This window comes from Leptinotarsa decemlineata, unplaced genomic scaffold (genome assembly GCF_025532065.1).
Source record: "Leptinotarsa decemlineata unplaced genomic scaffold, Ldec_3_MD MMD2_tig00026282_RagTag_RagTag, whole genome shotgun sequence".
NCBI classification, from domain to species: domain Eukaryota; kingdom Metazoa; phylum Arthropoda; class Insecta; order Coleoptera; family Chrysomelidae; genus Leptinotarsa; species Leptinotarsa decemlineata.
Genome location: NW_027412668.1, coordinates 20,721,695 through 20,793,783, shown reverse-complemented (window position 1 = coordinate 20,793,783; position 72,089 = coordinate 20,721,695). Strand labels below are relative to the sequence as shown.

At 34.8% G+C, this 72,089-nt stretch overlaps 2 protein-coding genes and 1 long non-coding RNA gene across 6 annotated transcripts in view; 2 read left to right on the top strand and 1 right to left on the bottom strand.

The window, feature by feature from the left end:
* Nucleotides 1-11,849: 11,849 nt before the first annotated feature.
* On the top strand, nt 11,850-64,602 carry LOC111505493 (centrosomal protein dilatory). 4 transcript variants are annotated; one of them, XM_074180015.1, is made up of 14 exons: nt 11,856-11,980; nt 13,584-13,703; nt 16,039-16,153; nt 30,885-31,106; nt 31,181-32,245; nt 38,743-39,031; nt 39,085-39,210; nt 39,273-39,714; nt 41,848-42,065; nt 45,255-45,426; nt 46,582-46,826; nt 55,209-55,380; nt 57,309-57,451; nt 64,370-64,602. In XM_074180015.1, exons 1-14 carry the CDS (start codon nt 11,900-11,902, stop codon nt 64,500-64,502), a joined length of 3,543 nt encoding a protein of 1,180 aa, XP_074036116.1. In that variant the 5' UTR covers nt 11,856-11,899; the 3' UTR covers nt 64,503-64,602. The 4 variants fall into 4 exon arrangements, with proteins under 4 accessions (XP_074036119.1, XP_074036116.1, XP_074036117.1 ...); XM_074180017.1 differs by lacking the exon at nt 11,856-11,980 and adding an exon at nt 13,374-13,526; XM_074180018.1 differs by lacking the exon at nt 16,039-16,153 and having other exon boundaries at nt 11,850-11,980.
* On the bottom strand, nt 16,284-24,272 carry LOC141484578 (uncharacterized). Its single transcript, XM_074179543.1, has 3 exons — nt 24,255-24,272; nt 23,646-23,836; nt 16,284-18,477 (listed from the first exon to the last, which is right to left on the bottom strand). The coding sequence occupies exons 1-3, from the start codon at nt 24,270-24,272 to the stop codon at nt 16,578-16,580; spliced, it is 2,109 nt and encodes a 702-aa protein (XP_074035644.1). The 3' UTR covers nt 16,284-16,577.
* Nucleotides 64,603-71,389: 6,787 nt separating the features above from the next.
* The window catches only part of LOC141484572 (uncharacterized), a 713-nt gene continuing 13 nt past the window's right edge, over nt 71,390-72,089 (top strand). Inside the window, exons 1-3 of the long non-coding RNA XR_012466695.1 lie at nt 71,390-71,769; nt 71,825-71,912; nt 71,972-72,089. The exon at nt 71,972-72,089 is cut by the window's right edge and continues 13 nt beyond it. This is a non-coding gene — a long non-coding RNA (uncharacterized lncRNA). The remainder of the gene's footprint in view (nt 71,770-71,824; nt 71,913-71,971) is intronic.

Genomic DNA, 72,089 nt, shown 5'->3' with positions numbered 1-72,089 from the left:
GGATGGACTTCGCGACCAAGAAACGAGACAGGCCTTGACGCTAGCTCATCCCAAACATCTCGTGGATGCACTGGCAAGCGCTTTGGAGTTTGAGGCTGCAAAACAATCCTGCAAGAGCCAGAGCAAAGTTCGAGCTATCGAGGAGGATGGACAAGTGCCTGCAGATATTGAGGCCAACATCAGAAAAGTAATGAAAGAAGTTTTGCCTGAGAGGAAAAATATAAGATGCTGGAACTGTGGGAAAATTGGACATGTGCGTAGCAAATGTCCAGCTTTCAAAGAATCGACACCAAATCAGGAAAACTAGAGGGGGTCGATGAGAAGGGGCAATCGTCGACCTGTACCCAGCAAGCCCCCATAAAAAACGCATATGTTGCCGTTCTCCAACGACAAGACAAAGGTGTTTTCGTAGATGGCCTCATCAACAACGAGCCTTGCACCATGCTGCTAGATACAGGTGCGACGAGAACCATTCTTGGGCCAATCTTTGACAAAACACCGGCAAGAATTGAACCGTCAAGCTGGAAGTTACGCACTGCAACAGGGGAGCCAGCCAATGTACTTGGAGAACTACCCATTGAATTGGTGTTGGGCAGCACAAAATTGAAACATCGTGCATTGGTGGCGGACATCGAGGACGATGCGATCATTGGAATGGACATAATGAATTCCAGAGGGTTCGAGCTGAATTTTCAAGACGGCATCCTACGTGAGCTACTCCTACGGAGAAGAGCTGGTGCTTCATGGAAAAAGCGAAGAGATGATTAGAGTCCTGTTGGCCGAAGACGTCTGCGTACCGGAAAGGGCTGAAACCATCCTGGAGGCTCGCTTGGACGGAAGTGCGAGCAGCAGCATGGTGGTAATGTTCGAGCCCAAGCTACACGATGAGAAAATTGGACGAGGAATCGCACTGGGGAAGACTCTGTTGCGTGTTGATGAAGTTGTGCCAGTCAGGGTCATGAATGTTAACTACTTTCCCGTGACCTTGAAGAAAGGAACCATGCTGGGGCACTGTTCGTCCATTTCCTCTGTCATACGGAGTGTACGCAATTCAGTTAGCCAAGCCAACAACTTGCCTAAAGAGTTGGATAAGTTAATTGACATTTCCTCCAAAGACATGCCATCAACTCACCGATCTAAATTGAGGGAGTTAGTCAAGAGGTACCAAGAAATCTTCGATACTGGAGAAGGAAAAGGCGGCAGAACGAATGTGGTTCAGCATAGAATCGACACTGGGAATGCCCGACCAATCCGGCAATCGGCTAGAAGACTCCCTCTTGCCAAGAGAAGAGGCAGACAAGATAGTCAGCGATATGGGAAAAGAAGGAGTTATCGAACCTTCTGACAGCCCCTGGTCTTCCCCAGTCGTGTTAGTGAAGAAGAAGGACGGCTCGACAAGGTTCTGCGTGGATTATCGCCAACTAAATCATGTGACAAAGAAAGACAGCTACCCTCTTCCAAGAATCGACGACACCCTAGACACGCTAGCCGGCTCCACAATTTTCTCGACCTTGGATTTGAAGAGTGGATATTGGCAAGTTGAATTGGCCCCAGAAGATCGAGAAAAGACAGCTTTCACCATCGGCTCAGGATTGTGGCAGTTCACGGTTATGCCATTCGGGCTTTGTAATGCTCCAGCGACCTTCGAGAGATTGATGGAGACGGTTCTCAAAGGTCTCTCATGGAAGACGTGTCTAGTGTATCTCGACGATATAATCGTGGTCGGAAAATCGTTCAACGATCATTTGAAAAATCTGGAGGAGGTGTTCATGCGTCTGAGGAGTTCTGGATTAAAACTGAGTCCCAAGAAATGCCATCTGTTCCAGAAAGAAGTCCGTTACCTTGGCCACGTTGTCTCTGGGGAAGGAGTGGCAGTTAAGGACTGGCCCATTCCAAAAGACATACATCAGCTTCGGAGCTTCCTTGGTTTATGCACCTACTACCGCCGATATGTGCTGGGGTTTGCCAACATCGCCAAACCATTGACTCGCCTCACAGAAGGGCAGATCCAGTTCCAGTGGTCTGAGGAATGCCAAGACTCATTCAAGAAGCTGAAAAGAGCTTTGATCAACGCTCCCGTTTTGAGCTATCCCTTACCTGACGGAAAGTTCATTTTGGATACGGACGCCAGCAACGTGGGACTTTGAGCAGTCCTTTCTCAAATCCAGGATGGACAGGAGAAAGTTATTGGCTACTTCAGCAAAACGCTCAATAAACCAGAGCGTAATTACTGTGTCACCAGGCGGGAGCTGTTGGCCGTAGTCAAAGGTGTAGAGCATTTCTACAAATACGTGTATGGAAGACGATTTCTGTTGAGAACGGACCATGCAGCTCTCAAATGGCTTCTGCAGTTCAAAAATCCCGAGGGCCAAGTAGCGCGCTGGATTGAGAGATTACAAGAATTTGACTTCGAAATAGAACATCGAGCTGGGACTAGCCATAAAAACGCAGATGCCCTATCACGGAGACCTTGCCCCGATGACTGCTCACATTGTCGACGAGCAGAGGAGAAGGAGGCAGCTATTTGTAGAACCACAGCTCTAGACGACAACTGGAAGGATGATAAGATCAAGGAAGACCAAGAGGCAGACCCAGATCTTGGTTTAGTCATCGGATGGAAGAAAAGTAATCAAAGACCAACGTGGCAGGAGGTAGCAGGTTATTCGCCAGCGGTTAAGTCCTACTGGGCACAATGGAACTCCCTCACTTTGGAAAACGGAGTTCTGAAGCGGGTGTTGGAGTCTGAAGACGGTGCAGAAGAAAGGCACCAGACAGTGGTACCCAGGAGCAGACGACGGGAGGTGCTCAAAGAAATCCATGATGGAGTCACTGGAGGACATCTGGGAGTAACGAAGACCCTCCAGAAAGTAAGACAACGGTTTTACTGGGTTAATTGTCAAGCCGACGTCAAGGACTGGTGCAGAAAGTGTGCTGTATGCGCTGCCAGTAACAGACCTAGGATACGACCGAAAGCTCCAATGCGCCAATATAACGTGGGTAGTCCTTTCGAGAGAATCGCCATCGATATCGCCGGCCCGTTCCCAGAGTCCCACCATGGGAACAAATATATCCTGGTAGCCATGGACTACTTCAGAAAGTGGGCAGAAGCCTATGCCCTGCCCAACCAGGAAGCCTTTACCGTCGCTGACGTCCTGGTAAAGGAATGGATATGTCGATTCGGTGTCCCATTGGAGCTGCATTCGGACCAGGGCAGAAATTTTGAGTCCAACCTGTTCCAAGAAATATGTAAACTGTTGGACATTCGAAAGACCAGAACCACAGCCTTACATCCACAGTCCGATGGAATGGTGGAACGAATGAATAGGACTATAAACCGCCACTTGTCCAAAGTAGTCTCTGACCATCAAAGAGACTGGGACCAATACCTCCACCTGTTCCTGCTGGCTTATCGTTCGACAGTGCACGAGTCAACCGGCCAAACCCCTGCCAGTATTATAATGGGACGAGAGCTGCGGCTTCCTTGCGACCTAAAATTTGGGATGCCTCCAGAACAAGACACTGCGGGGGAAGACTATGTCAGCAAGCTTCGGCAGAGAATGGACGACATTCATGAACGAGTCCGTCTGAACATCCGGAGTGCCAGCGATAGGATGAAGGAGGCCTATGACATCAAGGCGAATGCTGGAGGATTCGAAATCGGCGACCTAGTTTGGCTGTACAATCCTAAGCGCCGCCGTGGTTTATCACCGAAGTTGCGGAACTCGTGGGAAGGTCCGTACAAAATCATGAAAAAGATTAATGACCTCGTCTACCGAATCCATAAGCCACCTCGAGGAAAGCCTAGGGTCGTCCATTTTAATAGACTGGCTCCTTATGCTGGAAATCACGACCAAGTTCGTGCCCTCAGACCACCAGAGGATGAAATGACGTTCCAGCAATTCATGTCCTTATACTCGAACGGACAGAAGGTCGTACATGGGGTAACTCGAGAAGAGCCATGAGACCTTTTCAAGGTTCCAGTTGATTACGCCCTAGCGCACTGCGTGGCAAAAGATCTCCAAATGTCCAAGGGCATCGCTGTGGTATTCGGTCAGCTTCAAACATTACGAGAACAGAATCCAGAAGTCGGAGGAGTGCTACAGTTGAAGAAGGGTCAGAGAAACATCTTCTACTTGGTGACCAAAAAGCATTCTCGAGACAAACCATCCTATGAAGATGTCTGGAGGAGTCTTATTAGACTGAAGGAGACGATGCTCGACCAAAATCTCGTGGATTTGGCGATCCCGAAATTAGCCTCTGGGCTCGACAGGCTGGACTGGAGAATTGTGAGAAGCATGTTGGAAACGATCTTCAGATCCAGCGACATCCAGATTTTGGTGTGTGTTAACCATCTTCCACGACCGAGCATAAAGACTGTGGAGTGTTACTTCCATCGAACTTCACAGTGCAAATATGGAGAATTCTGCAGGTATCGACACACGCCAAGGATGACATTTCGGGGCGAAACGTCTTTAAGGAGGGGGCAATGTAATGAATCTGAAGCCGGCTCTGACCGGTTCCCAGTATGACGCATACCGCGAAAATTCCGGATGGGTCCCGAAATCCGCAGAGGGATCCGGAACGTTCGTTGACGATATTAAAACGTCGCTAATCGTCCCGAAGAGTAGTCTGTACCAAGAAAGCGAATCGAGCGGTTAACAAACGGTGAAGATAAATTAAGCGTTAGTTACTGAGTGGTGTAAATAAATTAGTTGTGATAGTGAAGTATTGTTAAAATAAATTTGTTTAAGACAGTTAATTCTTTAATTCGTTACAATATTATACAGTTTGTTGAAATAATATTCCAATTATTAGATTTACCTTACTATTGCATAAGGGCACATTGTAAAATCAATTTGAGACTAGTAGATAAGGCAATATTGTGAAATTAATTTAAGACGCAGATACCTAGAAGAGGTATCTATAGTATGAATAAGGATAACATTGTTAGTATATTTAGTTTAATCTTCCTCTTGAAAATGATTACTTGTTGATCGAAACACGTGTCGAGGTGTTAAAATAACGGTTTGGTGTTGGGAAAAAACTCCAGTAATATTCATTACTACAGCAAAGGTTCAAAACAGTACATCACAAGTACCTATAGTATGAAATGTTCGGTTCCCATTGTCACCAGAAGAATGTGCTTTAAAAAATTTGATGACTAGAAGTGACGCCTTCTAGACATTTCTGAACAGTTCAGAACATTCGGAAATATTTGATAGCATTCCCGGAATTCCCCATTTAAGAACTGTCTTGAATATTGTGGACAGTTGTAACCTTTTTTGTATTGGTGGTGCATCCTATTGGTGGAGGTATATAAAGCAAAATTCGTTGGCCTCTTATAACCTTATAATATGTATTCTCCTTTGTTTGAAGGTGGTTGACAATGTTTCGTGGTTTATTTCATCAGTTTGGACTTCCATAGACTAATATAATATAAATTGATTTGAAATCCCTGAAAAAATAAAAGATAAACCAAAAATAATAATTTTATCAAAACAAAAAAGTGAAATTACAAGGAAATAACATACAAGATACAACCAGAAAATAAAAATGAAATATTAATAAAAGCTGAAAATTAAAAACTATTTTTAACAAAAATTTAGAAAAAAATAAAAAATTAAAAGATTCCAAACCAAGTTACGTCACGACGTTTCGATTGTTAATTTTCACAATCGTCTTCGGGTGATAACTGGACTTATTTTTCCGAAATTTGACTATTTATAGGGTCATATATCCCCTCTTTCCTCTTTCCGCTTCATTGTTTTTAGCGGGAGATGACCGTTTGGCGGGAATTGGTCGTTTTCCGCGTTATTAGAGGTTTCCATATGTTACGTATCTCTACGCTAGCTTGACTAAATGCGTTGTTGGACAAAATATACGCGGCTTCCTTGAATTTTCTCCTAAACCAGTGTTCCTCTTTGTGGATGATTTCAGCTTGACCCCACTTGATTTTATGTTGATGAGTCCAAACATGCTCTGCTATTCCGGATTTTCTGGTTTCTCCCCGGTGTGTGTGTTTCTTGTGTTCAGCAATGCGAACTTTCAATGGCCTCTTAGTTTCACCGATGTATGATTCTCCGCACTCGCAGGGTATCCGGTCACTTACATATAAATGTATAGAATGATAAATGTCCAGACGGAAATAAATACAAAAATCATTTGTAAACAGCGATGACAATATTTGTTTTGAAGCAATAATGAGTTCCTGTCTTATTGAGAAAATAACGTATTATTTCAACTTCGAGAGACTTCCGACTTTTACTTGAAATGCAAGTTTTACCAGAAATCAAGGGCGAACAAGGTGAATTAACAATTCATATATCTACATAAAAAACAAATCGTTCCACAAAAACTAGAGCTGCATATCAGACTTGACCTCGGTGGCCTACATCACATAATGATTTTATGTAAACGCTAACTCGAAATAAATACAAAAATTGGCAAGGTAATTTCATTATACAGGCCATCTCACAAAAAACTCTCACACGAAATATCTCTGAAACTAAATAATTTATTTCAATTCTGCAAACGCTAGTGAGTTAACACGAATGATGATTGTAAGTTGAAGTCTGAGTCGATTCAATTTTTTTGATATTAAAAATAGCGCGGCGATTCGTCAATTTTTTTGGTGTTATATTTGAGGTGATACTGAATTTGAAATATTTTTGATGATTTGACTGCTCGTGAATTCAAATGTAACAAATAATCAACAAAAAATATTATTAATACTGCGAAATGAAGATTTTGGCTTTCTACTTCTCCATATTCATATAAAATATGTGGGGAATATTCCAGAGAAAGAAATAAAGCAAATACTTCCGAAATAAACTCTTCACAAATATGTGTATCACTCACAGGATCGCTACACACTACAAGAGGTAAAATTTCACTTACCTACATGGGACACTGTTCTTCCTCAATGGCGAACATCGATGTTTTAGAATAAGACACTTGTCTTATTCTCTTTTCAGTACCAATCTGAATAACAGTACAAGATACTGTATGCAAATTGTATTGTATTGGATTTTCTGATGAATGAAACAATTTTGCATTTGGAGATATTTAAATTGAGACGGTTTGTGCGGCACCAGTCATTCAAAGCGTTCAACTACTGTTTCAATCTAGTACTGTCATCTATATTGGTAACAGAGGGGTGTATAACTTTGAATCATCTACAAACATTTATCTTTTGCAGTATAATGTAGTGAATACATCATTTATGAATAGTAAGAAAAGTAATGGCCCAAGATTAGATCCTTGGGGCAAAATAAGTATTTGAAGAGAAACCAGTATATTAGACATACTGCTTCCTTTGATGAAGCTATGATTTCAAAAGATGAATATAGATTCTATTAAAACCCACATCAGAAAGTTTATGGATAAGAATCGCATGACTAATTTTATCCAATTAAAGAAGTCTGTGAACACCACATCAATCTACCCCTACGGTCCAGTGTTTTACATAAAACTCCATCAAAAACAGTAAAGTTACTGATTGTGGATCAATATGACTATTTATGGCATCTTTATTAATTATATATTCATGCAACCCTTGACATTGTTTGAGATTTGTCTACAAACTCGTTAGAGAATAAGTGGCTGCATTTGAGATATGTTTTCAGTCGATTTTTCTTAAATGAAAAATCAAATTGTCCCTTTCAGGAGAAACGTATTCGTACAATGCGAAATTGAAGCAGGAAAATCATGGAGCTAACTTCTTAAACTTTCAACATGAGTAATACACTGAAGATAACTCATACATGCTATACAAAGTGGGGTAGTTCATGCTTCAGCTAAAACATCATATCATCATTTATGATAAAAAAGAACATTTTTCGAAACCGAAGTACTTCGCCATCTGTTGTTGGGTAGTTCAACCTATCACAGATGTCCTAAGAAAGATCACTTTAATAATTTTTAATATATCTCATTTTCTCATCGAATCAAAGATGGGGAGAGGGATATACGAATAACCTATTCTGTACAACTATTTTCCAAAATGTTCAGTATCAATACCCAGATTTTCAATAAAAACTTTCAGTGATATGCTACTTCAAGAGCATAAATGCAAAGTTTTTCAAAAATTTGTTTGGCTCCATAATTTATAGGTATTGAAATGCACTGGAATAGGTTTTATGATGTTATTATATAGTGTCTGTCACACAGTGTCGCGAAAGTTTATTTTTATAAATGGATATAATGAAAATTTGACTTCGCAGTTAGTTTCCTTTTGTTTCCCTGTCAAATTTGACATTTTTTCGAAAATCCTCATTATAAGTTTTCTTTGTAAATTTACAAAAATGACAATTAATAAAGTTGCACAGTTTCCAATTTTATACGCTTGCTCCAAATTTGTCACTTCGACTTTTTTCCAATTTTTTAGATCTTTCTCTAGATTTGAACAAAACATAATTAAAATTTCATAAGTCTGATAAATACGATACTTCAACATCATATTCTGCATAGAAAATGCTCGCATTGGCCTGTTAACAAAAAAATAAATAAATACACTTCCGGAAATTCGTTTTTGTTGATGCAAAGTTGATATATTTTTTTTTTCATTTTCAATGTAGGTCAGTAATCGAATAAACATATTTCTCTTCATTTTCATTACACTCGCATACCTTTTTACAATATTTTTCTATCCATAAAAGTTAATAATTTACGCATGCATATATTTATATGGAGGAGAAAGGTTTTAGGCTGTCTTTTCCATCTTCATAAAAACAAAATGTTGATATCTTCCGATGGAAAGAACGAAGCAATCAATTTCAAAAAAACAATTATATATCCGTCTTTCTTTCTCTCTTTCAAGAACCATTTGAAACTGAAATTACATGATTCTATGATGAGGTCGTAATCTCCCTGACCCCCAGGTCTTGTCACTGTCTTTGTTGTTGCCTTGTTCAGCTCCAAGTGAACACTGATGAATATCAGTGCAGAAAGAATATGTAAGTATTGAATAGTAATATTTCAATCGTCATGTATAGTCGAAGTAAGCTATATTGTGAATAGTTAAAGCTTTCAGCATCTCAAAGGCCAAAAAACCAATAGAGAGAAATAATAACGCTGCCAACTAGTCCACGTGGATTGAATTTTTGGCGTTTCGTATTGAATAATTTTTACTAACCGAGTTTTATGATTGGCTTAAGAGTCATAAAATTAAATTTAAAGTCATATTACGATGACAATTAGAATGTGGGGAAGAATATCGCCGTTGTGTTGTCAATGTTCAGTTCAGGAACTGATCACGATTTGAGTGTTGAAATTCGATATTGATGCAGTTATAATTATTTGAAAATTTTGTTATCTATTTAAAATGTGGCGTCCTTGGATAAGTACTAATAGAAATAACAAGTGTGATAACAACGTAGACTTTTTATTTCTGTGTAGTGATTCCAATAGCGATGGTGAACAATGCAAAAAAGAGATACCAGTGAATAAGATTCGGATGCATTCGAATATTGAAACACACACAGTATATTGTGTGTGTTTCACATTCTTATACATTGTATATAAGAATCTATATCTCAAGTTTGGTTTCGAAGGAAACAAACTATTGCAAGCAACACCAGATTCGACAAAAACAAACCTTCTGAACGCAAACGCGATTTGATGCGGCATTACCAAAACCTTCAGATGTTCGTCTAATGAAATAATTTAAAAAAAACAATATACGACTGTTACAAAAGCAATGAGATTTCTACAATTGAAATCATAAGGAAGAAATTGAATACTTCCAGCTATAACGTGAACTGCTGTGACAAAACTCTTCAGAATTGGATAAAGAAACAAAGGATCGCGACTAATCATTGTGCATTGCGGAGGAAGTGAAGGATGGGTTTCAAATTCTTTGAAATTATGTGGAAAAAAACTTGAGGACTGCAATGTTGACTATCATAAGAACATGAAGGCTAATATTTTTGAGGAATGGTTTGAAAAGACATTGATGCCAAAATTGGATGCAAATAGTGTAATAGTTCTTGACAACGCTTCCTGTCATTCACGACAGCTCATCAAAGTACCGAATAAAAATTCGAGGAAAGATGGAATACAAAGTTTTTTAATGGATAACAATTTGTATTTTGTAGATAACTTTACCAAAAACCAACTCCTTAGAGTTTTACAGACAAAAACATTTGAAAAAATGTATGCCTTTGAGAGTATTGCTGAAAAGTATGGACAAACCATATTGAGACTTTCCTCCTATTTTTGTGTTTTCCATCCCATCAAGTTGATTTGGAGAAAATTGAAACGAAGGTGATAGAGCTAGTTGAAGAAGTATCTAATATTACAGAAGAAGATTGACAGTGTTAGTTGAGAAAGATTATATGGATATTGGACACTTCCATATTAATGGTGGAAATAAATTCATTATTGATTCAAATGACGACAGTGATAGTGGAACGGAGAATATGGAAGAGGAATTATCAGAAGCTTTCGAAGAATTAAACGTCTGTTTGCTGATTTCGAATGCCGTGGACTTCCAAATGAGGCAGTACCACCCGAAAAAATGCATAAAATGCATAAACTCGTTTTAAATGATCGAAGAGTGGAGATCTGTTCAAAGTGGGTGGAGCGCGAGCTCACTGTTGACCAAAAACAGGAACGTCTTGATAATTCTGAGCAGTGTTTGGCCGTGTTTGAACATAACAAACTGGAATTTTTGCGTCGATATGTGACAATAGATGGAACATGACTCAATCACTTAACTCCAGAATCAAAACAACTGGTGAAACTCATCCAAAGCGCCCAGAAGCACAACAATCGGCGATATTTTGGGATGTGCGTGATGTAATATTTATCGACTATCTTGAGAAAGGAAATCCTATCAATAGTAAATATTGTATAGCGTTATTGGAACGTTTGAAGGCCAAAATTGCGGAAAAATGACTCAATTTGAATAAAAAAGTGCTGCTTTACATGCTCCTATTTTTAAAGTGTTCAAATATAAATATCCCAAATGGTATGCATCTGAGATCATTCGCAATATCACGCGAGAAGTACAAGAAAACTGGTAATATGCAATACAATTATGAATTCAAGTGCCTTAGATTTGTCTTCAAAAAACAAATCAAAGCTGCATATGATATTTATTTAAATTCTATACAAGAATCTGTAGTATTTAATCCTCAATCATTGGGATCATACGTACGCTTCAAGAATAGAACCTCCTGTTTTCCAGGTAGGATGAAATATGATGGCTTCACTATTGATTCTCCAGATTTTTTTCACAGTACAAATTCACTCTCTGCAGTTGAGGAAAATATTTTGCATCCATGCTTATCAAATTCAAATTGTTTTTATGATAATATAAACTTTGAAAACATCAACGAACAGGAAATCTCAATTGCAGCATGTAAACTAAGAAATAAATTCACGTCTGGTCCTGATAAGAAACCATCCTTTTTGGTGAAAGATTGCATCGGTGTATTGGTCTATCCCTCACTGACATTTTTCAATCTTGCAGTTAAAAATAATAATTTTGAAGAATTATGGAAGACATCACGAGTATGTCCCATTTTTAAATCTGGAGATCCATCAGATATTCGGAATTATCGTCCTATCTCAATCCTATCGAACTTTGCAAAACTTCTCGTAATCGTCATCTACAATCGCGTACATTCCTCAGTTCGTAATATAATATCTCTGCAACAACATGGATTTATGGAAGGTATCACGTAGGTATTCCATTGAATCCGTCCGCTGTAGGTACAATATGCCATGCACATTCAAATTTTTTGTTTGTTTTTACCAACCGTTTTTTGTCAGCCGTGACAGTTAAGTAAAAAATTGTATGTTTTCTGTGAACTTGCTGAAGAGAAACAGTTTTGCAGTTGTTGTTTGTGATTCTTGTTCAGTATTACTTCTAGACAATGGGCTAAAAGTTCAGGCAATGTCTCATTTGACTGAACATCAAAGAGTAGAAGTGTTAATACTACTAGGCTGTGGGAACAAAACTAGAACCCGAAAAAATGTAAGTGAAGTGTTCAATAATGAAGATCCTGATCATCACATTTCTCAATCTAACGTTATTAGAATAGAAACGAAATTTCGTGAATTTGGGACTGTTAAAGATATTTCAAAACCAGGCAGGAGTGTATTGATTGACGATGGGAAGAAATTGGATATTTTGATTGACATTAAGGAAAATCCACATAAACCTACCCGACAACTTGCCGCCGGTTATGACATAAGTCAAAGTTCGATATTGCGTGTTTTTAAAAGTGAAAGTATTACCCTTTTGAAGTACAATTGGTACACGAACTCAACGAAGACGATCCAGATCGGAGAACTGAGATTTGCGAAATAATGGAAGCCAGGTGTCTGCGAGATCCTTCGTTTAAGAAAAAATATATTGTTTTCCGAGTCAACTTTTTTTTCAAATGGAACAGTCAACAGACAGAACTGTCGATATTGGAGCCGAGAAAATCCCCATTGGATGATGGAGGCACACACTCAATATCCCAGAAAAGTAAATGTTTGGGCAGGGATTATAAATAATCACATAATTGGTTTTTCAACGGAACAATAACCGGTGAACGGTACTTGGAGTTTTTGACTAATTTTTTAGTTCCAACGTTGGAAAGACTTTTTCCAGATAATGATAATCCGAATCAAATCAATAGGAGTATCTGGTATCAGCAAGATGGTGCTTCACCACGCATCTTACGGCTGACGTTCGTGCATATCTGAATGAAGTTTTTCCCAACAGATGGATTGGTAGACGAGGTGCCATAGAGTGGCCAGCCCGTTCTCCCGAAAACACACCGCTTGACTACTTTTTGCGTAAATAGAGCAAACAATATTGAGAGTTAGCAAATCAGAATAAGAGAAAAAATAGAACGTATCATTCCCGAAACCATTAAATATGTTGTTGATAACTTTCAGCAACGCCTTTATTATTGTCAAGAAACTAATGGCAGTCAGTTTGAACATGTGATCTGAATTATGACTTGGCTGTACAGAATATTTAATACCCTTCAAAATGAGTCATAACTTGACCCCCTTTTGCATTAAAAATAATTGGGGGGTGGCTGTCACGTTGAGGGGAGTGGAAGAGGGGGATTTTTTTATGTCACAGAGTGTCTTTTCGAATACATGAGTCGACGTGTTTCAGGATTTTTCTTTAAAATGGCTAATAACGTAGAAAATGAATTCATACGTTACATATGGTTACATACAGTGTTCACTGTATGTGGCTCTTGATAGAGAAAAAATCATTCAGCTGCAATTACATAGGATAGCCCTCTCAGATGTCTGATAGCCCCGAATTATATCAAATCATGCTATCCCTTTGATCTGTAAACTGAGAAATTCCTCACGCTGCATTTACTATATGGTAAGTAGTTACACACTGAAGGTGGCGTTACCATGGTTACGCGTGTAACACATACTGACATTCAATCACAACAAATAAAGTTTGGTAATGTTGATTGAAATTATTTTTATATACACAGGTTATTAGAATGTCGAAAAATACAGATACAAGAAAGTGTGATTTGAAATTGACTGGTGACAAGGTATCAATAAATTATTTTTCAGGCTTATTTCAAGTATTCAAAATACACGGTTTTCAGATAAGTTTGGAAACCAGGAACTCGAATATCTTGAGCACCGCAAGTTCGAAGTGTTTACTGCTTTCCAGATCATTATCGAGACCTGTTTCTGCTCTACCAGTTCTGATTTTAAATAATGAGGTGAGTTTGTTACACAATTCATATTTGAAATTCGAAAACATTTATCAATTCAGAGCAAAAACTCCAGATATGAGTAGAAAGTTGAGGAAAAAATTTTGTAAATATTTTTTATTTTCAAAATTTCATTGAATTCCAACTCAAAACACGACTTTTTTCTTTTTTTCATTATAAGACGCTTCATATTTTTTAATGGAAAAATACCGTTTCTTTAATACGGCAATTGCTCACTTGAGTTGTACAAGTTGAATTTCATATTGAACGAAAGTCATTTTTTGTGGAGGAAAATCAGTTTTTTATCGACCTTTTTTGGGTATTTTCACCTTCCACAATCTGAAAAATATGAAAATTATTATGGAGAACTTTCTACAAGTGTAAAAAAGGCAAACTTTCAGTTTACCCCTATAAGTTACTGTGTAATGTTATTTCAATATTTATATTAACCATAATCGTCCATTTTTAAAATGTGACGTTATTTGATTTTTCTGTGTTTTTATTTTTCTATGGAATATTGAATATTCACAATTTAAATAAAAAATGAAAAACCCATGATAAGAGTATTACAGAAGCCTTTCGTTCAACAGTAAAATTTACTTACTGAGATAATTCAGAAGGGGATTCAAAACAATTTCAATCTAATGATATTTCTGAAACTAATGTTTCAATCTGATACGTCGAAATTTGGTTTTATTCATATTTTGAATTGTTTTCTGTAGAATGAAGTTTTATTTTGCTGCTATTTGAGCATGTCTTGGTACTTCAGTCTGAAAATCATACTGACAGGAACTTAGTAATATCAATCGTATGAGGATAACTTCAGGAATATACATCCCAAAATCTCTGACAATATTTCTATGAACATTGTAAAATATATTATTGTCTGGAGACTGTATCGAGAAGAGATACATACGTACTAGAAAATAAATATTTCGCAATGAAATATCGAAATATTATTCCCACCCAACTACCTACACCGTAGGTTCTTGTAAATACCTGTCAGAAAATAACTACTTTCCAGGCTAATACCACGCTGGATATTGAATTGTATCCGACAGACATTTATGCAAGATACCTCACAGATGTTTCTCGTTCATCCGGCAACAGGATCATGCCGAAGTCATTCAGTTTGAGTCATCCCAGTAAGTGAAATGCGCGTCGAGAGATGTAATTTCTGGTTACCTTGGGAAAACTTTCCGACCGGGCGTAAAGTAGCACTTTAACGCCCGCGGACTACTTTATCGCCCGGTGGGCGATAAATTCGTTGAGAAGGCGCTAAAGTGAATTTTAATCTCATATCGATAGAAATATATATTTCGATGGTTTCAATAAATGCAAAATCATTGAAACATATCTGAATTATACAGGAGTGCACGGGTCAAGAATTCATCAACCACCATCATCAGATTATTGTACTCATAAGTAACTCATAAAAAGCTATCATTCTTGCTTATCTACTGATATCTCTATTATCATGTACATTTAAAGTAGCTTCCAGCATGGAATAATATGACCATATGAAAGAGGGCTTACGATATTTAGATTCTTCGAGAAAATAGGCAAGAATTTCTTATTTTTTACATTATTCTGGTGCACCACCTCACAAATTATTCATACACTTTGCCCTATATTTTCTTGTATTTACATGTTGTGATATATTTTTTAAATAACGTTTGTGGATATCAAATCGTGAGGTGTAGTTTTTGAAATTACTTTAGATCTTCATCAAGTAACGGCCGAATCAATCAGATTACTTATTTCTGGTTGAATACAAGTCACACTTTCTTCGTCACTTGAATCCATTTGAAAATCACTAATACATTATCTGTGACCACAAACATTGATAGCAAATATGGCTACTAGCCTATATAATCCTATTTGAAAAAATTGACTTAGTTGCCATGGTAACATTCATTCCATCACTTCTTGATTTATTCTGTTTCCGATATGATATGAATATACATCCTCACTATAGTCTTGATGTATTTCTATCGTGATCTAGATATAAAGAGGTGTTTTTCTACATTAAATCAAATACACCGGTCGTGCATGAAATATTGTATATATTTAGAGCCTAATTTGCTTTTATGAACCTAGATTCTCTAAAAGCCTATTTTACGCTCTTGATACAGGAATAACTATTAAGAAGTTTGAATTCAACCAATAAAAATGAATGTATCATTCACTTTTATGTCAAATTTCAAAGTTTGTTCAATTCAAAGATATCTGATAGTCCAAAGTAATACTAATTCTTTTTTTTTGGAAATTGAAAATTTTGAAATGATGAACACATTTCTTTTTTCGACAGGTACCAATTTGATTTTTGTTTTTTTCATTCAAGGACTCATGTGATGAAATTTCAAACTCCCGGCGACCATTTTCTGCGGGATATGTTCCGAAAAAGTCGAAATATTTCCACAAAGATTATTTTCGTAATAGTCTGGAGAGCATTGAAGGTACGAATTGATATTATCATTATTTGTGTATTTATACATATATGTTATCTCTTGTTTCCCACAATTCACTTTTTAAAAATTGGTTTATTTCTTTATAAACACTTTATTACAATTTGAATATAACGTGAAAAACTTGGAACATTAACAGAATAAATATGAACTGTACTTGAGAATGATTTCTAAATTAATGAACATCTTTCTGACCTCGCAGGGTCTATTTATACGTTTTGTATGAAAAACAATATTTGAACAGTGTCAGCAATTGCTTTGTCTGGAGCACAAGTGTTCATATTGCTGATACTGCACAATAAGCACTTTTAGCAGGAAGCTGTTATCGCTTTGTAATTTAATACGTGTGAGACGCTAATTCGCATATAACAACTCCCCTTTTATACAAAAAGTTGTTGCTTTTTGCTGCAACTTTTCACAAAACATTTTCCTTGTGGAAACTGGTGTTGAGTTGGATTTCCTCTTCTATAGGTTCCTGGAGGTTGATACTTGGTCTTCTCCTGGGGATGAATCTCGTTAAGATACGGGATGTTTGTCTGTCTGGTCTTGGATGATCCGGGGGTGGTTGATTCGAAGTGGATGTAATACCGATTCGTATTGGTCCTTTTCGTCTACATTTGCAAAAGATGTAAAGTATGATTAATACAATGATCAATGTTATAGTGCAATATGTGAACCATGATATGTGCTTGTTCACAAACGGCTCATTGATAAGTTTATCCAATTCTTCGGAATATTGGTTTAATTTATGTTGAGCGATGTTCAACTCGTCAACGTTGATTTTGTTGAGTTTCAGCGGTTTCAGTTCTGGAAGATGTCGTTTTTCAGGAAGATGGTCGCAACAGCTGTATGGTATTCGAACGGCATGGTTTTTGTATGTGACGTTCTTATATCTATCGACGAAGTATTTGGAGTGAATTCTAGTGCTTCCAACGAATGAGCTGCATCCGGGTTGGAGTTTTAGCAGGGAATTGGTTTTGATCACTCGTGTAACTGGTTCCATATTTTCGCAGTTAATGGTGATTGGTAGAACTTCAGATATTGTTATGAGCCACAAATTTAGACTCAGTTCCTGGACATTGTATTCCGTAGCGTAGATCAGTGAAGACTGGCAAGTTTTCGGGAGGACGGTCAATCTTCTCAATAGTTGGGCTTCGCATATAGCTTCGCTGTCAATCGGGTAGGGTAGTAGATCGGAACAGATTCTTACGCCATGATTCAGAGTTTTACAGTTTTCTAAATTTTGAAGTGAAATGTACAACAAGGATTCGTCATCTCTCGCAATATATTTTTGAACAGTTAATAATATGTGATGAAGTCCCGTTCGGTTATCTGGAATTGGTATTGGTAGAAGTCGATACAGAGTGTATGTTTCTGGTTCGACCAATGGAATTTTTAATATGAAAACAATTCTTTTGTCCACTTGATATGCTTCAAGTTCAATGATTTCGATATATTGAGCAACATGTGAGAGCATTGTGGGTAAAGGTAGATTGTTTTTATGGAGTGATTGAGAAATTTCCTGGAGTGAGTTCATTAGGTCATTAGGAGTGATAATTGAACTGTGAAGTATTTTCAACCTAGCGAATGTTATTGAATTCAATATGTCGTCAAGAGTTGATTCCAAGAAAAGATAGCTTTCCATTAATGTTTCACATATTTCCAATGTTTTCAATTGTGCTTCATAATATGCAAGATCGTCTGAAATGTTATAGATTGATTGTTCTATTTGCTTGATATCTCGATTGAAGGTTTCTTCATCGATTTGAAGTTTTTGAATAGTTGTGTTGAAATTTCTAATTACTGATGTGGTCACCGATATTTGATTTTTCAAAAGGTTTTCTAATTGGTGTTCATCTTGAGTGAGTTTATTAATACAGTTGGTGTAATATTCGCCGTCTGACGAGTCTAGATTACCAGTAATGGCTTTCCAGAAGGTGCCTATTCCATTAATTAATCCTCGTTTGGATCTTTTATAATAATTTTGGGTGTCTGCAAATATTTCTCGATATTTCAAGTCGAGTGAGTCAGATATTTGGGTCAATAAACTAATGTGTGTTTTCACTTCGGTTTTGAAGGATAACATTCTAGGGTTTGATTGATCAAAAGTATATAGCATGTTTTCCAAAATTTTGTTGTTGTTATTTAAGGCAAATTCTATGGAGTCCAAGTCTTTGTAGACGAGAAGAGTCCATTTATCATTGGAAATTTTCAAAGTGCTTTCTTCGTGAAGAAAAATTCCTATTGTGTTATTAATGGGTTGAACGGAATATTGGGAATGTGTTGAGTGCGTTGCTGAAATCAGCAGGAGAATCCTGAAAATGAAATCAATTTTCAGTACAAGGTCGTAATCTGTCAAAATTTACTTTTGTTTTTTGTCTTGTCTTCCAATTAACTAGCATTGCTGAGTTTTGGTAGATTTCTATAATTTCAAACGGGCCATTAAATTTGTTTTCTAGTTTATTTTTAATTTGGGATTCTTTAACGTAAACATTGTCTCCTACCTTATACTCAGGTATATTTTGTGTCCAAATAGTAGCTCGTAAGGGGTGAATCCGTGTGTTTTGTTTTTGGTGTTATTGTAACAAATTATTGCGTATGGTAAAATACCTAAGGGGTGTTCATCAGGGTTGTCGATTTTATTTGTTCTTATCATTTCTAGAAGGGTCGCGTGAAAACGTTCTAAGGAACCGTTTGATTGCGGATGGTCCACACTAGAAAATGATTGTTTAATGTCATAAAGCGTACAAAGGTCTTTCAGTAGGGCGTTGTTGAATTCTCGACCGAAGTCACAATGAATTCTGAGTGGAGTTCCGTAGTGTTGAAAGTATAGCAGTAAAGTGTTTACTACTGATTTTGCTGATTTATTTTCAATTGGGTAAGCTTGGGTAAATTTTGTGAGTTCGTCTCGAATTGTAAGTATATAATTTTTTGTGGGAATTTCAAGAATGTCAATGTTTATTCTCTCGAATGGTGTTTTCGGAGTTTCTGTAATGACTAGAGGGCTTTTAAGGTTTTGTCTGCAAATTTTTGCTTTTTTGCAAGTTTCGCAGTTCTTTACAAAGTTTTCTACGTCTTTGATCAGATTTGGCCAATTATATTTTTCTTTTACGCGTCTAACCGTTTCGTTAATTCCTCGATGTAAATTATTTTTTCCTGAATGGCATTGGTCCATTACGATGGGAATTTGGTCTTCGTCGGGAGTTCTTGTTAGATTTTGGCATACTGTTATTTTAATTTCTTTTTCAGCGAAAATGAAAGAAAGAATTTCCAAAATTGGTAAATCCAAATTATTTTCGACGAAGTACGTTTTGGAAATGTCTATTTCATCTGTCCATTTATAAAGGATGAAGAATAGAATTTCTACGGCTGAAGTATGATCGAAGGGTAAAGCGATTATGAAATATTTTCTGTCTTTAACGGTTTTACTTGAGAGAATATTGATTCTATCGTTGTAAAATTCGACATTTTCCTCGAATATGTCATCTATGATTTTATGATGAAGATCTTCTAATTTGTTTTGGCAGAAAAAAGTGAGGATGTATTTATGTGATTTGTCTAAAAGTTGCGAATTGTCAAATTTGATTTTTGAGTAATCAATCAGGGATCGAGTTTCATATAAGTGACTGAAATTTTCGTATTCTTGTAAAATTTGTTCGAAGGGGGTTTCTTCGTGTTCTGGTGTTTCTTTGTTTTGTGTTTCTGTGTCTGGTGTTTCTGTGTCTTGTGTTTCTGCGTCTGTTGGTTTGTTCGTTTCATCGATTTCGTTTGAAGCGAGTATCGTAAGTTTTTTGTGAAAATTTACACATTCTCTGAAGTGATTAATTTTGATCCGTGATAGGGCGTCGGCATTTTTGTTTATTTTGCCAGGTTTATACTCTATTTCGTAGTCGTACTCTTCTAATTTGAGTCTCCAACGTGCTAGCCTACTACCTGGGTCTTTTATTGAAAAAAGCCAAGTGAGGGGTCTATGGTCAGTGATGAGTTTGAACTTTCTTCCGAACAGGTATGGTCGAAAGTGTTTCACAGCCCATACAATCGCTAAAAGTTCTCTGTCAATCGTAGAGTACTTTGATTCAGCGTTGCATAGTGTTCTGGATGCGTATGCTATTGGGAGGTCTTTTCCTATCGGTCCTTGTGAAAGAACAGCTCCTATTGCAAATGCGCTAGCATCTGTCGTTAAGAGGAAAGGTTCTTCGAAGTTGGGGTAAATCAAAATTGGACTAGAAGTAAGGGCTAATTTCAATTCGTTGAATGATTTCAGACATTCTGAGTCGAATTTAAATGGGGTATCTTTTTGTAGTAATTTTGTGAGTGGTTTGGAAATTTTGGCAAAATTTGGTATGAAGCGTCGATAATAACCAGCTAAACCTAAAAATGATTTGATTTCTTTTGGGTTTTTTGGTTGGGGGAATTCTTGGATGCATTCAACTTTGGAGGGGTTTGGTTTAACGCCGTTTTTCGTGATGACGTGTCCAAGATAAGCGACTTCTTTCCTTAAAAATTCGCATTTGTCAGGCTGAATTTTCAAGTTAGCTTTCCTTAGTCTTTTGAACACTTCTGTTAGTCTTGAAATATGTTCATGGATCGTTGGTGAGTATATAATGATATCATCCATATATACAAGACAGCGCTCGTTTTGGATGCCAAGGAGGATGTTATCCATCACTCTTTGGAACGTGGATGGTGCGTTCTTTAATCCAAAAGGCATACGGGCAAATTCATAGTGACCGTTCTCAACAGAAAAGGCTGTTTTTGGAACGTCTTTTGGGTCGATTTCGATCTGGTGAAATCCTGACGCAAGATCGAGGGTGGTAAAATACTGACATTTTCCAAGCTGATCTAGCAGGTCGGAAATGTTGGGTAACGGATATTTATCGGCTACTGACAGTTCGTTCAGTTTTCGATAGTCAATCACAACACGCCATTTGGGTTTTCCGGAAGCATCTAGCTTTTTTGGTACTACCCAAACAGGGGATGACCATGGGGATGTCGAATGTTGAATGATACCTTGATTAAGCATTTTGGAAATTTGGCTTTTGACTTCTTCTTTGTGAATATGAGGGTATCTGTAAGATTTTGTAAACACAGGTCTCGCATTGTTAGTTTCGATTGTGTGTTTAATTTCATTGGTGAAGGTGAGGTTGTCGCCTTCAAGATAAAATATGTCAGAAAATTCTAGGCATAATTCGGTTATCATTTGTTCTTCTTCATGGTTTAAATGGTCAAGTCTGAGTTGGTTTTTTATCTCTTGAGTTCTGTCAATTTGTTCTAAATCATCGTGAGAGGTGTTAAAGTTCAAAATTGATTCGAAGTCTGTTATTGGTTCGAGAATAAGGTCTGAAAAATCTATTGTTTTGGGGATTGCGTTGGCGTTTATGATGGATGTCAAAAATTCACCATTGTTGTCAATTTTTACTAAAGCATTTGGTATTCTGACTTTCTCTTTTTCTTGCGCTAACAGTATAGCGTCGGTATTTTTGAAGTTACTTTTGAGTTTGAATATTCTTTCTGTTCTGGGTTCAATTGAAATTTGGTTTGGTTTCGAATTTTCAGTTACTTCATTATCTATAACTTTGAACAAAGGGACTGTTTTGAAATTTGTAATTAATTGTTTGTTTTTTAGATCAATAATGCAATTATAATGTTCTAGAAAATCGGATCCTAATAAACCATCGAATTCAATATCAAGGTTGTGAACATAGACTTTGTGGGGATCATTATCTTTGAAATTGATCAGAGTCGATTCAGTGATTAAAACTTTTTGTTCCGTGATTCCCTGGACTATTACATTTTCTGGGAATCGGTGAAGGTATTTTTCACAAGTTTTTGGTTTGAATATCGAAATTCCTGCACCAGTATCTATTAAAATTTTGAAGGTATTTGAAAGGTCTTTGATGTAGTATAAGTTTTTTGAATTCATGGAGTGAAGTGAACTTACATGAAGCGTTGTTCCGGGAAGTTCAGATCGGGGTGATAATCTTCTAGGTTCATCGATTGGATTTGAGTTTGAATGTCTGATGTTATGTCTTGGGATTGACTGAAATCTGGGGGGTGATGTTGTGTTGGAAGTGAAAGAAAATCCTGGTATTCTGAGATATTTGGATTGTTTATATTTTGGTCGTGTTGGTCATTTTGATCATATTGGTTGTATTGATCGTATCGTTCAAGTTGTTCTTGCGGGCATTGACCATTATCAGTATAATAGTCATTTTCTTGGCTACTAGCTGTATAGTAGTTCTCATACTCCGTGTTATAATCTTGAAGAGGTTGAGATTCTTCATATGTAACGCAATGTGTTCTTTGTTGATTTGAGTTGGGGTTGCGTTGAATTACTGAGGGACGATTCTGGTTTTGGTTTTGGAAATTTGGCCTAGGTGGGGTATTTTGGAATTGCGGTCTTTGTTGATTGTTTTGAAATTGTGGTCTTTGCTGATTGTTTTGAAAATTCGTTTGAGGACGGTTTTGTTGGGGAAAATTTGGTTTCGGAAAATTCGTATTTTGAAAGGAATTAGTGTTATTTGGTGGCGGTCGTTGTCTTTGGCGGCATTCGTTCGACAAATGACCAAAGCGTCCACAAAAGTTACACGTTCTTGAAGACTGAGGTTGTTGGGGTCTTTTGGAAATGTTGTTTTTCGGTTGGTTATGTTTGTCATGCTTTTGGTTTTCGAAATACGAAAGTTGGAGTTCTCTCCTGATTCGCATATGTGCTTCAAGCATGTCTCTGGGGTTTCCAGCGCGTATGATTTGTCCTAGTCTGGGTTCAAGTCCGGTAAGTAGTGTATTCAGTGTCATCGTTTCGATGAGTCTCGATTGAGCTGTTTTTTGATCGGCAGTGAGAGTAGATTTTTGAATACAAGCGTGCATTTTGGCGTTATGTACTTGTAATCTGTTGAAAAATATCAACGCGGTTTCATTTGGTAGCTGTTTAAGTCTTTGTAGGTCTTGGATCAAGGAGGTGAGATCTCGGGTATCACCAAAGTTTAAATTCAATAGGTGTCTGATCTCTTGATATGTTTCGGGGTTTCGAGAGCTTATCAGTTGGGCAGCTCTTCCGCGAAGTTTGTTTTTAATGTGTATCGTCAAAAGATTTCTTTGGTCGCGAGTTGACATTTGGTATGCACAATCGCAAGCATTTGTAAAAGTTGTAAGAAATATTTGGTCTCCTTCAAATTCAGGGACGATCGAAAATATTTCCGACAATTTATATGGTTCAATTTCGGGAAAAGGTTCAGGGATTGGTTCAGGGGCATTTTTGTTGTCAGGCATATCGCTCAATTAATCGATTCACTGGACTATAATAAATCAATAATAGCAATACTCAATACCTCTGAGATAATCGAACAGTACGATTATTTTGATGATAATTGATCTGTGCAATTATCAACAATTGGTTTTACAATAAGCCAATAATCAATCTGTATGATTATTGCAATGAAATAAAATTCAATACAATAAACGAGATGAATCTTTGTTGACTTACAGTATTTGTTTCATGGGTGATTCGTCTTGTTCTCGAAGTTTTCCACCAGGGGCTTCACTAGGTGTTCCTTCCGTGGTTTTCTTCAAGTGATGACTCCTCGGGTTCTCTTGGTTCTCGCTTTCTCGAAGGGCTCGGTCCTTTGTTTCCTTGAAGGATTGGAATCCACCGCTGCCAGTTAGAATTTTCTTGTTCTAGCAACGTTCAGGAATCCTACCGACTGCGCCAATTTGTTATCTCTTGTTTCCCACAATTCACTTTTTAAAAATTGGTTTATTTCTTTATAAACACTTTATTACAATTTGAATATAACGTGAAAAACTTGGAACATTAACAGAATAAATATGAACTGTACTTGAGAATGATTTCTAAATTAATGAACATCTTTCTGACCTCGCAGGGTCTATTTATACGTTTTGTATGAAAAACAATATTTGAACAGTGTCAGCAATTGCTTTGTCTGGAGCACAAGTGTTCATATTGCTGATACTGCACAATAAGCACTTTTAGCAGGAAGCTGTTATCGCTTTGTAATTTAATACGTGTGAGACGCTAATTCGCATATAACATATATGATGATCCTCACCAGAAATATTGATTACTAGCTTTTACCCGCGGCTTCGCTCGCATTTATGCCATTGAATTAAATAATAAATAGTTGAATAAGTGGCTAGATTTTGAGTTTTTTTTGAAAATTTTTTTTATCTCACATATACCTACAATTTTTTTCATATGAAAATCATCCTATATTACTTCCAATACTTTCAAGACATGTGTACAAAATTTCATGATGATCGGTTTAGTCGTTTTCGCATGAAACCGTAACAAACAAACTTACATTCGCATTTATAATATTAGTAGGGAAGTAGGGATTATTCGGAAAATATTTGTACAAAATTCACTAGATCCAATGTATCTTCAAATCCAATAAATCAACCGAGAATTAAATATTTTTTGAATTATTATTATAACAATTATAACAATATTATAATAATACTGACTATTTATAAATATGCAAAGTGATTTGACAATTGTTATTTTTTGAACTTTCCAATCCATCTATAGCACCAATATTTGAACTTGTTGTCGGTGTGACCTTATTACTGTGGAATAGTTGTCTCGTTATCTTCATTCACTCTGAAACCTAAATTTCAGTATACGACTCCGCCACCGCAGAGGAGTTCCAACCTCTAAGATCTTTTATAGTAGATCGCCACCATTTTCTACAAGCACAGTAGCAGAGGATCTGCGAAACGAGTGCTCTGTGTAGAGCTAATAATTTCCCAATTTTAAGAATGCTACAATTTTCTTTGAATTACCTTCAATAGTATGAACGCGCACAATTTGTTTCACACATTTACCATTCCTATAACCAATGAAAAATTGCCGATTTTCCAAATTTGTAGGCCGCAAATCTACATATTTTTAGTTTAAACCATAGGCACCAAAAGCAAGTACTTCTTTATGAATGACGAATACTCTGTCACACCTCTAGCATTTATCGATGACTTCCGAAGAAGGGAATTTCAGTTCTATATTTCAGGAATGAAAATAATCAAGAATTGTTATTCAAAAAATCATAGTTGACCCCATTCTCTGAATTTGATACACACTGAATGGATCATTTTCATTCATACATTACCTCAGTAGACTACATAAACTGATTTGTTGAAAAATTCAAGAAATATATTTATTTATTCATTCATTCATTTATTTATTTATTCACGGCGATGCCTATTTTGTACAAAATAATTAACAAGTTCACATATGTATTCAACAGTAATCTAAGATAGTTTTAAGAAAAAAATATATAAAATGAAATAAAAAAAATCATAAAAATAATGAATTACAATCTTTTCAGAGTATTTGTAAATGTTTCCATAGAGGAATTGAAAAATTTTAAATCTACGTTGTATGTATTCGCAAGTCTTAAAATTCTACCTACAGATTCATTCCGGCCATAGTTGGTGCGACAAAAGGGAACTTTGAAGATTTTCGAATTTCTTGTCCTTCTTGGATTCACATTTAAAGTTATAAGTTCGACAAGTTTCGGGAAATTGATGCTACCATTGATTATTTTATGAATTAGTGTAAGATCTGCTTCTAATCTTCTATGAGCCAGAGTATTCGAGTTAAGAATGTCCAATATAATTTTACAGTTATATTCACCAATATGATATCCCAGTTTATATGCAGAGTACCTTAAAAACCTATTTTGAACACTTTCAAGCATATCGATATCCACATGATATGAAGGGCAGCAAATTGTGGAATTGTATTCGATTATTGATCTAACAATTGAACAATATATGGTTTATATTGAAGTGGGAGATAATTCATTTGCAGATCTAAGAATGAAACCTAACATTTTTAGCGCTTTAGAAGTAGTATTTGCAATATGGGGTTTAAATGACATTTTTGGGTACAGAGTGATTCCTAAATCTCTGATTGTGTTTGTTGTTTTCAGTTCTGATTGATTGGTTTTATATGGCCAGTTAATGGGATTTTTGTTTCGGAAAAAAATTAATTTTTGACATTTGTCTATATTTGATTGCAGTAGATTTATATCACACCAGCAAACAAAGTTAGATAAATCGTACTGTAATAATTCTGTATCACTTGAGTCATGAATAACTTTAAACATCTTCAAGTCGTCATCAGCAAACAAAAGAAATTCATTATAAAGAATCTTCTTTCAAGTCATTTACAAATAGGCTGAAAAGCAATGACTCTAAATGAGAACACCCGATGAAACTAGTTCTCGTATTGTAATCGAATAGTAATCAGTATAGTTTCGTCTTTTTTTTAGTGAATTATATAAATTATCTCTCTCTATCTATCTGTACAATGTACTGTCACTCAGAGGTAGACACCTATATTCTCTAAAAATTTGTTGGGAGATTCAAATTTTGAGAGAACATGAATAAACAAGATTCGAAATCGTCAGGACTAGATGATTTAAATGCTGAAAAAGAGATATATGTTGAATATATAACGTAAAAATGTAGGAACGGAGAAAAAATAAAATATCTGAAATGGATTTACAAAAATAACAATGAAATGAACATTCAATAAAATACAATAGAATCAAATGAAGGTTTTACATCCGGTATAGTTTCGGTATCGACAACTCATTCCGTGCATACGAGCCGAATATAGCAGACCTAACTAATGGTATTCAGCTGAAAGCGCCAATCCTGGAAAATATCCCAAAGCATTATAACAGAACTAACCTGTCAAGTACTGATAATGAATTAAATCATATTTCCCACTTTTAATGCTGAAATGTTTGTAGCAAGTCATTTACAATCGAGTGTAAATAAAGAGGTCATTGATATTTCATAACATGCAATTGCAGTCAAATCTACCAAACTACAAATAAAACATGTAGGATGCACACTATCAAAACTGAGAAATGTAGGTGAGGAAATAATGCTATACTGAAAATAGAGAAACAATAAAGCCATCCACAGCATCAATACAAGTTACCGCCCTCCCATGAATAAAGAGGAATTCTTTTTTGAAGAAGGTCTAAACTTTGCCATTATCCATACATCTGTGCCAAATTTAAAATAATTAGCGATGTGGTACTTACCAGTTGATCAGTTTTGGAGAGTAGAGATGTCAGAAAAAAAATGACAAAAACGAGGCGTGATTTTCCAATTCCGTATTCTTGAAAGATTTCTATAACAAACAATCTTATCTATAAGAAACTGATCAAATCGAACTATTTCACAAATTCTTCTGGTCGTTCGTGAGAGGAATTGAAGCCGATCAATAGGGAAAAAAATTATTACCTGAACATTCTAAACTATCAAAGTTCAGCTATGAAAATGAATTTTCTTCATTTTGAGTCATTTGAAAGGATAAACATTTTTATAATTCACTGGTTTGTTGAAATGAGCTGAGAGATGAAGGAGAAGCTATGAAGAATATATAGGGAAGTTATTTATTTTTTTTTTTAATTCGATATGTACAGCTGCTTTATGATTTCATGCGAGAGGTCTTCTTTTGTTCAAAACTATTCACTTATAGAACTATTCAGATTTTTTGTTCAACAAATAAAATATTTATATTCAATTGAACTTTCATTGCTCTATTCTTCTTTCTCAATAGCATTGAAATGGTTTAAAAACAAATGGAATAAATGAAAAATTTTCTCTTTGAATAAACAGAAAAATGTAATAACCGAAATGAAAAATGAAATGCATTGTAGGTTCCGTATTCGGAGAGAACATTAATAGATAATGAATGCGTTTTTACTAAACCCACACTAGATGATTCACCAAATAACAAAAAGTCACTTCATGTAAAAAAAGTTATGCGCTGTTACAATTTTGAGCATTTGGATTGGTGAAAATGTTGAACTGATGTTTGGAAACACACTTTTGCGCATCTCCATTCTTCTCGCACATTTGAAGAATAATGTTTTTATGAGTGATAGAAAAACGAAAATAGTTGAAAATGAGGGAGCAGATGTCAATTTTGTTGCGAAGAACAAAAAACTTTGAATTGAATACATAGAAAATATACAATAATAAATCCTTCTTCTTCTTCTTCTTTTGGCAGGCAATGAGAATGCTACCTTTTTCATGAACACGGATCTCCACTAGTGAGTTATCGAAAACGTTATTCAGAAAGATCAATACGAGATAGATAAATGTACCATTCCTTGTTTCAAACAATATTTTTTTCTGCTCAAAGAGAAATCATTGTCAAAATTTCATTATAGCTCCCTCTCAACAAGAAAAGTTTTCCGCTCAAACTTTCCTGTCTTCTAGAATTCATCAAGATTCTTACTTTCAATTATTCAGCCACTACAATAAAAGGCCTCTGGTGAAAAAAAATCCTGGCTGTTGTAGCAGAGTTGCTGGAGAAAATCTATGTCTCATAAGTTTTAAGATATAAAACTATATGACGAAAGTTTCTCCATGAAAAAATTGAGTATAATGTCTAGAAATCCTGTGAATAAAATCTGATTGAAATTCATAACCAATTTTGCCTGGTTCGGTGACCCAAAATATTTCTAAATGCGGTTTTTTCTATTGGTTGGGAAAAGGATCAAAAATGTTCGTAGATAAACAATTTGGTTGTATGCTAACGTTTCGGACTTTACTAAATCCATCATCAGGGCTCTATAATACAATAATTTTATGAGTGAACAGTATATGCCAATACATATTGCAAAATTCATGAAGTTCATAGAATCTAATATTATGTAAAAGAGAAACAAACAGGTGCACTTACCAAACATTAGTTATCCATGTCAAAAAAAAACGTTTAAAATATATGTGTCGGCAACATAGGTACAAACGAAAATGAGGACTAACCAAAGGAAAACACATATAACACAGACACATTAAAAATGATAAAGATATCAAGGGAGACAAACTGATTAGGAATGGACGTTTGTGGTCGCCTTTAAAAAAATGGTAAACAATAGAAGGATGTCAAATCACACAGGATAACTTATGTGTCTTAAAATATTAAGGAATACGATTTAGTGAATTAAAATAAGCACTATCCAGTCCTTCTATGTCCTTTCTAGTGTTAACACTTTTTTGTTCGAAAATGTGGATCATCTCACTAAACAGTCGTTTACCTAATAAAGGTTGAATATCTAAAATCTTGGGGTTTGCAATAACAAAACTATGGTTGTTTTCTCTTGTGTATTCAACGAGGGCTGTTGGATTGGCAACATTCAACTTCCTTGTATCTCTTTCATGTTCAACCTGTTTTTAAAGTAACGTCCCGTTTGTCCTACATAACATTCTGGACAATTCTTGCAGTTGATTTTATAAACGACGTGTGATTGCATATTCATCAGAGTTTTTGTTTTTTGTTTCGAAAAAATTTTTTTACCTACAGTGTTATCAAATTGCATTTGCGTTTTTGGCAATTTGCTACCAATTTAGACGGTGTTCGGTAGGAGCCAAGACCTTCCACCGCCGCTTGACTGTCCGAAAATATTTTTATTGACTTGTGTATGACTTATACATGAAATGGTATGAAACGTTATCTGTCGAAAAAACCAACAAGAAGCTCTAAGTATAGAAATGGTTTCTTACCATTTCGTTAATGTATAATAGATAATAAATGGTATGAAACGTTATCTGTTGAAAACCAACGTGAGGGTGAAGAGGTTCCACAACAAGTGTTTTCAACTAACCAACTCGCAATGAACCTGAATTACAAATTCATTCACCATAAATCTAGCAAGCGTGAAATCGTCGATACTCTGAAAATCTAGTAGAAAACGATCAGAGCTCCTCTAAAAAGAGAACTTGTTATAACTAGTGCAATCATCTTCATGTCAAATCAGCATTGGAGTGGACAAAAACAATTCAATTTTAGTATAGCATCATATTCTGATTCACATCTGAACGCATTATCTATAGAAGACTCACGAAGACAAAGTCGAAGAAGACAAAGTCAAGGACTTAACAAAGTCAAGTCAGGTCTAGTGTGGACCTATGGTTAATTTCGAAGTATCAATATAATCAGCCAGGTTGAGTTAATATGGTACAAGTAATTTTAATTTATTGTTCCATTGTTGGTGACATCAATTTGCCAACATTTTGTATATTTCTGTTGAACAAGTCGAATCCCGAGAATAACATTCAGTGTCATGATAAGTGTAGTAGTTTGAACTGCCATTGCCTGAGCAAGAAGATTGCTTAGGCAATTAAAAAAAACAGGAAGACTGACATCACATCTTCTGCATTTTTCTTGAACCCCCAGTCGAAAACATTTTTGTTATTCGTACGTTCTATTCAAAAATACATTAGAATTCAATGTCCATCATTTATGAATATTGTTACGTTTTTTCCCGTGGGTTGACCAATAATTGACTATGGTAAACAATGATCGAACTTCATTTTACTTTAAATACAACAAACCCTTATACTTCAACTATGATTCGAATGTCTATCGCCTCACTAGATTACTTCGCGTACGGCATTGTAACTTTCACTTGACTGTATCGATATGCTCGTGGTTAGAGTTTATATATCGTAATCGAATGCGCTAGAAAATTTCGCCAGAGTTCTATCGAAATCGGTAGCATAATTCCCGCTACATCTAGAACGGCAGCGAACATCGTACATGTGCGCGCTCTCGGCTACGTCACGACTGGTTTATGGCTACCAATGATGGCCGGCGTTATTTCCTTTAGGGCATGATTTTTAACAATATTATCATCTACAGATTTCATTTTCCATATGCCAATTCCTTAAATTTCAGATGAAACATTGCCATCTTCGGACGTTTTGAAGGATATGTTACAGGAACCAATAAAATCGTGGAGGAACAACAAACACCCGATTACTCCAGATTTGAGCGAGAATACAGACTATGCTATCCGCAGCTTGCAGAGTAAAGACAACAGTTGCGAGGAACACAGTTCTTTCTCTTCAGAAGACAATGAACAGAAGAGAATAGAACAAATAAAAGTTGAAACAAATGGTGAGAATTCTGATATATTCTTCTTCTGACTTTACTTCAGTTCATTTATACATTAAAGAAAATTTGGGTTTCAGAAAATGTGACGATAGGAAATTACGAAACATCAGATTTACTTCCAGGAATTACTTCCAAACCGCCCCTTCCAAAGAAACTGGAAAAACCAGAATCATCTTCAGTACAGTTCACAAAATCCGCTAAAGACGATAAAGGCATGGACGCCATTAGTGCATATCTTGCTTTGAAGTATCAATCTATCTCTGAAAAGAATTTTCAACCATCAAATAGGAACGACAAAGTTGATGAAAATTACTTTGAGAAACACACATCAGTAGAAAACATGTGTGATGTCGGAGACAACATGGATACGGAAAAGTTTCTTGAAAATGAAAATAAAGTAGGCCCTATCACAAACTTCTTGTCTAGTCAAAGCAAAAATGAAATGTCTTCCGATATGGAAATAACCTCAATACCTACCGACCTACATGATAAGGAATATCTTTCTGAAAATTGGGCAGAAGAAACAATCAGTCGCAAAGAAATGCAAACTGATAAATATTTTCAAGAACTGAAAAAAGAACATGGGCTCATGGATAAGAACTTGACTGACAATAGCAAAATTGTTAAAAAGACCATTCTACCATGGGATGACGAAGGAAATATACCAAATGTCTCTGAAATTGACTTGGATTTATTATTCGATGAGAATGAGAAAACAGACTTCAAGAGTTCCTTTGACAATAAAGAAAATGTTAACAGAAATTCCGTCAAAAATAAACAAATTCAGCACAAATCAACTATCATGCAGAAACCCCAGAGCACTGTCAAAGCAAAACCTAATTTTCAAGCAAAATCTATAAAGGACAAACCGAAATATACTGAAACTGATTCACAGAAATTTCAAGAAATCGATTCCTGGATGACGAAATGTAACAAAACTCTCACAAATAGTAGCTCTAAGAAGGCGAGTTATTTAGACATATTGAGCAACGTAGAAGAAATCGAGAAATCGGTGTCAGTAGATGAATCCGTTGTGAAAAGTAATATGCCCCAGCACGATGAAGACAAGAAGAATCTTGAAGGAAGTTTTGACGATATTGTTTCAATTTTGGAAGCATTAGAAGAGGAAGATAAAAAATCACGTGAGTACATGAATTATTCCAAAACAAGCACTGTTTCAAAACACCAGAACTGGAGAATATCATTTCTATAATTTTATATGTAATATTGAAACTGTATTTTTTTACATATAACAATTCATCAGGATATCCAAACGGATATACAAAAAATCCATAGGTGTATGCATGTACGTTCACGCGCATGTAATGTAAATTTCAGTAAAAAACATTCAAATTAAATAATATAGTGAGTGAAAGATACATGGAAACACGTGAAAATACTACTAAAATCCATATAAGAAGGTTCTCAATTTTGATTTGAGATATCTATACCAGGTGCTGACTGTCTAGTTTCCTTATCATTCATAATTTTCGGTTCGAGAGATGAATATATTTTCTGATGAAGGGCATGCGATATTGGTGCTATGTGCTATTCTCAGAGAATGTTGGATAGTCATGAATCAACTGAAACACAATTCGTGAATATAAATTTCAGTAGTTATGAGGGGTTTCAGTTCTTGGGTATACCTCCGCATGAATATTCATTCGATTTCAGCAATTATTCATTTCATTGACTTATACAAAATGAAAATCTTTTTCAAAGAGAATTTTAAACCCAAGTTGAGAATCTCATATAGCAATTTGTTGCATAATACAGATTCACTAATATTTTCCATTGCATATTTCGTCAAGAATCTTAACGTGTAAAATAGTTTTTCGTAGAATTTGTTAATAAGTGGTGCCAAACTGAGTGTGTGATAAACTGTGACCAATATCTCAGTTGCTTAATGAATGATATCACTCCTAAACTCTTCCGGAATTATTTTCACAATAAACTTTCTTTTTTCAAGCGTCAATGACGATTTCAAAAAAATTTCAATCAAAATCAATTTACAATATTCCTTGCTCTGATTGCCGTACCAAATACACACATCGGAAAAGTCTAGGGATATTTTTATAACATACTAAATATCATAAAAATAAATGCATGAGGTCGTTTAATTTCGATTAAATTGGTACACTCGACCACCCTGTAGGTTTCTATTGGTTGAACAAAGCATGCAAAAACGGTAACTAATCTTTTATCAAGTTTTTTACAAACTGTAGGTTTTCGGCTAAAATGAATAATCTGAAAGTGTCGAGTTTGTACATTCTATGCAGTTCTTGCTCAGCAATTAAACTAGAAATATTGTGCTTTAACATGGAACGCCATCACTTACCATTGGCTGAGATGAATAGAGCTGTAGGGCTCCTTCAAGGTGGCATGCGACAAAATGATGTAGCTCTTCGTTTGGGAGTCTCCTAAAGTGTTATCAGACGATTGTGGCGGCGTTTCCGTGAAACTGGCAGTCCAGCCGAACAACATCCAGGGCGAGGACGCGCTACAACTGCAGTTCAAGACCGATTTTTGGTCTTAACCGCAAGAAGACAACCGACAATCACAGCACCTGAGTTGGTTAACGTGTTGCAGCAGACGCACCAGGTAACCATTGGTCGTGATACTGTCAGAAATTGACTGCATGAAGCAGATCTCCACAACAGAAGGCCACTTAGATGTCCACCCTTGTCGAGAGGCAATCGCGGTAGAAGATTAGAGTGGTGTCAAGAACATCAAAACTGGGATGCAAATGATTGGGCCACAGTTTTGTTTACAGACGAATCCAGATTTGGATTTCATCCAGATTCTCGTCGAGTAAGACTGTGGAGACGACCTGGAAATAATGAACGTTTGAGACACGTCCAGGAAGTCCACACATACAGAGGTGGTACAGTAATGCTATGGGGCGGAATCATGATCGGCGGCAGAACCGATCTCGTTTTTCCAAATCGCTCCCTCACAGCTCGACAGTACCTCGACACCATTCTTCTACCTATCGTCCGTCCGTTTGCTGGTGCTGTTGGTGAAAACTTCCACCTAATGCACGATAATGCTCGTCCACATGTCGCGCGTCTAGTGACTAACTGGCTCGCCAACGAAGGAGTTGATGTATTGCCATGGCCAGCACAATCACCTGACCTGAATCCCATCGAGCATGTGTGGGACATGCTTCAACGAAGAATTACTCCGCATATGGGGAACATTCACACAACGTTTCAATTGAGAGAGCTTTTAATCGCTGAATGGGCAAATGTACCTCAACAAGACATTGACAATCTCATTTTGTCGATGCACGATAGATGTAGGGCCGTAATAAACCAGCGTGGAGGCCATACTTTGTACTGATTCCAATTTTTTTTGTATTATGATTTTTTTTCGGGGTGCTTATATGCGCACTCAGTATTTTTGACCATTTAATAAATTTTGTTGTAAGTTACATTCGTTTAATAATCACCCGTCAACTTTTTTTCCCTAAAGCGATCTAAAAAAAAATTATTGCCATTTTTAAAAATATTCCTAGACTTTTCCGATGTGTGTATATAGATCAAACAGCCAGACTTTTTAAAGACCGTATTTCCTCACATTAAAGTGATTGCGGGCTTCACCCTGAGAGGTTTGCACTCAGGGAACATGTCCACAGGGAGGGTCATGCAATTGATTCTGATTCTGTCAAAATTTCAGCTAAGAAAAGAATGTTTCGAAGAGACTATTCTTAGAAATTGCTCATCTCACAGTGGCAAAATTGACTAAATAAAAAAACAGACGTCAATCATTTAAGTGAATTTTATTCATATTCACTTCTAATAGATAAAAATTGGGATATTCTAGAAGATAACTCGTTTGATGTTACCTAATCAATATAACATTTTGTCTTATATTGAATTCCATAATAATACTTAGAAATTTTAAGTTGCATAAATCATTCCTTCAAGGCACCTGAAACTTTTGTTTGACTAAATTTGGCTTCAGCAGCTTGAGCCAAGTGATATTTGAAGCTTTATAACTTCTATTTATTATAAGCGAGCGCTTTCGATAGCTGGCTGTGCTATCATCTTCTAGGCTCTACTGAAATTGAACGTTTCATCCTCTTGTTTATTCTTTTATGCGGTTAGAACGTCTTAGGGCAGGTACTGCAGGTACTGTAGGTAAATTTGCCTGCATTTGGGTTACATCAGGTAATATCCTTTGTGGTGGATTTTCTCTAGGTTTACTGTTTCCGGGAATGTGTATGGTTTTTTGTAGTATATTGAATGTTAGGTCTTGTTGTGTTTGATTTGTATTTGTTCCTCGATAAGTGAATTATGACGTTAATTTTATGGATGTTTAAGTTTTCCCAGATGTCCATACGGTTTCCTTCATTGACTTGTTTCATGAGTTAATGTTCTCTGGTGGGGGAAAGTTATGATTGTTTTGTATGGCGTATGTTGCGAGGTTTGATTTATAAATTATTCAGTTTATGTATGCATTTTTATGCTCGTCGTATCTTTGGATCAGTTTTTTCTTGGTTTGGCCGATATAGAATTTGTTTGAAGTTTTTTGGTTTGGTGATCTACGTATGTGAATGCAGTCCATCGTTGTGTTGTTTCATCTGTTGGAGTAGTTTGATCCTTGTCTGTATTTTTTGTTTGATTTTACTTTCTAATGTATCTATTGTCTTTTGGGTGTATCCGTTCTCGTTCGCTATTTGGTGTATGGTTTTCCTTTCCTTGTTCCGGGCTTTAAGGCTGAATGGTATCCTTAAAGTTTTGTACATGAATGCGTTATAGGCAGCCATTTTGTTTGATTGTAGGTAGTTTGAACTTGCGGGTATGATGGAGCTTGTTTCTGTAGGTGTATATCGCCATTTGAAATTGTGTTTTGTTGTTATACCCAGAAATATTCAGTTTTCTGTTATCTCTCACAGATAGGTGGAAAATGTCAAATATATTATTGTTGTACAAAATATTCAATAATCGTGTCGTCGTCAGAAGTTGATAACAAAAATTTTATTGAATACACCTTGCAGGGACTTGCGAAACTATGAATATCTCTGTTACCACATTGAGAAAAACCAATTCAAGTAAAAACTCTCCTTCATGCAAAATTGTCAGATCGTTATTGTAATGATATTGAAAAACCTTCCATAGATTTGAAAATTATGTGAAATCTATATTTATCTTTGATTAGTTATCAGTTCTTCGTATATTGTTTATTTAATTTTTCTCATATCCGTTACTGGTGTAATGCAGTTGATGTTTATACAGGGTGTTTCAAATTCGATCCTCACCATTAAGATCTCGGAAACTATGAGAGATACGAAGATGGTTGAATTGGGGCAAAGTTGTGCATTTACCTGACTAATAATATGCCGTTGAGAAAAATCTAAAATTACGAGTATATACGGAGATATCTGGCTTTAATATTTGGAGGATTCGAATATAAATTGCACTTCCACATTGTGACACTTTTTCTCTGCTACATAATGGTGTTTTCAGATTTGCTATCCGACGTTTCGTCTTACGTTCACCATCATCAACTTTGTTTTTCTTATGGGCGCTATATTGGATTCTTTCTGTTTTGAATAGAACCAGATTTTACCTTTTTGATGATGTATCTCATAAGTTATCATTCTTTTTCGAAAAATTGTAGATATTGGAAAAAATCATTTCTTATCATAATAGGCTTTGACTTAGATGTTTTCAAATTTGACTTTCAAATTGTTACCCTCAACGACATTTTGTTATTGTACAAGTGATTGAATTTTTGGCGAAAAATGGCTTTCACGAATGAAGAAAAAAGAGATATGATACAAATTTATTACAAATACGATCGAAACAGTGTTAGGATATCGTAAATGTATTTAAACTTGTATCCCGAAAGAAGACATCGAATTATGTTCAAGTTATTGGATCAAAATCTCATCGAGTTTGGTTAGTTTGAAAAGCCAATGAAATGAAAGAATACGGAGACAGAATCAACAAACAAAATTTGATAAATAAGGTTTGTATGAGATAAATCAGACATTGTGTCCTTTGAACAAATAACAATAATTAACTATAATTTAAAGACAAAAGGAAATCACAGCAAATGCTCAAAATGCTAGTTTTGTTCATGATAACACAACTGTACCCTTCTTCGAATATTATTCACTGCACGATTTATTTCTCTCCTCCTCAATCTTCCGAACTCTCTAACAATGCTGTGCTGAAGGTCTTCAATATTTTGATATTTCCTCTGATCATAAACTCTATTTTTTAAGTGTACCCCATAAGAATGTATCCATAACACTTAAGTCTGGAGACCATGCTGGCCACTTTACCAGCCCATTATTCCCTATCCATTTATCACCAAATCTTTCAGTCAAGTAATGAGATACTCGTTTGGTATTGTGCGATGGAGTACCGTCACGTTGAAACCAGATATTGTTGTAGGTAGATCATCCAAATAGTCTTTGAAAATCAACATTAAAAACTGGTGATAGGTTTCTCCATTCAGAATTCTGTCAAATGAAATTCCGTCTAACTGACCTCATACATATACCTCATTTATCAAATTTTCTTCAGTTTCCTGGTCTATTCTGTCTCCGTATTTTTTCTTCGGCTTTTCAAATGAACCAAACTCAGTGATATTTTGATTCAATAATTTGAACATAGTTTGATGTGGTTTTCGTCTTTCGGGATATAAGTTTAAATACATTTCCGATGTCCTACACTGTTTCTATCGTATTTGTGATGAATTTGTATCATCTTTTTTTTCTCCATTCGTGAAAGCCATTTTTCGACAAAAATTCAATGACTTGTACAATAATAAAATGTCATTAAGTGTAACAAATTGAAAGTCAAATTCAGAAACATCAAAGCTTATGATAAGAATAAACGTTTTTCAATATCTTCAATTTTCCGAAAAAACATGATAACTTATGATGCATCATTGAAAAGGTAAAATATGGTTCTATTCAAAACAGAAGGAATCCGATGTAGCGCTAATAAGAAAAAATGAAGTATATGATGGAAGACGAAACTTCGAAAAGCAAATCTGAAAACACCATTATGTAGCAAAGAAAAAGTCGTAATGTGGAAGTGCAATTTATTTTCGAATCCTTTGAAGAACAAAGCAGGAAGAAAATAAAAACCATTTGCGGAAATTTCTGTTTTTTCCGGATACCTCCGAATATACTAGGAATTTCCGAACTTTTTCAACGGCATATTGTTAGACAGGTATATGCGCAACTTTGCACTAATTCAACCATCTTCGTATCTCTCATAGTTTCCGAGATCCTGATGGTGAGGATCAAATTTTAAACACCCTGTATATTGTTTAGTCACTATCTTCCATATGCAAAATAAAAATATTTTCTGGTTTTATTCTGTTCGTATCCCTAGCCGTCGATAAATATTATAAATAAATAAATTATGGTATACTTTTTGTAATTGTGAACGAATATTATGAATACGTCAAGTTATTGACTGATTGGACTGTTCAATGGTTTATATCACACTCTAACTTTTCAGTTAGCCTTTGTTACACTTGAGCTGATTCTTTGTTAATCTATATTCATTTATTCGTGAAAGGATAGAAACACAAGAACTCAAGGAACATCAACTTTTTTCTGGAAAATAATGTTTTTCAAAGAATATGTGCTAGTGAAAATTTTTGTTTTCAGATATGACAATAGCCACGGTTAAGAAAATGGTCAATCTAAGTCTGAACAACAAGGTATACGAGAATGTTGATGACAATTGTTCCTTCAAACGAGATAAAATTCATTCATTGAAGATCACCAACAACCCAAAGAACTGCATAGAAAACCATACGTTCGTTGATAGAGCGAACACCAAAGACATTCCTTCGAAACCAAATAGTGGAAGAAACGTGACATTTTCTGAAATTAACGATCAACATAGGTGTTTTCACACCAACAGTAAGAAAAACGAAACAAAGTCTGAATATAAGTAAATAGTTAATAATAATTCATGATAATTATTACACTTTCGTAATGTTTCAGAGATCTCCTTTCATTCTTGGATGAAGTCGATAGGAACTGTTCTAAATCTTTGGAATCTGCAAAACAAAATGCCAAAATAGTATCTGAAATGGTCCAGTCATCTATCAAACTGGATACAATCCCAAAGTGAGTTAACAATATTTTGTTTTCTGTGTAAATACTGACACGTTATTTTTCGAAACATATAGATCAGAAGACTTACTTGCTCTCAGTAAAGAAGAACTTGTTCAGCAAGTCATCGACTCGAGCCTACGAATAAAAGAAAAAACATCATGCGTTTCCTTACTTCAAGACGAACTCTCTAGCCTCAGAGATCAGGTGATGAAACAGAATAAACAAACCGAAGAAATAGTGAAGCAAAAATTAACTCAGCAGAAAGAAGAGTATGAAGAAGTGATTAAACGTCATCAAAAGTTTATCGATCAATTGATTGCAGACAAAAAAGTCCTGAATCAGCAATGCGAAGGTTTGATTCAAGAAATGAGAATTCTGGAAGACAGATATAACAGCAATACGAAAGCTCTGGAGCATAAACATCAAGTGGAAATCAAGAAGTTGAAAGAAATGCAAATCGCTGGTGAGAAAATGAGGAGGGAGAGATGGATCGACAATAAAACACAAAAAATAAAGGTTTTCAACAATTTTTTTCTTATCTACGTTGTATATTTATAATTTCATTTACATTCAACTTCGGGAACTTTTTTTGTTATATGTTAGGAATTGTTGTTTTCATTTTATTATTCTGTATTTAGCGTCGAAGTTGTGAACTTTGGTTTTTTTGGAAATGATTGATTATTGGTAAAAAATAACAGTTGTGTCTTTATACTGTATCGATTGTTAATGAAGAATCAAAAATATCGAAAAGAAAATTATGGATCATTCGTATACCAATCGAGAGATACAAGCCATCTGAAGCATTTGATTTCTGTGATGAATCATGCATCACAGAGAAATTGGTTACACGCTATTATGCCTCTTTTAGGCTGTTAGTTGGGTACATTTCCAATTCCATTCTGCACTAATACATCAAAATGATTGACATCGTGAAAGTAGTGAGTTGATTCAACAGTTAGTAATCTGAGCGATTCTCTTCTTCACAGATTTCTTCTCGAGTAACGAGTAAGAAAGTGTGATTGGGGTTACTTAAAGTCAGGGCTGCATTACTTCGATATGCTAACACTTCAAGACACGAACTCTGATTCATCAGAAGCCTACAAATGACTTCACTCTCTCGTGGATTAATCCAAATCAATAATGGAGTTTTCTGACTTTGTTATTCTTTTTCCCTGTTTTGTATTTTTACAAAAGAGAAAACATGGTAAAGTAGTTCGGACAGCTGTTCGTCGGCGGCATATGGGAGTGGATTGATTACTGTTATTCTGTTAAATAAAATAAGTATACAATAAGGGCGCCACTGTCTTTTTTATAAGGTCTTTTTTGGAAAAGATCAGAAACCTAAGGTAGAAAGTAGATACAACAGCTGAAATGGAAAAAAACATACCCAATTTCATATTATTTAATGAGATAAATATTAATTCGTACGTATTATGCAATTAAAACAAAGCATACGATCATATATATTGAACCTTCCTAAGCGTACTTGACGGATAATTTGCTGTATATATAAATATATAGGAAAAAGTGTGTACCCAGGGTAAAATTCATGAATTTTTCCTATTGGAGAATAAAATGTTTTTGTGAAGTTATGTTACCTCAAAAGGGCTTGAATATTGATGAATATAACAAATTCATATAGATAATTATGAATGGTTTGTTCGAATGATTAAATATAAACAGTTAAATATTGAATTTAAGAACTTTAATATTGAATCAAAACTATAATACTCGAAGAACTCTATCTATAACTGAGTTGATGAGGTTTTCAAGCAATAAGAAAGGAGAAGTGGTTGTAGTTTTTCTTTTCGTCTTGTCACTCGCTAGGAATTGGTAAATCTGGACTATAGTAGAAAATACCTCTGTTCGAGTCAAAGAGGACATCAAAATGGATAAATGGAGCCGAATCAGTGAAAAGGAACAGTCTTGTGGCCCTGATTAACGTTCCCAAATCCTTCGGGATAATATAAACACAATGGAGTAGTGGACTAATCTCTGGTACCAAGAGGGTTCTCTTCTTCAAATGAATCGACAACTAGATTCTCCGAAAGTCAATATTTTTATTATCAAACACAAAAGGGTGCTGCCATTATGCATCACATAACATGGATTCGCTTCTAATTAAAAGGGATCGGTACTCCCTATCTGAATTCAGTTTGTCGACAGCTTGTCGTTCTCAGAAATAATTCTGTCAAATTTGTGGGATTTTCATAGAGTTCACACACTAGAGACTATCGAAACTAAACGAAGTCTAACAGTTTATTAGAAGAAAAGAGAGATGGAATGCGAAAAGGCAAATTTGTCAACACAATATCATTTGCGTGTGTGTAAAGGTGCTCCTTGACAATTTACCAATATACAGCTTTCAAAATAAACGTTGAACGAGTCAGCTCAAGATTATTCCAATAACATTTATGATTATTTACATGGGCGTGGACACTGTACATGTGTACATGGGAGGTAGGTTGATACGTTTTTATCAGATTGGGTGGTTTAGGAAAACTAGTTGGTGAAAATATTACTACCTTTTGCAATTCCTAAACAGGAGCAATATACAGGGTGGAACATTGATCACCTTGAAACAAAAATATACGGAATGAGTGAGAACGAAAACGTTACAACTTCATCAAACTACGTTGATGGTTTCAGGAACTTACTGTTAAAAGTATCGAACCCGAAATTCAAAGTATGGAAAAACGGCAACAACAGGAACTAGCTGACATGAGAGCCATACACAAGAAAGAAATAGAAGATTTAGAGCTGAAAGCCGCAAGAAGAATGCAACAGCAGTGTGAAGCACTTCGTGCTCAACTGGTAGAAGAAAGAGAGAAGGCCTTAGCTCATGAAAGAGAACTGATGAGACAAAGGTGAGTCTCAAATTGTACTGTTTTAAGGGGAGAGTCACAGTCTGCAGGTTATTATCAGTTTGAAATAAAAATATCCTCTCTGAATTCAATTCATAACTGAAAATTCAACTCTTTTTTCTTTATGAAGGATTGAGGAACATTCACAATAAAATGACGAGACAATTTTTCATACCAAACTCTCAAGACAATTATACGTAGCTTCACAACCCCATTTCCATTTCATTATTGGTATCCATTTTACCTCGTTATGAACCTTCTTGTACGGCTTCATGAACACTTGATATTTATTTTCAATTTTTGATTGATCTCTTCGTGTAATTTTTCATTGCTTTTTTTTGATCTTATCCTTTTGATTCTTGAAATTTCATCACATATTTATTCAAACCGTTTTTCTTTAGTTTCACTTTGAGACTGATGAGGTTTCCAAACTATCACATAATATAGAAATAGGGGAGCCCAAGCGGGGATTTCGGGATTTACTAAAGCGCGGCAGATTAATAAACAGGGGGATACCTTGTACGCGGTTAAGTACCTCCACCAAATATGAGCCCTATATATAGGGCCGCCTGTGAGGGATAAAGGATCAGATTAGTAAAAAAAATTGATCATTAGAAATTCTCGAGCGCGTCAGATTGAGGTAGGGTGAGTTAATTACCTGCTAAAAAGTATATATTCCAGTAATCTAACAATTTGAGAGTGACGTAAAGAAAGGGGAGGGCAGCGAAGTTGTAAAAAAATAATGTCATTTCGACATTCTCGAGCGTAGCAAATTTTTTTTATTTTGAAGGAAATAATTCATGATAACGAAAAATATATAATCTGACGATTTCCGTAAGCCGAAGTAACAAAAATTCGTCGATAAAGTTCAATGCGTGCAGCTGTTTGACATCTATATTTCCCTCTCCGAGTTTCTATTTCTCTATTCACTTTTTCTCTATCTATTACTCTCTCACTCCGTCCCCACTCTGAATTCTGTTGCCATGACACCATTACAGCTGATCACAGAGACTCGTTCGTGATGAAGATGAAGATGATGATTGATTAATCAATTAATTGATGGATGCAGCCGTTACTACGTGGTGGGAAATCATAATGAAGAACGGAGAAATTAAACTTTCCATGTTTTTTTACCACCTTTATTTGTAACTAACGTTACAGCAGTTTCGTCCTATAAGGACATTTCCATACTTATACAATATATAAGGACATTTTCAAACTTATACAATATTTAAGTTTGAAAATATCCTTATAGGACGAAACTGCAGTAACGTCAGTTGCAAATAAAAGTGGTATATAAAAATAAAATAAAAATATATATAGTATTTGTCAGATTAAGCGAATCTCTCTTGATAATCGTCAGATTATGAGACAGCATATATATATATAAATATTATATATATATATATATATATATATATATATATATATATATATATATATATATATATATATATATATATATATATATTAATCTGACGCGCTTGAGTATTTCAAAAAATTTTTCTTGCACATTATAATAATGGCTGCGAGTTTGCGTCAGATCGAAATCGTCAGATTATTGAATGAGAATTTTTTTTCTGTTGCACTTAAACCTCCTTAGAAAATCTGACGCGCTCGATTGAATTTTTTTTCTTTTCACTTTTAACCTTTACGTACAACCATCCACATTATGCAAACGATCAGATTAACATACCATCATTATTAAAAATACGTAGGACATTGATACTATCAATATCTGACGCGCTCGAATATGTCCATGCAACAATATTTTTTACATATTTGAAAATCTATAGCCGCTTCCCCCACCGATTAAAAGGTATATATTATATAACATTTTTTTCTTCCTATCATCTAAGCTTTGCAACCTAATATGTCCCAATGACGCTCGAGTAAATCCCCATTTTGCATCGTGGGCTCCCCTGCTATAAGTACTTATATCTGACAATAAACCCTTATGGGTTGCGGAGAAGGGACGAATAGACCCACTCACTTTAGACCCTATATCTGATTTGTTTTTAAATTCTTCATACAAGGAAATGTCAATATAATCAAATGATCATGAGATGCATTTCACAGTTTAATAATAATGCCGACTTCGGTAGATGTTTTTTTTTCATAATTTGGCATTTGTTGATTCATTGCGTTTATGATCTATGTTGTGAATTATCATTTAATTTTTTATGTAATGGTGCAATTAGAAGTGAATCAATTGGTATATTCATACATAACAAACAATTGAACACCTCATCGTTTGTCTGATGGGTGAGTAAAAAATATAACGGAAACATAAATAAATAAACATACAGTGTCTGTTCAAAAATGAGGTGAATTTTGATTTGATCAAAAAATATTTCTATTTCATTCCCTTCAAAGTAGTCCCCCTCAGATATAATACACTTGTGTAAGCGTTTATTCAATCATCGAAGCAGTTCTTATATGCACTTTTTGGTGTGTCCTTAAGCTTTGTCAGCCATCCAACTTTTATCTCGTCAATCGTCGCAAAACGTCTTTTAATGGGTTTCTTCAATCTTGGAAACAGAAAAGAGTCGCAGGGGGGCAAATCTGGTGAATACGGTGGCTGAACATGATTACGGTGTCGTTTTTGTCCGAAAAATTGCAAAAGAACAATGAATAATGAGCAGGTGCATTATCCTGATGTCATACCTCGAATTGTTTTTTACAATACCGGACGTTATCTTTGTATTGCTTTTCGCAAGCGGCGCGTAACTTCAAAGATAATACTCCTTATTGACCATATGAACATGTGGCAAGAACTCGTGGTGAACTGAGCCACGGTAATTGAAGAAAACAGGAGGAAATTTCATATGCTAGAAGATAAAGCAGGTGACGTTCACGCTGATTGATGATCATTTGAAAAACATAACTTATCTTCTCTCAAAAAAAATGTTGATTGTTTCTCTTCATGAGAGAAGTATCACTTTCTCAAACTAAGGCTAGAAAGAAGACTTGGAGTATCAAAGTATTGAATAATAAACGTCTCCCTTCTTCAGATACGAACATGTTTGTGAGTATCCAAAAAATATAATGAAATCCCTTTTTTATTGCCTCCACGAGCGACAACCCTCAGAAGTCGAAATTCTTTCGAACTGATTAACGGAGTCTCATCTTCAAACGTGCGACTCCTAGTAGAATATTAACAATATTTCATTTTCAACTGTGTCTATTTAGATACGAAAAAATGGTGGAATCTGAAGAAAAAGGGTATCAGGAACAAAGAAGGCGATTGATGGCAGACCATGCGAACAGAATCAAAGAATGCGAAGAACGCGAAGCTGCTGCCGTGATAGAAAAGGAAAAAGCCATAAAGCAAGCGCAAGAAGAATTCGAAGATAGGATACAGGTAAGCACACAGAGTGAACTATCGAAAACATATAACAAGACATAATTAACGTATTCAAAAAACACTCCATTGTGAGATTTTCACCAAACTATTTTTAAAAAAAAGCAACACTTGTTTCGCCACACAATGCCTTCTTCGGGCGTGTCTTCACTAACTATATTCTACATATTAAATGCTTGATATTCCTACTTTTACAATTTGTACCTACATTTCAAGTAGGTGCCTGATTTTTACCTGAGTTAGTGATGAATTGAATTACCAGAGCTTATGTTCAAGTTTCCACATTTGAAAAAATATTTAGTAACGGATAGTTATACAATTCCAATTGATCATTCAGTAAATTACCCGAATTCCTGAATCTATTGATTTCCAAACATTCTTGAAGATTGAGTTTCAAACTCTTCTCTTCGTCGTATTCATGACTGAACTCATGTCCTTCTGCTAAAAGGTGGTTTGCAAATGTGGAATTGGTCTTTCTATTCACAAAACTACTTTCATGATCTTTAATTCATTGGAAAAATGTTCTCCCTGTTTGGCAAATATACAGTTTCAGACAAGAACCATATACTCCTGATCTATTCGATACCGAAGTTTTGTCTTTATTGTTTTTAATAAATTTACTTGGACTATTATTTGTTCTGTAAGTTACGTTTACGCATTTTTGGGTAGACCTAGTCGATGGATTGCTTTTGTAGTTTGAAAATTGGTTGAAAGGTTGAAAATTGAGAAACCTCCTCGGGCACACAACTCAAGTCCTTCAGATTATTTTATTAGGGACGCATAAAAAACGGATTATATTGCACTCCACCTGACTCACTGCAAAACCTATAAGGAATCATAAAATTATGTCACGAAGTGATACTGCAAATGTTCATTCATGAATACGATTCATTTCTGAATTGTACCATTTTAATTTTTGAAATTCTCGCAAAACTTATTGCTGACATTTCAAAACTCCATACTTTCTGAAAACGAGTTCGAATAGGGATTGAGAAGTCCTTTTGAATAAGATGTATCTCAACTCTTCCTTTTTTGAACAAAATTAGGGGCTGACAGCACCGCTTGGAGAACTTCGCAATGGTTTTTGGGTCAAAGATTGCCTTCCTCGCGAGCTGTTGATTATTTCTAACAAATTTTGAGTTGATTTTTTTCTAGGTTATACTTCGCAGACATTCGAATGAATTACGACTTCTCAAAGAATCATCTCAACTTGAATATGAAACATGGCAAAACAATTTCAAGAAACAACAGGCTTTACTTCTAGAGGAGAAAGAAGGGGCTATCAGAGAACAGTGCAGAAAAGAACGGGATAGAGAAATAGAGGCCGTTATTGAGAGACTCGAAAGCGAGGCCAACGATAACAAGTTGCAGTTGGAACAATCAACAGAAAATAGAATCAGGTAATTGTTTTGGATCATCAGCTCATTCAATAAGTCAAGGTGTGAAAAAGAAGGGTCGTATTTAACGCAAAACAAGAAAACGTTCAATTTATTGGGACAAGTTAATAAAATCAAATTCAGTTGATTTTCCATACATTTCAACACATTCTGTTATATGAAAATTGTTTTATTTGAACTTCAATGTTGATTTTTATTATCACTAATGACTCTGTGAGTTCGTCTTTTACGCGAAACAAGAAAACGGTAAATTTTTAGAGACAAGGTAATTAAATTTAATCCTGTTGATTTTTTATACATTACAAAACACACTGTTATGTGGAAATTATTGTATTATGAACTTCAATGAAGATATTCAATGTCACTAATGAGTTTGATCACCAAAAAATACAACTCTTAGGAGATGGTCTCACACAAGATATGTTTGTGATGTAATATGAGCATGTATAAATGAATATTTGAGGCATAAAAATGATGAAAATTCCAGAATAAACTCTCATCTTTCAGATGACGGTCATAGACACATAATATACAGCGTGACTCACGGTCGATGGTAGGTTAGACGTTTCTGGAAAACGCAAAACATGATTTTTCTGAAAATTTCACCACATTTCCTTACCTGTTCTATCGATCTGAAATATTTTCAGCATTGCGGCGTTGCCACTTATATCAAGAAGTCCTAGCAATTATATTTATTTAAATGGAACACCCCGTATATTAATATATTTTTGGAATCGCTCTAGTATTTCAATACTTTTTTGTTAATAATGTCCTATACCTATCTCTATCTGTTTTCGAGATAAAAAATAAATTGTGCTGAATATGGTCCAAAACATAGCCTTAACTGAAACTAAGTACATATCAGTACTCTCAATTCATGAAAAGTTGATATTTTGATGATAGTTTGGACAAACTCGATATATTGAAATATCACCAAGAAATCGACTCCATATCATACAGGGCGTGCTAAAATTACTATTATTTCCATTGTGCATAAAAGTAGTCGAAAGTTCATTTTTTCAAATGAAACCCCCTGTATATTAATCGATAAATTGAAAGATGATGAAAAATGCTTTAAGATGATATATCATATCCATATACCTGAATCGTCAAGTTTTCTTAATAAAGCCGTTTTTGTGGAAAAATAGTTATTCACGTTTTACCTACAAGTGTTGAAAGTGGCATTTTATTTTGTGAGTGGGGATTATTGCAAAACGAGCGTCAGTAAGTGGAGCAAACTCACGAGCAAAATAGAATCAGTTTCAACGAATGTATCATACAAATTTTTTTGTATAATTTTACTGCTGATAATAAAAAAAAGTATAGGGTCCATGGGATTTGAACACACGGTCTTTGGATTACAAGGCATATGTTACAACTACATACGCCAACTCACGTTATTTTAAGGAGGATTATTTGTTAGTCATGAAGGACTTTCTACAGTTGGACTGAATACTACTTCGTCATCGTCAGTAACTTCACAGGGATTTAATATTACCAATAGCACGAACTGCATGTGTGAACTTTTCTAAATGATTTTTTGGTAGGTTTTCTGATTGAAGTGTTTCTATCAAAGAGATTTTCAATAACAGTTGTACAAAAAATAATTTTTAAAGAATTTGATTTCTAGGTAGCCGTGGAAATATCAAGCTTATGACAGTTTGGTGACTTTTATAAGTAATTGATAAATGGTTATTGACGGTGTTTCAAGAAATCGCCAAAAATGAATGCAAATATTGATTATTCAAACGAAGTTCTTATGAAATTATTTATTATACACATGAACAAAGTGATCAAATCATTGCCAGAACTTGTAGAAAATTCAACCAAATGTATCCTGAATCAACACCAATGAACGAGGAGAAGTTTGTAAGATTACAAAATAATTTCCTTAACTATGGCTCCATGTTAAAAGCGCCATTACCAAAACCTGTTATTCCAAATGAGGACAATACTGTTAACGTTTAGGCATATTTTTATGCATATACAGAAGCTTCCATTCGCAGTGCAGAAAAATATTTAGGTGTATCACATGTGCTTCAGTACAACGAATTTTGAAAAATCACGGAATGCATCCGTATGAATTTACCAAAGTTCAAGCTCTAAATGCAGAAGACTTCGAACGTAGAATGCATTTTTGTGAATCCCTTTTGATTCATACACAGGAAGATCGGGAATTTTTGTCAAAAATAATTTGGAGCGACGAATCAAAATTTACGAGGGATGGTATTTTCAATAGTAGGAATAAACATTTTTGGGCTGATCATAATCCTCATGTTACAAAAGAAATGGGTTTTCAAAAAAAATTTGACCTGAATGTTTTCTGTATTTTGACCAAAGCATATGAATATGACAATGACTACTATATAAAAGATTCATTTGAAGTAACAGAAAAATTTAATAACACTACTTTACCTCCAAACTATATCATAGCTAGTCTGGATGTAGTCTCCTTATTTAGTAACGTCTATTTAGAAGCATGTCTGAGATCAATCCATAAGAATTGGAGCAACATAAGTAATCATTGTAACATTGATGAAGAAACCTTTTCCAAATTATTAACCTTCCTTTTTAACAGCACATACTTTTCCTTCAATAACAAATTTTATAAGCAAACCTTTGGAACTCCCATGGGAGCATCTATTTCTCCAATATTAGCAACATATGTGATGGATGATGTATTGGACACAGTATTACCAGTATTATCCTTTAAACCTCATTTTTTGAAAAAATATGTAGATGATATCATAGTTTCATTGCCTCATGATGGCATCAATGAGATTCTTGACACTCTCAACAGTTACGACCCATACATTCAGTTTACGATAGAAACAGAAGATAACTTGCAGTCAGTACCATTCCTGGACACAAAGTTCATCAGAACAACTGATAACAAAGTCTTAATTGACTGGTACAGAAAACCTTGCAGCTCAGGTAGATACATGAACTACCTATCGTATCATAAACATTCGATGAAAGTGAACTTGGTCAAGCAACTGAAAAATAGAGTGCTAAAAATCTCTGACATAAGCTTCCATAGTAAAAATCTTAAAATTCTTGCTAATCTTTTCATAGAAAATTCTTATCCAATCCGTTTGATAAATAATATTTTGTTCAGTACACCAACATCTCTAGAAAACTATAATTTAACTTCCAATTTAACCCTCCCTGTCAATGACAATATAACTAGTGATGCTCCAACCCAATTCATTTTTACATCCTTACCTTTTATCAAGGAGATCACTCCCAAACTATCTAGGATTTTTCAAAATTTACCTAACATTAAAATAGCCAATAAAACGGTACTTACCATTAAATCAATCCATAGCAAAGTCAAGGACAAGGTCCCTCTAATAAATCAAGTGAATGTTGTGTATAGTATTCCGTGTCAATCATGTGACAGGATATATATTGGCCAAACTTCACGATCATTAGGTGCTAGAATTACTTCGCACAAAAGTGACTGTAGATTACATCCAGAAAGATGCTCTTTAGCAGACCATGTGAATAATTTGGACCACCTTATGAATTATAACGCAATGAAAGTATTAGCCACTGAATCAACCTCAGTTAAGAGGTCCTTTCTAGAAATGTCTTACATTTTTGAAAATAACAATTGTATGAATAAAAAAACAGACATTAATCACTTGAGTGAAATTTATTCCTACTTATTGACTCTAGATAAAAGCTTTTACAAAAACAATATCAATTTAAACAATTCCATTGTATAATATATCTTAAATTTAATCTTTCATAATAATTTTACCAAACATAAATTTTACATTATACACTAGAGTACACTTGGTACTCCTAGTGAGAGCATATAAGTTTTATCAATTGACAGATGTCACTCTGGCATTTTAACGTTCTATTCTCAGACTCGTTCATTTGAATCCTGCACGCATGGTATGAATAACGGTCTGACGAATAATAATATTTTATAAAAAATAACCTCAAGCATTTAGAATTGTGTATCAAGTTTCATCTTCTCCAATGTATCAACATTTTTTCTTTAACATCAATGTAACCATCCTCACATAAGATGTAAGTCATGAACAATTAATATTTTTGATTTTACCTTAAAACTTATATTATTGTAGTTTCCCTGATGATGGAAATGAAATTTTCCGAAAGCTTGGACTAACTTAAAAGAGTACTCATTTACTTGCTGCAATACCCCACTATCCAATAGTTTTTATTCTTAACTAGTCAGCAACGACTACCCTTCCTCTATATATATATATATATATATATATATATATATATATATATATATATATATATATATATATATATATATATACCGTAATCATGCGGAAGTTGATTATAGAACTCACAGGCATTGTACGTGAAAGATCGCTGAAATATGGAGATTTTATGTTTGTAAATTCCCAGTAACTCCGAGTTACGAATGTTATAATCACTCAGGTTCCCTATTTTGATAAGTTTGTCATTAGATATTTTGGTGTTCTATTTTTCAGTACTTTATGAGTCATATTTAATAGATGTAATTTTTTCATATCTAGCAATTTCAGTTTTCGCATTTTCCGATATTTATGACTTATGTGTTCATTATTGCACACTCAGAAGTGAGGGTCTATAAATGTAGTCACAGTAAGTCAGTTTCGATAATATGAGGGATTCACAAACACGAATTTCCAGAGCGGAACTCATGAATTGTCTACTTGGATAAAGTTGTTTGAGTGTATCATATGAACCTCGGCAAAGTTGATTGACATGTTTTGTGAACCTCAATTCATTGTCTAACCAGAGTCCGAGGTTTTTTGTTTCATTTTTTATTGGAATTTTTTTGAGGTACTGGCTAGATTATGTATGAGCATCGGTCCGAAAAACAATGCACTGGACTCGCGTTCAACTTCAGATTATGTGCTGCAAATACATTCATCAAGGAATCCAGATCCGAATTTGAAGCAGCGGTAACATCAGGTTTCACTTCATTGAAAGATAAGTACAGTTGGGTATCGTACGCGTAGTGGTGTATGCGGCAGTATTTGACGAATGAATGAACATCTGAAATGTACAAAGAGAATAACAGTGAGCCCAATATTGATTCTTGCGGAACGCCATGGCTCAAAGCAAGGGTCTCTGAGGATTTAAGGTCATGAACCACTCTCTGTGTTCTTCCCTTCAGGCAACATTCCAATAGTTTCACTGAATCAGAGTGGAATCCGAAGAATTTTAATTTACTAATGAAAACCTCATGATCCATAGTATCAAATAACTTGCTGTAATCCAGCAGGATCAGACAAGTAACCTTTCAATCAATCAATCAATTTATTCAATTCACATACATATTCTTGTCTATAATAGATATTAGTATATCTTCAATGATAATTACAGTAGATTAAAAAAATTAAAAAATAAATAAATAACAATAAATAAGTGGTGGTGTTCAGTTCTTGGGGAACGCCTAAGCAAAGCTTGTGTTGCGTATTTTCCCAGATCTGAACACAACCATGAATGTGAGAAAAAACAACTATTCATTCCTTTCAGTAAGAAATATATATATATATATATATATATATATATATATATATATATATATATATATATATATATATATATATATTTATTGAAAAAATAATAGAAAGCAATGATCAACCTGAAGAAGTATTGAACCAGACAATAAGGGGAAGAGGAAGCAGGTGTGAGATAAATTTAAAAAAAATTCAGACATGATTCATTGAGTTTATTTCAAATATTTCTTTTCAGAAATCAAAGTTGTGATCAATGAAGGATCTAATTGTTTTCTGGAGTTCATTAATTTTTTTATATTTCTTAATTCAATGGGAACTTGATTGACAAGTTTCGGTCCAAAGTAAGTAACAAACCTTTGGGTATATACGTTTCTACAAAAATGAATACTAATTGTTTTCTCGGATTTGGCTCGGGTGTCGTGTATGTGTGTCAGATATGTGAGAGGCGAGTTTAACGTCCATAGTACACCAATTGCCCTTCAATTGTCCTTCATAATTGTCCTTCATAAATTGCACAATATTTGTTAGAGCTGTGGTGGTGCTATATCCTCCTCTGAAGCCAGACTGAATCGGTGGTATAATATTATGTTTCATTACGTATTCATTGATATGATTGTATGAAATTTTTTCAAATGCTTCAGCTAGAACTGGCAGAAGACTGATTGGTCTTAAATGGTTGATTTTGGTAGGATTCGTTATTTTTGCTAAGAGGATCACAAGTGACAATTTCCAAACCGTAGGGAATGTTGAGTTATTTAGGCAATAATTGTATATTATGTATGTTATATAATCGATAAGAAAATTAGAGATCAAATTGAGCATTTTCAAGGTCACTAAATCGGAGCCCACTGCGTTACTTTTTATTGAGTTTATACATTCAAGCACTTCCTTGTTTTCCACAGTACTAAACACAAAAATGCCTTTCTGATTATGTGAATCTTGCTTATATTTATTTAGTAAGTCTATATGACCATTGGTTTTAACAACGTCAGGAATAGTTGTGAAGTGTTTATTTATTGCATTGACATCTATCAAATCATCTGGTTATGTTATGTCAGGTTTTTGATTAGATTAGATTAATGTAGGGCTTTTGTGCTGGACAGCCACTACACTGCGACCTTTGCAGGTCTATTGTGTGTGCCCTCATATATGGTAGAGTTGTAGGTGTTGATTCCTTTTCAACTTGTGGTCAAAAATGACTCCTAAGTATTTTGCCTCTTGTGCAGTTGGAATTTATACCCCGTGCAGTACTGGTGGCTTCAGCCCTCTAAGTACTTTTTACTTTTTTTTTAATCCATATGAATCCCACGAGTAGCTAGGGAAACTTAGTCCGCCGCGACAGAGCCCTGCATGCCGCGGTAAGGCCTTGATACTTTGAGATGCGACCTGGTGTCTCAGACGTACCGTCTTTCGACAGCTTACCCTGCTGCCATTCAATCTTCAGCACGGTAACTCACACCTTGACTTGGGGGAGTTTGTCAACTTGCCTTGTTTAGATCCGTTGTGTTCGGTTCAGAGCCCCTCTCTCTGTCAGAGCATTGAGAGTACACTGCTATGCAGGGCCACCTCGTGCAGGATGCTATTCTTCATGGCGCACAACGGTCTTGGGATAAGCGTCCTCGTGAGGCTGGTCTGACCTCCTCGGCTATTCCCCTGGAGTCAGTGATCTAGTGTCTGACTCCTCGATAAGTAGTCAAATATCTGCCGCAAGTCTTCTACATTTGTAGGCTTGGTTGAGTACACTTTCGACTCAGGTATCCTCACAGAATGAAGTCCATCGGTGAGATCAGGTGGTCTAGCTGGCCACTCCACTGGCACCTTTTGCCGATCCGACGCTTTGGAAAATGTTCGTCCAAAAACTGTTTTACCTGAACACCAAAATGTGGTGGTGCACGATCCTGCTGGAATGTTATTTAATTGTCTAGCAAATTGTCTTCATTTTTTTAAATTTGTGTAATCATAGGATCTACACAGTCTTGTAATAGATTAAATATGTGTCTCCATTGAGATAACCTCCAATGAAGAATGTTCCAACAATATTATTACCAAGAATGCCGGCCCAGAAATTCAATTTTTGTGGAGTTTGCGAATGTGTTTCCATCACCAAATGAGAATTCACTTCGCTCCAGTAAAGACAATTATGTCTATTCACTTCACCATTCAACATGAAAGAACTTCTGCCTAGAAAACATGTATTGTACAATGGGTTTGTGTTTTCGTCAATTTCTCGCTGAACACTTCACAAAACTGAAGTCTACGATCAGGATCATCTTCGTAGTTGCTGACCGCAGGGGGGTGAAGTTTCGGATATGATATCTATATCAGAATTAGTCTATAAAAATTAAAGTGTTCTTTGAAATTTTTGATTACACTTCCGTTTCTGACTTACAGGGGGGGACAAGTTTTCGTTGGAACGCCCTGTATATACTATTCCCAGGCAAAAGTGTTACGTTCATCAATACATCATATACAAGTCATTTCATGAAAGATCATAATATTTTTTTTGACATTCCTGAAATTATGTTTTCATAATGAATTTTAAATAACGCTAATTTGACTCACTGATGAATTTAATTTTATCAAATTCCTGCAAGTTTTCAGGAAATTGAATAGTATATTTGTAACGTTTTTGATTCATCAGCGATAATAAAGATTTCCGTTAGTTGGAAAACTATCATATCATCAGTATTTTACGAATACAATGTTTACCAGGTTGTGAATTATAATGGAATATAATCTTCTAGAAAGCAACTATCTGGAATTCATATAAAAAATGAAGGTATCAAATAATGGAAGAACATATGTCAAGTAAATCAGAACAAATTCATGTTTATATTTCAGAACTTGAATATTTTAAATATTCCACCCACCATCTTTATTTTTCCAGGAGACTGAAAGAAAAATATGAGAAAGAAATCAAGGATTTGGAGATGTCGGAGAAAGAGTCGAAAAGTAGATATTGCGAAGCAAAAACGAAATTACTGGATAATGAAGAGACCATTATTGGACTAAAATCAAATATCAAACAACTTGAGAATCGCATTCAAGAACAACAAAAGGTGAGATTTACTGAGCGGGGCACTTTATCGAACAGATTTTTTATGAGGCGCGACGGACTGTGGCTGCTCATCGTTTTGAGATTCAACTTAGTACACCTCGAACTTCACTGTTTAGGAATTCTTTCATCTGGAGAACGGCGTATTAAACTGCCTGAGAACGTTTTTCTAAATGAATTTGATCTCCGGCGATTCAAATTCAACCTGAATCGCTAATTTCGCACAAGTCCCGTCTAGGAGCGCCTGAAAAATTTTCCTTTAGTGCTTGTGTTTTGTCCTTAAAGAATGTACTTTCTGATAAGAAGCCGCAGAGAGGGCCCCATCATCTTTTTGTTTTCGAATATAAAGTTTTGGATGAAAGCTTTGAAAAGTATCTAATATTTCAGTTTGTTTAGTTTTTGGAATAAAAGTAACAAATGTCGTTAACATATCTTTTGAAAAATATCCAATGAAAATGACAACTATTTCATGCATACATTTTGTAGTTCTGTCATGACAATGTCTGCACAAATGGGTGACATACAATTACCCAGTCCCAACCCGAAAATTTATTTTTAAAAAGATCTATTGTAACAAAAATGATTGGAATCTATACAGAATCCAAAAACTTCTATGAAAATATCTATGGGTGAAGTGGTAAAGTTTGATATGATTTTCCATTTTGTTTTAATTATACTAATCAAGAGATTCAAAGGAATGTTAGTAAAAAGAGATACCACGTCAAGAGAAATAAAAAAATAATTGTCAGGTTCAATTTCTGATAAAATTAGAAAATTCGAATGAATTTTTCACATAGTATTCAGCTTTTTCGAAACCGTGTATAAATATTTCGCTCATTAATTTCGAAAACTCCCGATACGTCTCAAAAAGTCATAAGAATAATTATATAGACATTTCTTGTCTATATATTCATTTCCATGCAGTTTTTTAATCAGTTTGTTGGATTTGTTATCAATTCATTTTGTTGGATTTTGTGGTGAAATCTTATAGGTGTCGGATTCATTCAAACTTTGTGTAGCCTCCTCAAGCAATTCTTTTTAGTCATTACGGTCATTATGACCGTCGACTTACCTTTTTCAGATTTGGTAACAAATAATTGATAACCATGATATAAGTCAGGGTTATCTTTCAGAAATATGTATCTAATTATTATGTCTGATGGTTTTTGAAATAGTAATATCATTATCACTAAGAAACTACTTTCCGGTGAGTTTATTTAAGAATTCATTATTTCTTGTGAAATTGAAACGATAATTATCGTGGGAAGGATGTTCATGAAAAATCATTGTTACAGAGCCCTGAAGAAGAATTTAATTGAATTTGAAACATCGGCAAAACAATTGTTTTTTTTATTGATCCTGTTACCTAACCAACCTTTCTTCAGAACTATTATTACACACCTAGAACTATATTACTGATTGTATTGTTTTGTATTGAGGTATGAAATGGACGATTCGTATTACATTACATCATTACCTACATTGTAGTTGCTTTTTGATAATGAATGTTGATGAAAAATGAGTTGCAATGTGTTTTTGTGTTAGCCAGCCCTTAACCCTCACTAACGATAACCTCAAGAAATCAAAATTATAATTGGGGTATTACATTCCAACATGCGATTCCAAGTACGATATGGACGTTACGCAGTGAACATCAAACGCCCCACCAATCGGCCTGTATTAACTTTTTGTAATAAACAACATATAACAATATATCACTACTGATGTGGAGGTTTCATTATCTCCCCAAATAATACTTTCTCCCGACATCAGTTTCATGAACTCATTTCATTTATTTCTCGGAATAATGATCAGTCAAACTTCTATTCGAGTTCTACAAGTAAAGCTTCGTTAATATTTATTTTTTACTCTCAAAGTGAGATCGAATTTCCTCTTTGAATATAAGGATTCACGTTACTAATTTGTTTGTAGATGACGGAAAAATACACTCAGGAAAGAAATAATCTCAAAGAGGCCGTCAGACAAGAGATGGAACAGGAAATGAAGGCGTTGGAAAAGGAGGTGGTTCAATTGAAAAACTCCAGAGAAAAGGAACTTCAACAACTTTATTCCAGGTGATTTGGCATTCTTTTCTGGACGTTACTGAGCATGCATTACATAATATTGAGGACGCATTGACGGGATTAGAAATACATACTTTGTTTGAATTGAAGGGGTTATATTTTTAGGAGTGATTAATTTTTGGGAAAGAAAGTTTTTGGCTTTCTACTACTCCATCTTGATACAGAAAAAAGGATGAGGGAATCTTCCAAAGAAAGGAAGAAAGTAATCAATTTGAAAATAAGTAACTCTATACATGGATGTGTAGATCATTCAAAGAAGTAACTTTCAAACACAAACTGAAAGAAAGTCCTCCTGAAACAGCTACTCTCATATAAACATTGAATTATACGAAGAAAAAAATTCACATGAGTTCTACTGATATCTGGCTTTTATTTCACAACGAATGTTCGAAATACAAACTGAGTAGTGAAAAGTATCTTCTGTATAATTCAGTGTTCATATGGAAGTATTTGTTTCGAAAGAATTTTTTTCTTTCGTGTAATTCAATGTTTATATGAAATTAGCTGTTTCAGGAGGACTTTCTTTCAGTTTGTGTCTGAAAGTTACTTCTTTGCATGATCTACACATCCATGTAATTGGCGTGAAGTTATCCACAGATTTCTGGCCACACATGCCGACGTAGAGGAAAATAAAAATCTGTGGTTGGGATACACAATTATTAGCACCCGTACTAATATCTGTGGCTGGAAATACCTATTCACTATAGGTTGAACGTGAAATTATTAAGAATATTTGGTGTTCAACATTTTTATAGTCTTGAGTAGATTAAGGCGTTGATAATCCTTTTCTCATCAACAATACAGATTCAGTGAAAAATAAAATTGAAAATATTAGACTTACTTTCCAATATCCTATATAGAAATGATATCCGATGATGTGCGTCAATCAAAATCACACAACTTCCATAGTTTCTTGAGAAGATCAACTTGGTGACAACAGTTTTCTTGTCATCTAAACAGATTTCGAAAAAGAAATTGTTGAAATAATCAGACTCATTTTTTGAGATTCCTTGTATTCATGAAAACCACACAACTCTTATAGAATCTTGAATAGATCAACACAGTGAAAACCGTTATCTTGTTACCCATACAGATTTCGAAAATAAAATTGTTGAAACGATCAGACCATCTTTTTAAACTACTTGTAGAATTGAAACCAGATAATGTGCGTGCATAAAAATCGCATGAGTCTTATGGAATCTTGGGTAGATTGACGTAGTGATAACAATTTTCTTGTCACCCGAACAGATTTCGAAAACAAAAATGTTGAAACAATCAGACTCATTTTTTGAGATTCCTTGTAGAATTGGAACCAGAAAATGTGCGTTCATGAAAATTACACAACTGTTATAGAATCTAAGGTAGATCGATATAGTGAAAACCGTTTTCTTGTCACCCATACAGATTTCGAGAAAAAAATTGTTGCAATAATCAGACTCACTTTTTAAAACACCTTGTAGAATTGGAAATAGAAGATGTGCGTTCATGAAAATCACACAACTGTTATAGAATCTTGGGTAGATCGAAAAAGTGAAAACTGTTTTCTTGTCACCCATACAGATTTCGAGAAAAAAATTGTTGCAACAATCAGACTCACTTTTTAAAGCACCTTGTAGAATTGGAAACAAATGATGTGCGTACATGAAAACCACACATCTGTTAAAGATTTTCCGGTAGATCGATATAGTTCAAACCGTTTTCTTGTCACCCACACAGATTTCCAGGAAAAAATATTGAAACAATCAGACTCACTTTTTAATACACCTTGTAGAATTTCATGCGTTCATGAAAATTACACAACTGTTATAGAATCTTAGGTAGATCGATATAGTGGAAACTGTTTTCTTGTCACCCATACAGATTTCCAGGAAAAAATATTGAAACAATCAGACTCACTTTTTAGAACACCTTGTAAAATTGGAACTAGAAGATGTGCGTTCATGAAAATTACACAACTGTTATAGAATCTTGGGTAGATCGATATGGTGCAAACCGTTTTCTTGTCACCAATACAAATTTCGAGAAAAAAATTGTTGCAACAATCGATTCACTTTTTAAAACACCTTGTAGAATTGTAAATAGAAGATGTGCGTTCATGAAAATTACACAACTGTTATAGAATCTTGGGTAGATCGATATGGTGTAAACCGTTTTCTTGTCACCCATACAGATTTCGAGAAAAAAAATTGTTGCAACAATCAGACTCACTTTTTAAAACACCTTGTAGAATTGTAAATAGAAGATGTGCGTTCCATATGTTATGTGTTCATGAAAATAACACAGCTCTTATAGAATCTTGGGTGGATCGATATAGTGAAAATCGTTTTCTTGTTACCCACACAGATTTACAGACTCAAAATATGAGTCTGATGCAACAATTTTTTTTATCGAAATCTGTATGGGTGACAAGAAAACGGTTTTCACTATATCAATTTACCCTAGATTCTATAACAGTTGTGTAATTTTCATGAACGCACATCTTCTATTTACAATTCTACAAGGTGTTTTAAAAAGTGAATCGATTGTTGCAACAATTTTTTTCTCGAAATCTGTATGGGTGACAAGAAAACAGTTCACACTATATAGATCTACCCAAGATTCTATAACAGTTGTGTAATTTTCATGAACGCACACCTTCTAGTTCCAATTTTACAAGGTGTTTTAAAAAGTGAGTCTGATTGTTTCAAAATTTTTTCCTGGAAATCTGTATGGGTGACAAGAAAACAGTTCACACTATATAGATCTACCCAAGATTCTATAACATTTGTGTAATTTTCATGAACGCACATCTTCTAGTTCCAATTCTACAAGGTGCTTTAAAAAATGAGCCTGATTGTTGCAACAATTTTTTTCTCGAAATCTGTATGGGTGACAAGAAAACAGTTCACACTATATAGATCTACCCAAGATTCTATAACATTTGTGTAATTTTCATGAACGCACATCTTCTAGTTCCAATTCTACAAGGTGCTTTAAAAAGTGAGCCTGATTGTTGCAACAATTTTTTTCTCGAAATCTGTATGGGTGACAAAAAAACGGTTTCTACTATATCGATCTACCCAAAATTCTATAACAGTTATGTAATTTTCATGAACGCACATCTTCTAGTTCCAATTCTACAAGGTGTTTTAAAAAGTGAGTCTGATTGTGTCAATATTTTTTCCTGGAAATCTGTATGGGTGACAAAAAAACGGTTTTCACTTTATCGATCTACCCAAGATTCTATAACAGTTGTGTTATTTTCATGAACGCACATCTTCTAGTTCCAATTTTACAAGGTGTTTTAAAAAGTGAGTCTGATTGTTTCAATATTTTTTTCTGGAAATCTGTATGGGTGACAAGAAAACAGTTTACACTATATAGATCTACCCAAGATTCTATAACAGTTGTGTAATTTTCATGAACGCACATCTTCTGGTTCCAATTCTACAAGGAATCTCAAAAAATGAGTCTGATTGTTTCAACATTTTTGTTTTGGAAATCTGTTCGGGTGACAAGAAAATTGTTATCACTACGTCAATCTACACAAGATTCCATAAGACTCATGCGATTTTTGTGCACGCACATTATCTGGTTTCAATTCTTCAAGGGGTTTAAAAAGTTGGTCTGATCGTTTCAACAATTTTATTTTCGAAATCTGTATGGGTAACAAGATAACGGTTTTCACTGTGTTGATCTATTCAAGATTCTATAAGAGTTGTGTGGTTTTCATGAATACAAGGAATCTCAAAAAATGAGTCTGATTGTTTCAACAATTTCTTTTTCGAAATCTGTTTAGATGACAAGAAAACTGTTATCACCAAGTTGATCTTCCCAAGAAACTTTGGAAGTTGTGTGATTTTGATTGACGCACATCATCGGATATCATTTCTATATAGGGTATTGGAAAGTAAGTCTAATATTTTCAATTTTATTTTTCACTGAATCTGTATTGTTGATGAGAAAAGGATTATCAACGCCTTAATCTACTCAAGACTCTATAAAAATGTTGAACACCAAATAGTCTTAATAATTTCACGTTCAACCTATAGTGAATAGGTATTTCCAGCCACAGATATTAGTACGGGTGCTAATAATTTTGTATCCCAACCACAGATTTTTATTTTCCTCTACGTCGGCATGTGTGGCCAGAAATCTGTGGATAACTTCACGCCAATATCCATGTATAGAGTTACTTAGTTTCAAATTGATTACTTTCTTCCACTCTTTGGAAGATTCCCTCATCCTTTTTTTTGTATCAAGATGTAGTAGTAGAAAGCCAAAAACTTTCTTTCCCAAACATACTTTGTTTTGTATACAGTGATAGCTCATGGCTAAGTTAGTACGTTCCGGTTTTTAGTGAGTTTCGATTTTTACATGGTTTATGTATTCATAAAAAATCATCTTCTATCGATGTGTGGCTAATTCTTATATTCTGATTCTGGCTGGTAGTATGCACTGAAGTGATATATTCCGAATTCATATTAGATACGGAAAGTTCCCTGATGGAAATTTGTTCAACGTCATTTGGTAATTCATTTCATGCAATTATTGCTCTGTAAAATATATATTTTCTGGAAAATTCAGATTTAAGAGTTTTTGGTTAACAGATTATTGAGCTGTTTTGCTTAGTGAATTTATATGTTCTATAAAGTTTATAGTGGAATGTTTTTTATTATTCATAATAAACTAGAAAAAGGTGCGTGATTATAATTTATGAATAGAATTGATATCGAGTTAACGCTTTGGTTTATGAAAATTTTCATTTGGTTCGAAGAAAAGTAGGAGGTTCATTTTGGAAACTTCTTGAGGGTTTTGAAGTTTTATTTGAAGCAGTTTCCTAAATATTAATTGAAGCCAACTTTTTTCGAATAACAACGATATGGATAATTCATGAAGAGAGTTCATCTATAGATTACTCAAAAAAGTGAAAGCTAGTGGACTTTTCAATATTGTTGTGTTCTAACACTAATTTGGAAATTGTTGTCTGACAGCTCGCATAAGTACTCAACTTTTGAGAGTTGTCGTTCGTATGGGGGCGACAGCTGATTAACGGAAAAAAAGGTTTTTTTAAACAGGGCTGATTTGTGTATATTGATCCAAATATCTATTTGTTTTGAATCAGATTCCAATTGTAATGATACCTCATATTCCACATTCTATATGTGATATGAACGTGTGCTGTCTGTGGAGTTGTTAGTTGATGTGTTAGTTGATTCGAAACTTTCGAGTTACCACTAGCACACTTACAATAATTGTTTATGGGTTTGATATTTTCGTTATGAAATATGTGTTGTTTCTGAATTCACGCCTTCTCTTTCTCAAGTCCATTGTAGTACTACAGATGACATTCACATGACTTTTTGCTGTGATTATTTTCATTTTCAAAAGGCTTTCAGTGAATCGCCAATACAATTAAACGATGCTGAAATCGACAGTGAAAAATAACACTCTTCAACTTCGAAATTGAATCTACTCCCAGCTATACAGTGTCAACACAACTAATTTTTATATGTCAGGCTGTAAAATCAGACAGAAACTACAGAAATGATGAATATTTTTAATGATAATGATTTTTGAGGAATTTTTCAATAAAGATAGGTTTTTCACAATTTCATACTTCTAATAAGTTCTAACATTCCTGTTATTCCATCCTAGTTATATGTTAATGATGACTATGATATACATTTTTCAATTCTTCAAAATCTAATGAGGAATAGTTTTCTCTGTAACTTCTCTCATCTATATTTCTCTGCACGTTATCTTCAAATAGATATTCTCTTCGAACACTAATATTTTTGTAGAAAAGTGGTAGTTTTGTCATACTTTATAAACGGTTTTATTTAGCTTGTTCTGTTCGTTTGTTTGGGTTGAATTTGGTAATTGAGGTTCAACCGCTTCCTGTTTACAGATTATACTGATATCATTGTGAATCAATGTGAATCAAAGATGGCCGCAGCTACAAAGTGTCGGATTATATATTTTTCCACAATTACTTCAATATGAATATCAAATGACAGGGCATGACTAGTAGTACACTTTGAAGAAGATGAAAATTTAAGATGGCTGCGGATACAAAATGGCGGATTACATATTTTTTCACAACTATCCTAATATAGGTATCTAATGACAGGGTTCGACTAGTAAAATAGTAGCACACTTTGAAGAAGGTGCAAAGTCAAGATGGATGCAGCTACAAAATGGCGGATTACATATTTTCTCACAACTACCCTAATAAAGGTGTCGAATGACAGGGTTCAACTAGTAAAATAGTAGTACACTTTGAAGAAGATGCAAATTCAAGATGGCTGCAGCTACAAAATGCCGGAATACATATTTTTTCACAACTACCAAAGTATAGATATCAAATAACAGGGTTCCACTAGTAGAATTGTAGTACACTTTGGAAAATATGTCAATTCAAGATGGCCGCAGATTATTATTGCTGCGATTATTTCACAACTACCCCAATATGGGTATCAAATTACAGGGCTTGACTAGTACTATAGTAGTAGTACACTATGAAACAGATGCAAATTCAATATAATCTATGCAAAGAATTTTGTCAACTCAGAATCAGGATACAAGCATGGATCTCCCTAGCCAACTCAAGATTTCATATCGTGTCGAGGACTGTGTGTAGCGTGACCTGTGTGGCGAGGCGTAAATATGTAAATACTACGCCCAACGATTTAATTATTATTCATTCTGATCAATACCGTCGATTGCTGAGGAGAGTGGTATGATTACTGCTACCTAGGACCTCCCGAAGAATTTTCCAGTTTTTAGTACAGTACCTACATCATTATCATCTTTTTTTTATCAAGCCGTTCAACATACTTTTTTCACTTATTTCATTCAAATTACAATCTCAATGTAACAAATACATTTTTCACTTTTGAGAATGACGTTTTGATATTTTGGTTTCAGGATCAAAGTTTCTGTAGCTAGAAAAGACGAAATACTGAATGAGCTACAAGTCGATCATAAAGCACTTCAAGAAAAATGTGTGTACTTGGAAAATATGCTGGAACAACAGAGAAAAGAATATTTCATGAAGTGATATACTTATTCCATTTATATAACTCGAATAATAATTATAAGCATCATATATTTTTATGTCATTTTTATATTTATTTAATAAAATTTGTATTTATATTCAACTCTCGTCTCATTCATTTGTGAATATCATCAATCAATGTTTGATAATTAAAAAAAATGCATACCGATCTGAATATCTGAATTTAAAATTTAGAAAATATGATATCTTTTGACAGATTACTTTGCTTATTGGTGAAGACCAAGACTTCTTTTTACTTTACAAATAATGTACTTCCGATAAAAATCTCAAAAAGAATCGATTTTCATTTTTGAATTATATGATTTCAGAATATATATTTGAGAGAGGTCACGAAAGATATTTGACATGTCGGCATGATTTATACTTGGTGTCCGCCGAAAAAAAGTATGTATAGTGTACGAAAACGCGTTTGAAATTTCGAATGTATTAGAACTATGTACACGCATTCAGTGTGGTTTAAGGTCTCGATATAATTCAATCTGCAATGTTTATTCTCGTTGTAGTGTGACAGTAGTTTCAGTTATCGAGTCTGTGATTGGGCTACAATTCAGCTGATTAACCCTTAATAACCTGAATTTCTATTTTTTGAGAAAAAATGTGTTTACCTTGAATAAAAGTCCTTTTTGATGATGTACGAAATGAAAATATTTTATTTTTAATTGAAAAAATATATAGTTTTAGAGAAAAACGGTGTTACATATATGTAACGCTAGGAAGATATGAGGTCAATGATATATTTTGACAAAGATGTAATGAGATTACAGAAATATTATTTTCTGTGGAAAGCTACATTACAGTCAATGCAAAGACCCAGATCACATTTCAAACACATTGTTCTCACACTAGATTTACAGTCTTCATGTGCACAACGCCTTCTTTTATTATTTGGGATATATGTTAACAAATGATCCGTTCTGTCATATCTAATATTCTCGCTTATTTTGCATGCCGAGGAGCTAGATAATACCGACGAAGGTCTACCTGCACTTTTGGCTGCTGTGCCGTATTTTGAAAGATATGTTGTCACAATATCCCTGCGAAAATTTAGCTGTGGTACTGGATCATTTCCCTTATTGTAAAGGAACCATGCATTGTGGATACTTATGTCCAACATCCATGAGAATAGACTCCACCACCATTTTTTGGATCGTATGGCAATTCGGTACCTGCTGACGTTTTGGTCCATCAAATCCGTGCCACCCATGGAACTGTTGTGTACTTTCCAATTAGGTTAGGGCGAGAAATTTGGATCATTTTTTTTTCACTCCTACAAAATCTTTTCACAGTAGAGATTGGTTCGACTCCAAAGCAAGTTGATGCTACAGTGACTATATTATTGTCAATCCAACGAACAAAGACTATCCCAGTTTCACGGTCCAAAATAGAGTAATGTTTACCTCTAGGTTCCTTGCGCAAACTTATTTTTTTGGCAGTGGTATTTCTTTGGGCAACCGATTATCTCACATCGTCCCAGTAACCCAGATACCAGAATCCCGCAAATCACGTAGTAACGTTGCACTAGTGAATAAATTGTCTGTGTACAATTTATATGGCATCCTTTTTTTACATTCAGGGAATTCTCTCAACATTGTGACCAGTGGTGCGGTGGATTTACCATAAAGCACTTCATCACTTGTACTAATTCTAGGGTTTTTGCCCTGATATAAATCAAAGTTGATTAGGTATCCGCCTTTGGTGTTGAGTGACCACATTTTGTACCCGAATCGTATGGGTTTTCCTCTAATAAACTGTTTGCAACTATGCCTTCCAAAATATTTCACCATCGACTCATGAAAATTTATATTTTCTTCAGGTACAAAGTGTTTCAAAAATTTGTCCTTTAGTTTATCCATTAGTGGACGAATTTTCCATGCCTTATCATTTATGTCTGGATTATTGTTATCCGCCACATGTAGAAACTGCATTATTTGTTCAAATCTATTTTTCCGCATTGACTTCTTCACCAGTTCATTTCCCAAGTCCGGTTTCGAATCCCAGTAATTTCGTCTGGCTGGTTTTACATCATATCCACTCAAAATAAGTATAGCCAAAGCACATTTCAACTCTTCAGCTGTAATATTGGGATCGGGGGCATTTTTGAAAATTGCATACTTTTTAGTTTCTTGCACTAGATATTCAATAACATCATCACCCCAAAATATTTCAAACATTTCAATAGGTGTACTTTTGGAAAATTCAGAATAATCTGGAGGATGAAATTCCGTACCTCTACTCTGAAGATCACCGGATAACCATGAAAATTTCATTTGGTTTTCTTTAGAAAGAGGTTCTGTTCTGTCTGCATTAGAATTTGTGTTCTGTTCTATTGTTTCACTATTTATCCGCAGATTATTCTGCTGTTGAATTTCGACTAGTGCACGAAGCTGACGCCCCGTTAGCCTATCCAGATCCCCTTCCCTATCATCGTCACCAGAATCCTCATCTGTAAGCACACTTACTTCAGGGGGCTCCGTATAAATCGCAGCTATATCAATATCATCGGCATATGCCATTTCCAGGGCGTCTTGAAGCGTAAACCCACGCCTGAAAAAATATCTAAATAAAAAAGTTGTCCACATTAGGCATATAACATTTTGAACCACTCCTCCCCTCTAGAAAAATGATTTTTGTCAAAACGGAGAGTCAAAAGTCGTCAAACCTAAAGAAAATACATCCCCAACAAATCTTCAGAATATGCTCCCGTTTCAACCTAGCGTTACTTATATGTAACAGTAAGTTTTATGGATGGCTAACAAAACAATTATAAATTCTATCGTACGAAATGTTGATGGATTTCAATAATATACTCAATAGCAAAAAATCACACTTGTTTCAGTTATTATATTTGTTGCAGTATATATGAAAACAATACTTACTCAAGACGCGGCTCCATTTTCTTCACTAATTGAAAACACTACCCGATATTTAACCTTGCTGCATGAACAATACGCGCAAAAATGACAATACTTGTCAGAATTATGTTTCAGTGGACTACACAAATAGTGTAAACAGAGACATCTATTCGCCAATAGCCACAGTTTTTGAGGAATAAAATAGATTTATCAGTGAATTTTGCGTTACATATATGTAACACTAGGTTATTAAGGGTTTTAAAGAAAGATTTTCTAAAGTAACTTTTTCGTTTCAGGGTTTTCCTTCTCATCACCGCGAATGTTTTCTTTCAGTTTTGTAATTTTCTCGTTTTAGTGTGACAGAGTCTGTGATTGGGCTACAATGCAGCTGATTGAAGAAAGCTTTTCTAAAGTAACTTTTTCGTTTCAGGGTTTTGCATCTCATCAACACGAATGTTTTCTTTCAGTTTTGTAATTTTCTCGTTGTAGTGTGACAGTAGTTTCAGTTATTGAGTCTGTGATTGGGCTACAATGCAGCTGATTAAATAAAGCTTTTCTGAAGTAAGTTTTTCATTTCAGGGTTTTCCATCTCATCACTACGAATGTTTTTTTTAGTTTTGTAATTTTCTCGTTTTAGTGTGACAGTCTGTGATTGGGCTACAGTACAGCTGATTAAATAAAGCTTTTCCAAAGTAATTTTTTCGTTTCAGGGTTTTCCATCTCATCACCACGAATGTTTTCTTTCAGTTTTGTAATTTTCTCGTTGAAGTGTGATAGTAGTTTCAGTTATCGAGTCTGTGATTGGGCTACAATGCAGCTGATTGAAGAAATCTTTTCTAAAGTTACTTTTTCGTTTCACGGTTTTCCATCTCATCACCACAAATGTTTTCTATCAGTTTTCTAATTTTCGTGAGAATTTCATCGTGAATTAATAATTTACATGAATTCTATTTGATTAAAATGAACAAGAATCAAGAGTTCGAAGCGGTTAATGGGATATACGATCCGGTATGTAATGAATATGAATCTTCTGCAAATTCTGGTTTGAATATTACATCAAAATTGTGAAACGGAGTATGCTGAGTTTGAGAACTTGGAGAATCTGTCGTACCTGTAGTTGTACCGTTTCCAGCGAATGGTTTTAAAAATACGATTACCAAATGAAGGTATTATTTTTTTATTCGCATCTAAAGATCTGAGGAGAATAGGGTTGTGTAATGGAAATTTCAGCTATTGGCAATGCAATAAAGGAACAGAGTGAGTTTCATGGAAAACAAAAGTTATGTCCTGAGGAGAATGACAAACGTTGAAAAAGACCTATGTAAACTGGTATATTGAAAATGTTTGATGAAATAAGTGTCAAGGAAAGGTGTACAGAGAATTGAATCAAACTCAAACTATGTCCAAAAGGCTATTATGTGAGTGACATTTCATATCAATACTCTTCCATACATCACATCGTGTAGCGTTCCTATATATGATATCTGTTTCAGTTTCATGACGAATATTTGTACCCGTTCATAAGAAATCTGACGCTCATCTTTTAGAAAATTATAGTCATATCGCCGTTTTCTCAAAAATCTTCGAGTATGCAAAATTAGAAAGAGTCAAGAGTTTTGTTGAGAGTCATAAAATTATTTCTTCTACTCAACGCGACTTCCGATCTAGAAAATCCACTACAACTGCCATCACAGCATTTTATGAAAAAAAAAAAACTGGAAAACATCGAAAACGGCGAATGCCCTATTGAGATATTCTGTGATCTTAGTAGGGCATCTGACTGTGGCGATCACAGGTTCTTGTTAAATAAATTTATTCATATGGCATCAGGGGTAATGCTTTTAATTGAATCGAGTCTTTTAGTTTGGGTCACAAGAACCTTTTTTTGGAACGTCTGTCCGAGGTACCGAAAATTATGATCCAGGGCTCTTTCAATTCGGAATACCCTCTAACAACTTTTTGGAAAATTTCAAGAGGGGCTCGAAAAAAAATACGAAAGTGAATATGATGCACTGTTTGGAACCTTCGGTGTAGTAATGAATAGTACTGGAGTTTTTTCCCAACACCAAATCGTTTTCTTTCAGTTTTGTAATTTTCTCGTTGTAGTGTGACAGTAGTTTCAGTTATCGAGTCTGTTATTGGGCTACAATACAGCCGATTGAAGTAAGCTTTTCTAAAGTAACTTTTCCATTTCAGGGTTTTCCATCTCATCACCAAGAATGTTTTCTTTCAGTTTTGTAATTTTCGAGATAATTTCACCGTGAATTGATAATTTACATGAATTCTATTCGATTAAAATGAACAAGAATCAAGAGTTCGAAGCGGTTAATGGGATATACGATCCGTTATATAATGAATATGAATCTTCTACAAGGTCTGGTTTGAATATTACATCAGAAAATTGTGAAACGGAGTATGCTGAGTTTGAGAACTTGGAGAATCTGTCGTACCTCAAGTTGTACCATTTTCAACGATGGTTATGAAAATACGATTACCAAATGAAGGTGTGAATTTTTTTTCGTACGATCAACTCAAACTGTTCATTCGAAGATCTGAAGAGAATAGGTTGTGTGATGGAAATTTCAGCTTTCGACAATGCAACAAAGGAACAGAGTGAGTTTCATGGAAAACAAATGTTATGTCCTGAAGAGAATATTCAAACGTTGAAAAAACCCTATGTAAACTAGTATATGGAAAATGTTTGATAAAATAAGTGTTAAGGAAAGGTATACAGAGAATTGAATCAAACTCGAACTATGTCCAAAAGGCTTCTATATGAGTGACATTTCAAATCAATACTGTTCCATACATCACAACGTGTAGCGTTTCTATATATGATATCTGTTCCAGTTTCATGAGAAATCTCACGCTCATATTTTATAAAATTATAGACATCTTCGAGTATGCAAAACTAGAAAGAGTCAAAAATTTTGTTGAGAGTCAGAACAGAGTTTTAATCTTCCTCTTTGAAGATGATCACTTGGTGATCAAAACACGTGTCGAGGTGTTGAAAATAACGATTTGGTGTTGGGAAAAAACTTCAGTAATATTTTTTAACAACTTAGTAAAAACAGGGGGTTTGGTTTTTTGCAAATATTTCGGAAAATATTAAAGATACTCGAAATTTAAAAGAAGATCCTCAAAGAGGAGGAAATTTCCCAACAAAAAGTACCACTTCCCAGAAACCTCCTACCAATATTTATAATTTTAATTTAGAGGCGAAAATAGCGCTAAAAGCGAGCGAAGCGCGTCCACACGCGCTGACCCATACGGACCTTGGAACAATAAAAATTATTTTAACCCATTAAATATCATTATTGACAAAAAAAATCATGTTTTCTCTAGACACTTGAATAAATGAAAATCCATGGAAAAAAACTGTTCCCGTGATTATTTTAGAAGAAGAATAAGAAGAACTTTATTTCCAGATAGGCAAGCCTAATATAAACATAATTAATGTACTTTATCTAAATATAATACATGAAAACCAAAATTAATTATTTTATCATAACCAAATAACAGAAACTATATCGCACATATTCTATATAGGGTACACGTTTACATCCCACACAGCACCAGATATTCATGGAATATTCCCTCTGTCATAAAACGAATGTATACATTCCAAATATTCATAGAATATTCTTGGAATATATACATGCCTTTAGAATATTCATTATGCTTGAATGAATATGTCAGAATTGTTCCCGAAAGAATGTGCATAGAATATCTATGAATGGATTATTCTCCCGTGAATATTCAAAGAATATTGTCGATCGAATATACCATATGGTATATTCTTAGAATATATCCCCACGGTATATTTTGGAATATTGTATTATATGTATTACTGGAATTTTGAATTATCTTATGATAACGTATTGAAATAATTCAATATTATTAAAAACAAAAATATTTGAAGATTTCAATCGAATGCATAACCTAACTTTTTGAACTTAACGCGAAGATTCTAACTGTTGGAAACGACAAAAAAATTCGAATGGGCCAACAAATGAACCAATGCATCAATGAATCGGTTTATTCTCATCCTATTTGTCTTTTTGTAATTGAAATTATTCAATTACAAAGCGACAAATCCTGGCAACAGAGAAATTGGGAAGTGAACTATTGGACGTTTCTTATTGGTCAATTGAAGTGTAGCGCGCGACAGACATCGCTTGGCAGCTTTGCGTTGAAATCGACATTTGATTTAACATGGCGGTTGACATGGCAGGTTTGCGTGTGTAATGTATGGTGTATTGGTGTCAGTATCAAAGTATAATTCTCTCATGTTCAGTGTACCATTTATAGTTTGAGGCTGTCCAATTTGCAGCACAGCGAATAGTTTGCTTTTGCATCTTCAAACAGTAGAGTTACATATTCAGTCTTTAAGAAAAGTAAGTAAATGACATAATGAAGCCACGATGCTTAACGTACAATACCTCATTTCAGGCCCGAGGAAAGTTCGTGTGTGGGATTTGTTGGTTTGACATGTTTATAAACTAGAGTGATTTTAGTTGTGTATCTTCAGTAGAGAAAAGTAAGTGAATGACTCTTTTGTATCATTTGTTTTCATAATTTTTATCATTTTTTTTCAAGATAGTATCAATATGCCCAAAAAGGAAACGGAGTGGTACCCGGTACAAGACGGTGCGCCAAGAAACTGAAAACGTAATGAGTACTTTTCAACTAGGGAATGCAAGTTGCTCTCCAAGTC

Excerpts from the sequence above, each read along its gene's own strand:
- LOC111505493 (XM_074180015.1), top strand. The coding sequence starts at position 11,900 with ATGTCTCATTTGACTGAACATCAAAGAGTAGAAGTGTTAATACTACTA. Across the intron at positions 13,704-16,038 it reads TTCTGATTTTAAATAATGAG|GACTCATGTGATGAAATTTC; the intron begins GTGAGTTTGTTA and ends TTTTCATTCAAG. Across the intron at positions 55,381-57,308 it reads GCATTCAAGAACAACAAAAG|ATGACGGAAAAATACACTCA; the intron begins GTGAGATTTACT and ends ATTTGTTTGTAG.
- LOC141484578 (XM_074179543.1), bottom strand. Across the intron at positions 18,478-23,645 it reads TCACCCATGAAACAAATACT|GATTCTCCTGCTGATTTCAG; the intron begins GTAAGTCAACAA and ends TTTCATTTTCAG.